The following is a 72089-nucleotide window of genomic DNA, read 5'->3' as shown; positions in this document are numbered from 1 at the left end:
CATTTGCAGTAGAGTCTACATCCCCAATCATATCTCCATTGACCCATGTGATCAAGCAGTTGTTTTTCTTCTGTGTTTCAGCTCCCACAGTTCTTCCTCTGGATGGGGATAGTGTTCCTTCTCATAAAACCCTCAGAATTGTCCTGGATCACTGCATTGTTGCTAGTAGAGAGGATCTAGGCCATCTAGAAGGAACTTTAGGTATCATCCAGTACAATACCCTTCCCCCATACTAGTTCATATTTTGGATGAGGAAACCAGGACCCAAGGAGGTTAAGTGATTTGTCTTGGGTCACAGAAATAGTAAATAGTAGAACTAAAGTCCAGATTCTCTGGTTCTAAAGTGTGCACACTTCCCCCTACCAAGTCCTCATTATTCTGTCAATCACTTGGTCCATCCACTTATTATATACCAGATACAACTGGTCTCATCCATTAAGCAAGTCCCTGGGGTGGGCCTAACATTGTTGAGTTAATAGTGAACATTCCTACCCTGAGCCAAAGAAAGTATTAAGCAAGTTAATGAAATTTATTCATTAAGCCTAGAAGGACCTAACAAAGTAATTGAGTCTGAACTTAGCACTTTAAAGTTGAGATGACTGAGGCCTAGAGTAGAGAAGGTCACATGAATAATAAGTAGTGGGTGGGAGGCAAACCTAGGACTCCTGACTCCAAATCTCATGCTCTTTCTTTGGTCTCCTGTGAAATCAGTTGACTTTCATGAGAAGCTTTAGCAACTCCAATTACAAGAAAAATCACAGTTGAAGTAAATTTCAATTTAATTCAACAAGTATGTAGTGATGTACCAAGTATTCACTGGGCAGCTGGTATCTCAGTGGTTAGAGCGCTGGGCCTGCAGTCAAGATGACTAATTTTCATGAGTTCAAATCTGGCAGCAGGCACTTACTGTGTTACTCTGGGCAAGTCATTTAACTGTGTTTGCCTCAGTTTTCTCCTCTGTAATATGAGCTGGAGAAGGAAATGGGAAACTACTTCAGGAACTTTTCCAAGAGAACTCGAATTGGGATCATGAAGAGTCAGACAAAACTGAAAAAGAAAGATTCATATATGCATACACACATATATGCATACATGGACATATATAAGTATATTCCATATATAGGTATGTTCTATATGCCTTGTCTTGACATTTCCTTTGTGAAATCATTGATCCTCTTTCAAAATGAAGGATGAACAATATTACATAGGTATATATGGAGAGAATCATGGGAAGAGAGATAAGTAGAAAGAGACAAAGAGAAAAGAAGCAAAGGTTGAGAGAGAGAGAGAAAGAGAGAGAGAGGGAGAGATAAAAAGAGAGAAAGAGAGAGAGAAAGAGAAAGAGAGAGAGAAAGAGAGAGAGAAAGAGAGAGAGAGAGAGAGAGAGAGAGAGAGAGAGAGAGAGAGAGAGAGAGAGAGAGAGAGAGAGAGAGAGAGAGAGAGAAATTAATGATCTAGGGACAAAATTCTGAAAAAGGAGACTACTTAAGGAAGGAATTCCTGAGGATCTCAACCATGAAACACACAATGCTCATGCTCTAAACACAGCCAAAAAAAATCAACCATGGGTGCTATAAAATAAATAAACAAACATGTACATGGAGATTTCCAACTGGACTCACAAAATAGTCACACTGCAATCCTAGAAATGGGGACTAATATAGCAGAAAGGAAAACATTGACTCTAGAAACAGCGCCATGTCCCACTGGCTGCAAACCTGCTCTGAGGGTTAAGAGAGTGACAAGAGAGAGAGACTAAAGAAAGTTTTGAAAATCCAGCCAAGTTTCATATGTCTATCCAGCAAGATAACCTTGCTCCAGTTCCCTTTCTCAGGGAGTCAGGAGGTGGAAACTGATTACGGAGACTTTGAAATTAGACCTGAAAGGTAACTTAACATCATACCCGCCAAGCTTCAAACAACTCATGCCGAAAAGGCATTCCAGTTCTGGGAAAAACCCTTGAAGACAATTCAAAAGAAACAGATCCAGGGAGCCTGAGAGGACTGGGAGGCCAGGCTAACAATTGGAGGCAAGCCTGTGAGCCAGCTGAGAAGAACCAGAACAATGCCTGTCCTTGACTTCGAGGGAATCTCTGGTTGCCCTCTCATTATTACGTTGCCCTCCCAGATTCCAGGAGGAAACCAGAGAGCTTAAAGCTATCTCATATGACATGGTCAATGCCATGGAGCAGTGATAAAGACGATGTTTCAGAGGCCTCACAAATGGTGCATTTTGTACCAGACACCAACGGTAGTGAGAGTTAGGAGAAATAGAAATGCTTCCATTGTGGCATCCCTACTGAGATGCTAATTGGTGTGTGTGTTGGTGGGAATGTGGAGGAGAGTCAGACTGATCCCCTATTGAGGCCAGAGGGTTGTTCTAATTAGTTTACCTTAGGGCCTCAGTTTCCTTTTCTATAAAATTTTGACTAGATGAACTCTGAGGTACCATCCAGCTCTTGAGCTATGATCTAATGATGCTATGCCATTTGGCCTTCTTGGGCCTCTGTTTACTCCTCTGTTAATTGTCTGAGATCTCTTCAAGCCCTAGATCTTGGAGCCTACAATCCTAGCAAGTCCTATAAAATGATGAACTTGAGCTAGACTGAGGTCTAGCTGTAAATCCTGTGGGTTTGGATCACACTCTACTGTACATCATTCATAGGACTTTCTCTCTTCTAGGCCTCAGTCTTCTCAACTATAAAATGGTAATTTCAGACTCAATCACTTATTTAGATCATTCTAGGCTTTACGAATAAATTTAATTAGTAAATCCCTGGTGATGCCATTTTCTAACTGTGTGGCCAAATTGCTTGTCCTCTTTCAGCTTTGATATCCTCATCTGTTAAATGGGATGGTTGTGTTAGATGACTTCTGAGGCTATTTCCTGCTCCTGCTCTCTGATCTTACCATGATAGGCTCCAGGTTGGACCAGACCCAATGCTTCATGGTATCCCTGGGCCCTATCCTCTCTCCTACTGCCTCCTGTGTTCCTCATCCTTCTCAGTATATTTATGTGTAAGGATTTGTACAGATTCTTTCATTGAGTCTAAAGTTCCTTTCATAAATAACTGCTCATTCCAAGACACTGCTTCCCAAATGATCCCCACTGGCCCTCTCTCATGTCCCACATGCCTTTCCCCTCATCCTTCTCACTTCAGTTCATTATTCTGGATTCTATTATTTTAAGGAGATAAACTGCTTGTTACAAGTTTGATGGATACTTTTCAGGTATGACTCATTCCTGACACATAAAATAGCTACCCTGAATGTTAGGATCTCAAAATCTGCATTTATCCATCATGTCTACACCACAATCAAATTATATCTGTATGCTCTGGGCCTCTAGAAATGTTGGATTTTATGATCATTTGTTATGTCTCAACCTGGAGATTTCCAAAATGCATCCACTTGGGCAATAGAGAGAACACTGGCCCTAGAGTCAAGGAAATATGTTTAGACCTTGCCTGAGATACTTACTGGCTTTGTGATTCTGGGTCAGTCATTTAACCTCCCCTTGCCTCAGTTTCCTCATCTATAAAATGGAGATAATAATGGTAGGGTAGCTTTGAGGATCAAATGAAATAACATGTGAAATACTTTGAAACCTTAAAACATGGTATACGTGCTGGTGATTATTATAGATATTATTAATAGTATATTAATAATAATAATAATAATCAACAGGAGTTGAAGAATGAGAAGAGGGAAGGTGTTCAAAGGCAAGCAGGCAAAATTCAAGAAATTCTACAGGGCTTGAAGGGACACAATAATGTGGATTGAAGAACAGGTACCAAAGGAGACCAACAGGCAGAAACCATGGAACTGGACCTATAAATTTCAGGTTCTGGAGTATTCTTTTCCCTCTACAGTACTACTTTCTCAGGGCCACAGCCCTACATTTTTGACTCCTGGATCCATTATGAACTTGCCTGTGATGCTGGTCAACTCCCTTAATCTATGTGGTCAGGGGTTTCCTTATCTGTAAAATGACGAGGATGAGAGAGTAGATAGCAAAGTTATAGTCTACTCTGCCATGGTTCTTTGGCCCTTATCTCATTTCTCTTACTGTGCCAACCCCAGCAGAAGAATGACACCACAAGAAGATACTACAGCTTAGGATTCTGGGGCTTCAAGCTTCAAGAACCTTAGTGATTAGGTCATCCAACTTCATATGAATGAAAAGAAACAAAGGCCCAGATAGCATTGGCAAGACATGATTCCAATCAAATAATACACATGAGATGAGCATTAAAGATATCTTTTACTAGACCAACTAATTTAACTGAATGATTAAGGGGTTCAAGGGTTCCATCTCCTGTGACCTTGTTTCAGTACAAGACCTCCCCTATATCTGGAAAATATTCCCTCCTCAACTCTGCCTCCCAGAATTCCAAGTCTTCTCCAAGACTCACTTTCTCCATGAAGCTCTTCCTGCCATCTCATGCTCCCATCCCACATTACATTATATCTATTATAAACATATTTCCTAGTTTCTTTATATCAGTTCTCCATATAATGTAGTAGATGCTTTTTTAAATACTTAGAGGATCAATCAATTGTCAGTGGCCAGATGACACAGAGATACAGTATGCCTCCCCCAGGTTATTGGCCAATTCTGTTCTTGGAGTTCTCTTTTTGAGAGTTTAGTTACATCATGATTGTCTCCACCACGGGCAGCTGAGTGACTCAATGGATAACGCGCCAGGCCTGGAGTTAGGAAGACTCATCTTCCTGAGTTCAAATCCAACCTCAGATACTTACTCTGTGACCTTGGATGGATCACTTAATCCTGTTTGCCTCAGTTTCCTCTTCAGGAAAATGAGCTGGAGAAGGAAATGGCCAACCACTCCTGTATTTTTGCCAAGAAAACCCCAAGTGGGGTATGGAGAAAGTCAGATATGACTGAAAAAAAAGACTTCAGGTTTATCTTCTGAAAAATGTGAATAAAGCATCTACTTCCCAGTATTGTTTGTGAAGATAAAATGGGAAAAAAAACAAACACCCCAAAATGATTGATGTCTCCACAGTAACAGCCAGGGTCTTGTTCTATGCTTTCCCCCATGTGGCTTTCATAGGTTTTGGATCTTTTCTCTTCAAGGGCTCCTTGACCTTGGACAAACTTAGCCCAGATGCCAAGAGTGGCCAGGCTCCCAATGCCCTTGTCCAGCTCATCTGGGCTCTTCAAGGCCAAGGGCACCTCGGAAACAGAGTAAACTAAACAGTTCCAGACACTCCCTTTGACAGATTAGGGGGCCTCCAGGACTGATACAGTTCTCAACATCTGGGTGCTGTCACCATCATGACTAAGCCTGGATCTGTAGGTCTTTCACCCAGAGAGGGGGGCTACCAGCTACTGAAAAGAGCCTTCTCATCCAAACTGTTGTACGCTGTATGAGTTGCCCTGCAGAATAACTATGAGAACTGGGCTTGGGTCAGGTCTGGGAGGCTTCAGTGCTTCCAAAGATTTGATTCCACTTGTGCTGGCACTCTCTCCACAGACACAGATAGCATCCCTTCCAATGCTCTAGATGACACGGGCCCGGAAATAAGTCTGGTCACTCTCAACTGGGCTCGTCCTCAGATGACATAAACCAGGTCCATCCCCAGGCCTGATTGGCTACATTGGACAGGCTGGGTGCGCCATTCCCTTCATGTGAGTAGGGCTACCTTCACGCCCCAGGGTGACCTTCTCCAAGTAGAACATCATTAGAGAAGTCTTTGGAAATGTTTGTGCTACGATGAACAATCAATATCTAATTATTCACTTCATATTTTGATAGCTACATCCCAGGATAGATGATCTCCTTTGCAATCATCTGTATTTTATTTTCTGCATGTAAAAACATGATTCTAAAAAGGAGTCCAGAGGTAGAGCCAAGATGGTGGCATAATAGCCCATGGAAATACTTGTTTGGATAGGTAAACATTTGGGATAATAAATAAAAATTAAAAAATAAAAATAAAATAAAATAAAAATAAGCTCATAGGTATCAGCAGACTGATTGTTAAAGGCATTCATGGCACAAAAATAGTGGTCAAGTCTCTGTGATGATAATAAATAGCATTTATATAATGCTGTACATTTTGTAAAACATTTTACATTTTTCTTATCTCCTTTATAACAGCCACAAACTTGGGAGGCACGTTCTATTATTATCTTCATCTTACAGCTGAGCCAACTAGAGCCCACAGAGGGTTTAAAGCACTTGTCCACGGTCATCCAGATAATAAGTGTCTGAGGCAGGATTCAAACTCGGGTCTTCTTGACTCCACATTCAATATACCACCTGACTGCCTTAGACAAAGTCATCCAGGCATTTACATTTACATGCATTTAGTAAACACCTTCTACATGCCAACCACTAAAGATAAAAAACAAAAGCAATGCAAGCAGTCTATGCCTTAAGAAGCTTAAGGAGCTAAGGGACTATAACATATACAGATAGAGACAGAACCATCTTCAGAAAGTAAAGGGTTTTTTTTCTTTTCATTTTTGCTCAAATTTAGTATTTTGGAGAAAAGTAAATTATTTTAAGCTCCTAGAATGTTGGGACTAAAAGAGATCACTGAACTCATATCAGAACCTTAAGGCAGTGAAATGTGAGCTCCTTAGAATAAGGATTGTTCCATTTTTTTCTTTATATCATCAGGGCACTGGCCATTGCCTGGCACAGAGAATGGTCTTAATAACTGTTTGTTGACTGATTAAAAATGAGAGATCTGAATTTTTGTCACAGGATCATAGATCCTGAGGTGGAAGAGAGTTCAGAAGTCCATTTTATGGATGAGGAAACTGAAAGCCAGGGAAGAGATATCATCTGTTCAAGATCACACAAAAAACAATGGACAAATCCTGATCCAGAACTCAGGTCTCCTGGCTGATTCTCCTTTTCATGGCACTATGGCTTTTGTGTGACTTGGCAGAGCTGGGGGGTCACTGCTCATTAAAGAAAATTTGGGAGGCAGCTGAGTGGCTCAGTGGATTGACAGCCAGGTCTAGAAACAGGAGGTCTTGGGTTCAAATTTGACCTCAAACACTTCCCAGCTGTGTGACCCTGGGCAAGTCACTTAACCCTCATTGCCTAGCCTTTAGCACTCTTCTACCTTAGAACCAATATCCAGTATTGATTCTAAATTGGAAAGTGAGGGTTAAAAAAAAAGAAATTCAATATTGGTCTCTGAAACTTCCTAGCTGTGTGACCCTGGGCAAGTCATTTAACCCCCATTGCTAGCCCTTACCACTCTTCTGCCTTAGAATCCAGTATTGATTCTAAGATGGAAGGTAAGGATTTACAAAAAGGAAATTTGATTTCCAGTCATTGACATCCAGCCCCAAGAGCCTGAAGGCAACCATTGAGGTGTCCTACAAATGGCCTTTTTGGTTTGTTGGTTCAAGTTCTCTGAAAGTTTCAGTTCATGTGGTAAAGGACTAATTGTTTCTCCTTATCTGAATCAGATTGACAAAAGAAAACTCAACTCCTTGGTCCAGGGCTAAAGGTTCAAATCCCGGTCTGAAAGCCTGGCAATGACCTGGTGGTGTTCCTGCCAGTTAGAAGGCTGACACTTGCTGCCTCTAAGAAACATTGTTCTTCCTTAGGGAATCGGGGAACAGCTCGACCTTGACCCTGGCTAACCTCACCAGAGTTTTTGCCAGAATTTCCTTTAGACAAAGTCTTTGTCCTGGGCCAGAGGTGCTTGAAACAGGAAATTCTGGGTTAGAGAATCTTAGTTAGGAAGTTTGGCAGATTAAGTTTGTCTTTCACATAAGATTATTGATTTTAAGCTGGAAGGGAACTTAGACATTACTGAATTCAACTCCCTCATTTTACAGATAAAGAAACTGAGGCAGAGAAAGGCTAAGTCATTTAAGAACATAGATTTAGAGACCTTAGAAGCCATGAGGGACAACCCCTTAATTTTCCAGATGAGGAAACTGAGGCATAGAATTGTTTAAGTATCTTTAGTCCTACTGGAAAATCCCAGGAAATTACCCAGGCTCAGAAACTCCATCTGTACTTCTTAGAATTATATCTCCATTGCAAACTGAGGAACATTTGGGGGTTATCTAGGGTTGGACTTGATGTCCAAGTGGGTTAAGGACTTATTCTCCCAGGAATCTAGTTTCCCGCCTAATATCCCTAAAGCCTGATTGCACTTTTGTGGGGAGAGGTCCTTGTTCTATGGAATCAGATTATGTTACAAATGTGTGCCACATTGCCAGGGCTGGAGTTGGAGCCCCTGGGTTTGAATTCTAGGCTACTATTTTCTGGCTGTGCATAACTGATATTGATTTGCTTGAATAATTTGCTTGAATGATAATCAATGACAGGTACCATGATGGATTGAGGAAGACTTGAGTTCAAATCCTACCTCTTACAGGAAGTAGCAAGTCACTTTATTTCTCTACATCTTCATTTTTTTCCATCTATAATATGAGGAAGTTTGAATGGACTCCTAAGGTCCCTTCTTGTCTAAATTTAAGATCATTCCGTGCTCTCTGGGATTTCATTTCTTCATCTCTAAATTGAGGAGACTAAAACCAGTGTTTCATAGGTCACCTCAACCCTGGCTAACTGGCTATTTGCCCTTCTCCACACCAGACACAATCTTCTTAACTGGACTGCAAAGAAAAAAAAATCCTATTCCCAATCCGCAGGGAGTTTTGTGATTTCTGTCCTGGGCTGAGCATCTTAGTGCAAATAGAACCAGATCAGGATACTTAACTGTAGATGAGGACAACTTCACATTCTACATAATATTCCATCCTGGCCATCTGAAATCTGCCTGGCTGATGTTTCATTTCTTCCTTTCCATGTCTTGCTCTCCAACCAATGTTGCCATGCTACGGCAAGGAATGGGAATTAAGTATCCTATGGCTCAATGTCATCCCCAATGCTCTCTTGCTTTGCGACCACACCTCTATATGTGTATCTCTTTCATTAGAATTAAACTTCTTGAGGACAGGAATGATATCATTTATTCATATCCTTAATTCTTCATATAGGGCCTCAAACACAGGAAGTGTTCAATAAATGCTTTTCATTCATTCATTCACTCACTCATTCATTCATTCATTCACTCACTCATTCATTCATTCATTCATTCACTCACTCATTCATTCATTCATTCATTCATTCACTCATTCATGTCCCTTCTAACTCTAAATCTGTGACCAGGTGGATGATACTGAGAGGAAGCACTTTGAAGGAAAAAGCAATTTCCTTTTGCTCTGAATAAGTGGGTTTAGGGATGCAGAGACATCCAAATCTTGACCCCTCTAATTGAATGGTACATCCATATTCGCTCCACCCTGGGTGCCAACACTATCCAAAGAGTCATTAGATAATTGTTCAGCCCTCCTCTTCAATTCAGCTAAATCAATCCCTTGACTCTGGAGGTCTACCAGACCCTGCCAACAAACCAGTAGGGAGGCGTCAATCAGATGTTCAGAAGACAATGTTTCAAGCTCAGCAGCAGGACTTGGAACCATTCTATAGCATGGAAGAAGGAAATATCTTGGCCATCAACATGATCTCATGCAAGCTTCAGGTGTGAACCATCTCTTTGTGGGGGGAGGAGTGAGGGAAACCCCAACAGACTTTAGTTTCCAAGGCTGTCAGTTTATACTAAAATCTCTTATGTGAACAGGCAAAACTGAAAAGGAAAAATGGAAATTGTGAAAAATGCAAAAAGAGAGCATTTATGCAAAAAATGGATTTTGCCAATTTTCTCAATACCAGAGACATATGTCGAGAAGTGTGTTACCTGATGGCGATTAATCACGCCCAGGATTCCATTTCTCCCACCCACAACCAAGTAGCAATCCCAGGTTCATGGTTTCACACCGGCTGTCACACATTAATGACTGATATTCAACATTTGGCCTCATTTCAGAAGAATACAGGAGTCCAGCCACCATGCATGATCTAGCTTGGCTCAGTTCCCAGATCTATCCTACCATGATCCTTTCTTCTACTAAGTAATAAATGGGACCACATGCTTCCTTCTCTTGATCATCTGACTCTTATCTTTCATCAGAAGGCTCAATACAGTGAAGAGTGAGATGGATCTAAGAAATAAGGAGCAACATACACGTTCATTAACTAGATAAATTCATTTGACTTCCTCACTCCTACTATTGGGATACCTTTTTACCTATTGTGCTATCTTGTAGCTGAGAATGCTGCCTTTTCTCTGGTCCTTGTCCTATTAGCATGTTGTGATGAGGCTGAATTTTGGAGGGATTGGGAGGAGGTTCTAGAACTTTGTAGGAAATCCACAATGAGGAAGCTTCCCTTACCAGGGTAGGATTGACTTACTTCCCTTATATTGTTAAATTTTTATTTAATTAAATGATTGAAAATATTTTTCCATGGTTACAAGACTCATTTTCTTTCCCTCCCCTTCCACCACCCCCTTCCTGTATCTGATGCAAAATTCCACTGGGTTTAACATGTGTCATTGATCAAGGCCCATTTCCATATTATTAATATTTGCACTAGAGTGATCTTTTAGAGTCTACTCTAAAATTACTTATATTAAACTCCCTAATATTTATATTTATTCTGTCTATCAAAAAGAATTTCTTAAGAAGATATCATACTCTAAACACTGTGATAAGTGCTGAATATCCCAGGAAAGACAATAAGAAAAAAAAACAATCTTCCTTTCAAGGAATTAATTGTCTAACAGGGATGGGGGTGGGTGGAATGGGAATGAAATTCTTTGCAAATCATAGTCTTAGGAAGTTGTTTGATTGTAAGTTCCCTGAAGGCAGGGACTGTCTTTTGCTGCTTTTTGAATCCCCAGTACTTAGGACAGTGCCTACAACTTAGTAGGCATTTGATAAATATTTATCAGTTATTCCAAGATTACATGACTTGCCTAAGGTCATATAGCCAGTATGAGTTGGAGGCCAAATCTGAATCTGAGTTTTGCTGACTCCAAGGCCATCTCCCTATCCGCTATATCATTGATACTGCTCAAGGATTCGAGTAGTCTGAAGAATAAAGCAACCATCCATTTGCTCAGTGGGACTTTAGCTAAGGTTTGTTCAGAAGGAATTAAGTAGAAATAGGCCTGGGGATGAAGCAAAGGAATTTGAGAGTACATGCTGTGGCGGATCGAATCCTAGATGTGAAGTGGAGGAAGCCCTGGAGCCAGACCTTTAATAGCTATATGACCTTAGTCAAGTGAATTAACCTCTCTGAACCTCAGGAAAATTGGAATTTGATGATTTCTAAGGTCCAGCTCAAAATATATGATCTAATATACTATGAATTCCTTTTTGATGACTGGTTTCCACAGAGAATTGACCAAATAATGATCTGCCATTGTGCGGATGCCTGATAATACTGAGCCCTGTATTATTGAAGACTGCCCCAACACAAGACAAAGAGAGAAGGAAACGGAGGCAGTTATTGTTTGATTAGTCAGCCACAAAGCTACATTTGTTCTCAACTTACCCACAAAGGATGACAATTATTGACAAGCAGGGAGAAAAATGAAATCATTGTATTGAGTGGATGTAAAGGGAAGGCTACTGAGCTCAACCAGGAAACGCCTGACATTTCAGCCACCAAAATAGGCTTTTTCATAGATCTGTTCTTCCTCAGACTCTGGAGGCTTTACCAGACCCTGCCAAGAATGAGTCAGAAGGTGTCAGTCAGAATGTTTTAAGACGGTTGCGTTCAACTCGGCAATAGTGCTGGGCACTGTATTCTAGTCCCAGTGGGATGGCAAAGCCACCTGGGTCGTTAACATGAGGTCATTAGCACCTTCCATTAGCTGGTCTTCTGGGAGCAAAAGTTGACATTTTGGACCAAAAAATCCCCAACAAAACAGCCCCAGTACATGACTCCAGAAGTCCATTGCTCTTGGGCAGGGGTGATGTTGGAACATAAAGGCCCCCTTCATAGTTCGGTCTTTCCTTTCCCTCCTCCACACAGCCACACTGGAGAGGATCAACACAACCTCAGGCTGAAGTCTTGGACAGGAAATCTTCTGGGGCTAACAACAGTTTCTCTTTCTAATGTCACCAACAATCTCTTAAATTGCCAAATCTCATTGTCTTTTCTCAGTCATCCCCCTTGATCTAGCTGCTGCGTTTGGCACTGTTGGTCACCCTCTCCTCCTGGACATTCTCTCCTCTCTGGGCTTTTGTGATGTTATTTTCATCTGGTTCCTCTTCTCTGACTTCAGTCTCCTTACTGCTTATTATCCTTATGATACCACCTTGAGTGAAGCCAAAGACACCCGTAGGTCCTCCTCCCTTCTCCCTTGGCATTCTCAGAAAACTCCTTGATTCCCATGAATTTAATGATCATCTCTATGTATGCAGATCACACCTAGATCTACACATCCAGCCTGGTTTTCCCAAGCTCCAGTCATGCAACACCAATTGCTGATTGGACATTTTAAGCGGGGTGTGCTAGAGATTCTTAAAATCAACATGTCTAAAACTGAACTCGTCATTTTTTCTCCCTTGCCTTCTGTCAAAGGCATCACCATCCTTCCCGTTTCTCTGGTTCATAATCTTGGCATTATTTGGGACTCCTTTCCATACCACATAGCCAATCAGATGTCAAATCTTGCAACGGTCTTTCTAAGCTTTCCTACCTTCACAGCATTTCTCCCAGCTGAACTTTCCTCTCACTTCACCTTCGTTCGGAGCCTCATCACCTGCCATTGAAATGATTGGGAAAGGCTCTTCAGTTTTTTCCTTGCCTCAAGTGTCTTCCCATTCAAGTCCTTCCTACCTACAGTTGCCAAGACAACTTTGCTTAAGCACAGTTCTTACTATGTGACTCCCCCAATCAAGAAACTAATAAATTAATGAATAAGGCAGCTCCAGCTCCCTATTGCCTTTAGGATGAAACGCGAACTCCTTCAGTTAGTTCTCAAAGCTTTAGACAATCTGACCTCAATTTACCTTTTAAGCCTTGTTGAACATCATACCCCTGCCTGTTCTGTCATCCAGCCAAACTGGTCTTCTCTTTGGTCCTTCATTCCTGATCTCAATTTACCTTTTTAGCCTTGTTGAACATCATACCCCTGCCTGTTCTGTCATCCAGCCAAACTGGTCTTCTCTTTGGTCCTTCATTCCTGATCTCAATTTACCTTTTTAGCCTTATTGAACATCATATCCCTGCCTGTTCTGTCATCCAGCCAAACTGGTCTTCTCTTTGGTCCTTCATCTCTCACCTTTGTCTTTGCACCCTTTGCACTGACCATCTCCTATGCCTACCATGCATTGCCCTCTTGCCTCCATGGCATGGAGACCCTCTCTTCTTTGAAAAGGCAATTAAAACACCATCTTCTGCCCCAAGCCTCTCTTGCCCAGCTCTCCCTGATGGTTGGAGCCCTTCCTCCCAAGCTATCTCAGATTTCTCTCCTTTGTATGCATTTGATTTCACCTACTTTATAACTATGTTATGTACTTTTCTAGATGTATTTGTGGTCTCCTTCATTGTCACGTAGACTCCTTGCAAATAGAGATCGCTTCAGTCTTTATCACTGAATGACTCACACCTGACATATTGTCTAGCACACAGTAGGTGCCTTATAAGCACAGGATTGACTCATGGTACTAGGGAGTACCAGTCTGGAATCCTAGACCTGAAATCTCCAGAAGCCCTGGATTCCCTACATTTCTCCAGTGATCTTTGGGGGTCTGGAGGTAGTAATGATCCACTATAAGGCATCTAAGAGCACAGTGGGTAGAGCATTGGAGCCAGGAAAGCCTCTATTTAAATCTGGCCTCAGACACTTACTAGCTATGTGACCTTAAGAAAGTCACTCACCCCTATTTGTCTTAGTTTCTTCATCTGTAAAATGGGGATAATAATAGTACATAGTTCCCAGTGTTGTCATGAGCATCAAATAAGAGAATAACTATAAAAGACTTAGAACACTGTCTGGCACATAGTAAACACCATATAAATATTAGATATTCACTATTATTATTTTTCTTCCTGTTTTCTAGTGTATTAGGGCTGCCCCTACCCCTGATTTGTGGAGTAGGATATTTTGTATTATAGACTGTCTTTATTTTGTTCTGCAATTAAAGTATCATTAACTATTTATTATTTTTTATTATTATCAACATTTCTTAGACTCTGGAAGACATGCCTTGGGGGAGGGATGAGCCCTTTACATTTCTGTAAATACATTTCCCATCTGGAAAAGGAGGCAGCGTTCATAACCGACCTGTGGAAAAAAAATTCTCCATGAAGGTTTAATTATTCTCATGGAGGACTGGACCACTGATTTACTGGTAGCATCACCCACTTTCTTTACTGCCACCATTTTTTTCTTGGTATATGGGATGTTGAAATACCCCGAGGTGAACTGACCCAGCGTAGGATGTAAACCCTCTAACCGGTGCTTAGCAGACATTCAATAAATGTTTGTTTATTGATTGAAGATACACAATTTACAAGATAAACTGAGATAAATTCTCGAAATTCAATTCCATAAACATTTATCTAGTTTCAACTACATAGAAGATGCAATATTGTCAGAGAAGTTAGATGGAAGGCAATGGGATATTACTGTGCTGTAAGAACTGATGACTACGTGAAGAATTCTCAAGACCTTGAATATACAGAGGAATGCAAAACAGATGAACTGAACTGAACCAGGAACACAATATGCACAGTGACTATGATGACATAAATGGTGAGAACAGAATTTATTTTTCTTTTAAATGCTTCATGATTATAAAGACAAAGCTTTGTCCCAGAGGAGTAAAATGAGAATTCTTCTCCCTGTTTTGTTTGCAGAGGTGGGGGACCATGGGTGTGGAACACTGTATATATGATCAGCTCTGCTGTTTAGTTTTGCTGAACAACTTCCTTTTTCCTTTCATTGTTTTCTTTTTTTTATACTTTGTTATAAGGGATGGCTCGTCAGATGGGAGAAAGGGCTGGGATATAATGGGAAATAAGGGGGATTGAGAAAACTCAAAAATAAGTATTAATATTAAAAAATTAAATATGCCTATTCTTCACCTATCTTGCATTTAATGCCCTGGTATTTTAAATAATTTATTCTGCCAGTCAACAAGCACTTATTAAGCATCCACTGCATTCCATGCACTGTGCTAAAGGCTGAATATTCCAGAAAAGACACACACACACACACACACACACACACATATAAAGAGAGGGAGAGAGCAAGAGAGAGAATGAAAGAAGGAGAATGAAAGAGAATGGAGAAAAAGAAAGAGAAAGTGAGATAATGAGAGAGAATGAGAGAAAGAGAGTGAGAAAGAATGGAGAGAGAGAGGGAGAGAGAGAATGAAAGATAAGAAGATAATGAGAGTGCGAATGGAGAGAAAGAGAAAGAGTGAGAGAAAGAGAGTGAGAGAGAGAATGAAAGAGAATGAGAGAGAATGGTGAAAAAGAAAGAGGAAAAAGTGAGAGAGAGAGACAGAGAGAGAGAGAGAGAGAAACAGAGAGAGAGAGAGGGAGAGAGGGAGAGAGAGAATGAAAGATAAGAAGATAATGAGAGTGAGAATGGAGAGAAAGAGAAAGAGTGAGAGAAAGAGAGTGAGAGAGAGAATGAAAGAGAATGAGAGAGAATGGTGAAAAAGAAAGAGGAAAAAGTGAGAGAGAGAGAGAGAGAGAGAGAGAGAGAGAGAGAGAGAGAGAGAGATTTCAAAGGAGCCCATCATCTACTGGGCATGGGCATGGGGTGGCGGGGATAACATGCAAACAACTGTGTAAAAACAAGGTCTCTCTCTCCCCCCACACACACTTGTGTGAGTGTGGATCTTGTGGGTGTGTATATGATGAGTATGTGTGGTATTTATGTACATCATATAAATCTATATACATATAAATGATAAATTAGAGAAAATATCTAAGGAAAGACACTAAAATTGAAGTTGACTAGAAAAGGTATCTTGTGGGATGTAAGATTTTAGGTGATCCTTGAACTGAAGGATGTCAGAAAAGCTGGGAGGCAGAAATGAGAAGGAAGAGCATCCCAGGCATAGGAAAACGAATGGAGTCAGGAGAGGGAGAAATGTGTCCAGACAACAGTAAAAAGGCCAGTGTCATTGGGGAATGGGGGGGTTGTGTGAGGTATTAAAAAACCAAAACAAAACAGAGGTTTCATATTTGATCCTGGAAGCAATAGGGAGCTACAGGAGTTGATTGAATGAGGGTGGTAACATGGTTCAATTTATGTTTCAGGAAGATCAGTCTGATAACTGGGTGGAGGAGGTTTAAACCCTGAAACTGTAAGCCAAGAATGGATTTCAGGTGCTTCTTTACTTTTCTTGTTCTGTTTCTCTTATGCAAAACTGGAAGACAAATTTAGAAAAAAAGAACACATTATGTTTAGCTTTTGGTTCAAGGACAAGGAGAGTGCAATCTTGAGCTAAAATAAGCAAAACAAATGGATGCTAGAAAAGCTTAAACTGTTGTCTTTTGCAGAGTTAGGACATGTATTAAGAAAACACCATAGATGAAGAACTGTGGTCCACGGCGCCACTGGAGCACAGCTGGACGGAGCACCAGAGACGACCTCGATGTTATCAGTGAGTGTTGGTTGGTTCCAAGTAGACAGCAAAAAGCACAGGGAATGAAACGTCCCAGGAAGAGAGACATAAGTAAAAGCAGGCAGGCAGATAAGACGAGAGCAAAGGAAAATTGGGCAGACTAGCTCACTAATGAGTTGGCCTAATCAAAAGCAAGGGAGTGACATCTCCACTAGTCTCCAAATTGCATAAACACTTTCCCCCCACGACTGAAGGATCCATGAATTAATTGCAAAACCCACTAGCCTCAGCCTGCTCGGTCATCAATAATGAGGCTGTCTTCTTTAAGATGCTTAGCAGGACACAGCAGAAAATAAAATAAGTTCAGAAGGGACCAGAAGCCTGGTTATTGTGCTCCAACCTTGTTCAATCTGATGTGCACTTTTAGTCTGTAATGTATGTATTTTCTTTTTCTATAATAACTTGTTCTTATTTATGATTAAGTTCATAATAAAAAAGAAAATTAAATGAAAACATGGATTAGGAAACGTTATAATCCTTGGACCACAGCTCGAACTGACTTCTTTTTAGTCCAGATTTAGGCTATTTCTCCCACCTTCCATATTCTCCCCAGTCAATAAATGCTTCACTACTTCTAACTCACTTGTTCAGCTGTCAGCTATGTATTGAACATTTGCAACAGGCAGTGTCTTCTGCTAAGTGCTACAGGGGTGAGAAAAAGGTCTATAAAGTGGTCGTACCCACAAGTAGTTTGCAGTTGAGGAGGGGAGGTAGCAGGAGCAAAAGTCACGATAACATAGGCTTATGGATAGAGAATATTGTCAGAGCATAAAAGAGAGCTTAGCCGAGAATCAGCGAGACCTTTGTGGAAAGAGGCGGCGTTGGGAACCCCACCTGGAGTTCAGGGCAAGAAGAAAGTGGTTCAGCTGCAGAGGAACCACTATGGACAAACATGGAGGCAGAAAAACAAAAGGCAAAAGCTGAGACTATATGGGAGAGAGAGAGACAGAGGGAGAGAGACAGAGAGAGAGGGAGAGAGACAGAGACAGAGAGAGACAGAGAGAGAGGGAGAGAGAGAGGGAGAGAGAGACAGAGACAGAGAGGGGGAAAGAAGGAGAGAGAGACAGAGAGAGAGGGAGAGAGAGAGGGAGGGGAGGAGAAAGAGAGGAGAGAGAGAGAGAAAGAGACAGAGAGAGAGAGAGAGAGAGAGAGAGAGAGAGAGAGAGAGAGAGAGAGAGAGAGAGAGAGAGAGAGAGAGAGAGAGAGATGGTAGATACTCCAGTTAAACTTGCAATGAAGAGACAAGTCCATCCCATTTTAGACACTAAGTGAGATAAGTAGTCAGGAACAAGACAGAGTTCTTCAAAATTATGAAGAATTCTGAGGACTTGAAATAGACAGAGTAATGGAAAACAGATGAAATAAACTGAAGCAGGGAAACAATATGACCTCAGTTTCTTTATCTGTAAGATGGGGATGCCAAAGTTTGCAAAATCTATGTCAAAACTATCTCAAAGAATTATAAAACTGTGCATACCCTTTGATCCGGCAAGATCAACACAAGGTGTATATCCCAAACAGATTTTTTTTAAAAGAGAAAAGGACCTACTTGTCCAAAAATACTTATTGTAACTCTTTTTTTTTTGTGGTAACAAAAACTAGAAACTGAGGGAATTGGGGAATAGCTGAACAAGTTCTAGTATAAGATTATGATGGAATACTAGTGTGCTTTAGGAAAAGACAAGTGTGTCAGATATGGGAGGGGGTTGCGGGAAGGGGATGGAAAGAACATGGTTTTTGTAATACTGGAAAAATGTTCTAAATTAATCAATTCAATAAAATCATAAAAAAACCTAACAAACAAAAGAGAAATGACCAGCAGGATTATTTTAGAAAAACCTGGAAAGACTTACATACATTGATGCAAAGTAAAATGAAAAGAACATTGTGCTTAATGACAGTAATATTTTTTGGCAAACAACGGTGAATGATCTAGTTATTCTCACTAACGTGGTGATACAAGACAATCCTGGAGACTCGTAATGTATCCTCTGACAAAGAACTAATCGAGTCGGGATGCAGGCTGAACATATCGTACATATATTATATATAGTATATTCTACTTTCTTCTTTTTATTTAAGAACTCTCTCACAAATGACTAATATGGAAAAATCTTTTATGTGATTGAATGTGGAAAATCTATACCAGATTTCTTACCATCTCAGGGAGAGAGGAAAGTTAGAGGGAGTGAAAGAGGCAGGATAGAAAAGAGGGGAGAGAATTTGGAACTTAACGTTTTTTAAAAAGTGAATGTTAAACATCATTTTTACATGTAATTGGGGAGAAATAAAATATTATTTAAATAGAATGGCTAAAGTTTAAAAAAATAGAAAGATGGCGATGCCAATATTGTATGTACTTTCAGATGAAATCTTGGTTATTAGTTTTACTTGAATGTTATACTTTGTTATGAGACCTTCCACAAAAAGGGAACAACCTATGTTTGAAATGTAAAAACAAAGCACATTAATAAAATCTTTAAAAATCTAACTCAAATTTTTGTTAGGAAAGTTCCTTGTAAACCTTAAAGAACCATATTGTTGTGCAAGATTTTTACTCAAAATCAAGAGAACTTTAACGATTCCTTATTCTGAGATCAGGAAAAGGAGACAGACATGAAAAAGTCATTATATGAGTTAGCAGTATGTCATAGTGGTTACAATTTTAATTTGCAAATTTAATTTGTAGTGAAAAAATCTGATATCCAGATTTAAGAAGATAGTAGTCTCACTCCTGCTGAAGCCATAACTATAGTATCGGGTTTGGTTCTGTTGTCACATTTTAAAAAGAATGTTGATAATGCAGAGATGATTCGGAGAAGAGCAACCAAGGTGGTAATGGGTCTTTAGACCAGGCTTATGAAGATCAGCTGGAGGAAATGGGGATGTCTAGCTTAGAGAAGAGAAGGCTTGGGGGCATGATGATTGTGTTCAAGTATGTGATTGGATATTATATGGAATTGCGATTAGACTTTTAATACTTAACTCCAGAGCAAGGATCAATTGGTAGAAGTTGGAGACACAAATGTAGGAATGACATCATGACAAACTCTCTAATAATCAGAGTTGTCCCAAAAAAGAATGGGGCTGTCTTCAGAGGTCTTCAAAGAGTCTAGACCACCACTTGTTAGGGATATTATAGTGGAAATTGATTACCTTGTAGGTATTCATTAGATTAGATGGCCACTGATGTTACTTTCAACTTCCTCAGTGATTCTGGAAAAGGAGAGCAGTGTAGGTCATTAAATAATCACGGGGGTGGGGGGGTGGGCAGCTGGATGGCTCAGTGGATTGAGAGTCAGGCCTAGAGACGGGAGGTCCTGGGTTCAAATCTGGCCTCAGACATTTCCCAGCTGTATGACCCTGGGCAAGTCACTTGACCCCCATTGCCTAGCTCTGACCACTCTTCTGCCTTGGAGCCAATACTCCAAGACGGAAGGTAAGGGATTTAAAAAAAATAATCACAGGACACATGGCAAGGAATTCTGTTAGACTCGAGCAGGGCAAGTAAGCTACAGCCAGATCATGAAGGATCTTGGATACCAGGTTAAGGTATTTGGACTTTATGAAGGCCCACCAAAGATTTCTTAGCAGGATATTGTAGCATGAGAAGATCTGTGATTTAAGAAGATTTCTCTGGATCTTAGGATCATAGATCTTTAGCTGGAAGGGTCTTCCAAAGCCATTAAGTTCAACCCCCCATTTTATAATTGAATAAACTGAGGTCTAAAGATATTAGGTAATTTGTTCAAATAGTGTTTTAGATAGGATTTGAACTCAGGTTCCTTTGATTCCCAAATCATTTCTCTTTCTACTATTCTTCCTCTTCAAGTGGGGGATTGGTTAAACAGGAAGAAAGAAATCTGAAAACTGGTACATCCATTGGAAGACTACTGTAATAAGCCAAGTAAGAATTAATTTAAAAAAACCCTCAGTATGGATTGATGCCATTGAAATTCAAAAGTAATTTAAAGTATTTAAAGAAGTGACCTCAAGATTATTCCCCAAAGCAGCTCTTTATTTCATGATCTTCAGGACTTTCAAAGGTTTTGTAATGGCTTGGTCCAAGTTTCTATTTCAGCAGAAGCCTAGTAAGAAAAAAAAAAAAAAGAAGCCTAGTAAGGATTAGAGCCTTATCACCATGTAAGTACTGTGGTGCACTACAGAACAGATTGGGGTTAAAAAATGGTTTTAATTTAATTTATTTTATTTTTAAACCCTTGCCTTCTGTCTTAGAATCAGTACTGTGTATTGGTTCTAAGGCAGAAGAGTGGTAAGGGCTAGGCAATGAGGGTTAAGTGACTTGCCCAGGGTCACACAGCTAGGAAGTGTCAGAGGCCAGATTTGAACTCAGGACCTTCTGTCTCTAGGCCTGGCTCTCCATCCATTGAGCTACCTAGGTGCCCCCAAGAACAAGATTTTAAATAAGAGCTTCAGAGAGGCCCAGAGCATGTTGTTCAAGATCACAGACAAACTGTTCACATGGAGAACTGAGATGATAACCATCACCATCACCCCAACCCCCCCCCCCCAAGACTCCAAGCTGAACATCTGCCCTAAGCCAGCTTTCCTTAGGTGAAGACGTGAAAGTTGTCTTGGTGATTTCAGTCTGGTGAAGGGAGCCTTTGGAAGCTTTAAGAACCTTCTATGGAGGGTATGGACATGTCCGTTGGCATCCTACCGAGAGAACTAAAGATACGATATCTGATTGAATCCCAGTAATTGGCACTTCCCCAGAATGTACTGATATATAGAACATTGGATTTGGGACCGGGAAGATCTGGGGTCAAATCTTTCAAACATTAACTATTGGTATAATCATAGACAAATCGCTTAACCTCTAGGGCCAAGGACTTCTTCTAGTTCCAAGTCAATAATCCTATAATCTAAAAGTTGGCAGTGACTGTTGGGAGGAAGGATTGCTGAAGAAGTTCATTACTTTGTGCTCATATTTGGTGCTTTTCATTCCCACATTTCTTCTGGAAACTTCCTGAGTGCTCCAGGTGGTGGTAGAGAACAAGGTAGGATGAAAAGGACATCATTATTGGCTGTCATAGTGAAGAAAACACACCTTCTCCTATGTGGTCCAAGAAGGACAATCCTTGGAAATGACTGTACATTCATATATGGCTATCTCAGTTTTTTAATTGAAAAAAATATTTAATTATTTCATTTAGAATCTTTTTCCATGGTCACATGATTTATGTTCTTCTCCCTCTTCTCCTCTCCCTCACCTTATAGCTGATGAGCAATTCCACTGGGTTTTACTTGTGTGGTTGGTTATCTCAGTTTTTGCTTCATTTGCATCTCTTAATGCACCCCTCCTCAATCCCAAACCCAAGAAGACTTCCCTGAGCTGAATAGGCAGAGGAGAACAATTCATTCCAATAATGGCCATGGAGGTAGCCAGAGCAGGTACTATGGAGTCCTTAGAGCTTGGTTAGACATTGAAGACCGCAAGGTCATATAATGCATCTCAGGCCATCACCTGAGATGTCTTTGCTTTTGTCTTGCCAATGGATTTGGATGATTCTGGAAGAGGGAGTGAGGCTGATGACTTTGGGCAACTCTGCCTCACTTCGATCCAAGTCACACACGAGTTAAGACATCACCCCATGACATCACTGGTTCTCTTTGAAAATGAAGGATGAACAATAGATAGCACGTGCAGTGTTCCATACTCACAGCCCTCCAGCCTTGTAAAACATCGAGGAGAGGTGCTTTCCTATATTTTTTCTTTGGAGTCAAGCTTGGTCATCATAGCTTCAAAACATTCAATTTTATTTTTTATTCTTTCCAAGTACGTTGTGTAAAAATTAAAATTAAATGTCAATAAAAGTAATATTATATTTTAAGGGATTTAGTAAATGATCACTAGAAATAGGGATACAAAGAGGATACAAAATAAAGACCACATGCCCGTGGCTGATTAGCCCATTTTAAAATCCCCATCCTTAGCTTACCACCATCACCATGCTTGCTGTTCTCATGCCAAAGATGACCAAGAGGCCTGCCCACTCGCTAATATTCTCTCTCTACAGGAAATATGTTAGGACAGGAAGTCAGTGGGCTCCCAAGAAATGTAGTTCTTTTTTAGGGCAACAGATTTTAAATTATACAATTGTTATGGCTATTACGTGTATTGTGTTGCTAGTTCTGCTAATCTCCCTTATCATGAGTTCATGTGTTTTCCCATGCTTCTTGGCATTAGATTCATCTTTTCTTAAACACATTAATATTCCATTACATTTGCCAAAACTTGCTTTGCCATTTCCCTGACTGATGAATATGTACTGTTTCCAGTTGTTTTACATATAGCCCAAGGAGATGAGTGATTAAATGAAAAGGCCCAAATCTAGACCAGAATGTAGCAGTACTTTTTAGAGTAGCAAAGGGAAATGTCATTTGTGAATCCTGCCATCCTTATTAGAAAGGGGGAATTTCCAGGGTGCATACATATAGCCTAGTGGCTTGCCTCCCAGGTAACTCCATGTTTGAGACCTTCTCTCCAAAGAAGAGGAATTTCCTGAGCAGAATGGCTCTGGAAGAGAAGAGAATAGTCAAAATGGCCCAGTTCTAGAATTAGCTTCGGGAAAGGACAGAAGCCGGAATTTGATGAGCTAGGGGCATCGATTTGTCCTCTGCTATTAGCGTAAAATATTCAGATGGTTGGGTTGGCTAGGAAGAGAGTGAGGTTCTCTGACTCGAAATCTCAAAATGCATCTCAGTTCTAGGGAGGCACATGATTTCAGGGAAGTAGCACCATGAATTTGATTGGCTCTCTTAGATTAAGGATAGACTCACCAGCAATTGTTGGAGTACTGCCTATAGAGACACCATATTCGGTTCCTTTCTCAGGATAGTCTAAACTATGGAATGGTGTTGAATGTAGAGAATTATAGGACTAGGAAAAAGCCCAGTACGCTGGAGAGAATGAAGAATCACGTTGATCATTTATGGACTACCAATAAGTTATGCATTAATTTTGAAATACCTGTGACCCATACATGAACCTGCGAAAGATTAGGAAGTGTGTAAAAGTTAGAAGAGCTGATATCATTTGGTATATGTTAGAGAATCACAGAATTGGAGGAGGAATCTCAACAGCCATTTAGTTCCCCTAATAACTGAATGGAGTTTCACTATAATCACTGGATCCCAGATGTCATCCTTGGAGAATCCCAAGAAGGAGGGACCCATTGCTTCTTGGGGATGCCCATTCTATTACTTGTACGTCCTTAATGTTAGGGCGTTTGGGGGCTCTTTTTCTTCTGACAGCAACATAAACTTAACTCTCTGTAACTCATGTCTGTCTCACCTGATTCTGCCCTCTAAAGCCAGAACCAGTCAAATCTGTCCTCCTTTTGGGCAGAACCAGCCACATCCACCCAGTGGAGGGAAGTGATGGAGTTCCAGTGCCTTGCTCAGATACAACATCCCAAACAGCTGCTCCAAACCAGACCCCTCAGTGAGGGGAGATGAAATGCCGTCTCTATTGGTCCAAAATCTCCTCCTGGAGATCAAGTGTTTCACTTATAACTAGTTCTGACTGAGGTAGAAGATCAGTAATTTGTTCCTCATACCTATTCCGGAGTCCTGAGCAAAGCCTAGTTTGTATTGGTACATTATCTCTTCTGGTGATGCTTTTAAAAAGGGGCTATTGTGATGGAATCTGGTATTAATCAGTGAGTCTCTGTCTTTGTCACAGTAGAGTGCTAAACCTGGAGTTTGAAAGACCTCAGTTCAAATCCATCTTCAGACAAGTACTTAATAGCTGTGTGACCCTGACCAAGTCACTTCTCCCGTTTGCCTCAGTTTCCTCATTTGGAAAATGAGCTGACAGAAATGGCAAACCACTCCAAAATCTTTGCCAAAAACAAATCTCTAAATGGGGTCACGAAGAGTTGGATGTGACTGAAACAACTGAAGGGCAACAAATAAGACTCTATTCCAGAAGGACTTCAGGAGAATAAGTTTTTCCAAGTAGAACTTTCTAAAGCAGAACTTGGATATGGTGCCATCCTATCTAGTCCTGGAAAAGGGTTAGGCTTGGGTTTGAATCCAGACAGCAGGAGGAATCGCCACTTAAGTGTGATGTGGAGAGAGGACTGTTCAGCTTTATGGCAGTGAAAACCTTCAGCTACTTGTCTCTTGGGCTGCCATTTTTGAGCTGCACCAAGGACTGAATGGCTGCCTGTCAGGGATGTTGTAGAGATGATTTTTCTTCAGTAAAGGGTTAAACTATGTACACTCTGAGGTCTTTGTATGATATATCACAGATTTGGAACTAAAAGGGATCTTAGAAACCATCAGATCCAATTCTCCTCATTTTTGCAAATGAGGAAATCGAGGGAAAAATGACTTAGGCGGGGTCATATGGATCCTCTTTTTCAGAGGCAGGTTTTGAACCCAGGTCTTTCTGATTCTAAGTTGTTGCTTCCCCTCTAACAATTCTAAGGTTCCTCTCAGTGCTGATTATTTGATTGTGCTCCTGCTGCTTGTTAGACTAAGGATGGTAAGTCTAAAGCTGAGAGGGGCCTCAGAGGCAACCCCCTGATTTTACAGATGGGGAAACTGAGAGACAAAGAGATTAGAGAATTTACTCGAGACCACACAGGCAAGGAATTCATTGAACCTGAAAGGGAATTCAGAGCCACGTCCTCTGATCCCTTCCTTTGTCAGGTAACAAAACTCAGTCCCAGAAAGGAAGTGACTTGCCCAGGGTCACAATGGTGGCTCCAACATCCTCTAACCAGAAAGTCAATGCTCTCTCCAAGGTGCTTGTCTTGTTTCTGACTGCTTTAGAGGAGGTGACTGGTTCTGGTCCACAATCCTTGAGTTTGGGTCAAGGCTTGGGCTACAAGGAGGTTATTCTCACTACACCTTCTATCAGAAATTCCCAAGTCCCTTCCATCATGGTGAATTACCACATTGGTGGGTGCCTCTCCTTTTGGATGGGCCAGTTCCCAGTTTCCCACAGAGTAACCCGCCTTTCTCTCGCAGCCCTTCTCTTTCCCAGGATCTGTGCCTTATGGACCGTGAGAGATAAATTCTGAGATGCAAGAATCTGGGTAATTAAGATAGAGACCTGGAGAGAAGAGGTGCATCTTACATTTCAACATTACCTGACAGCCTGGGACACAGTGGGGAGACAGACTGGGCACTGCACCATAGCCTGGAAGGCTAAAGCCAAATCTGTTTTCCTTCCGGTGGGTGGCCACAGCATGGCTGGCTGTAAAATCCCATAATACCCTTTATCTGCCTGGCACTCTCCACATCTCCTAATCATCCAGCCCTGTTAGACTTCTGGGATGGGATGGAGAGAGCCATCTCCAAACCTGAGATTAAAAATGGAAACTATTTTAAAAGGAAAATGAGAGAAAAATGAAATAAAGCCAAAGCTTGTAAATAGCTTTAGAGTTCTACAGCCTTTGAAAGGTATTCATTAAAGTGTTATTTTTATTCTGTTTGATGATTTAAGAAAGTTGTTTTCTCTTTCAAATTTGGAAAATGCTAAAAATGGGAAAAAAAACCACTTTAAGGGTTTGAAATCACAGGATTCACGTTCAAATCCTACCTAGTCTACTTAAAATCCTGGGTGATGTTGGGCCATTCACTTAACGTCTGAAGACTTCAGGGGTGAAATTGAGGGTCTTCCACTTGCTGGCCTCTATGGCCCCTTGATTTCTAAATCTATGGCCTTCTTATTCCACTTTCTAAAGATTCAACATGCTTCCCCAAATAAATAAATGCCTTAAAAACCCCTAAAATACTTTTTATTTTGAAAAATAAAGTTCTTTTTTATTGGGCAGCTAGGTTTCCCAGTGGTTAGAGCACCAGGCCTGGAGTCAGAAAGACTCATTTGAGGAATTTCAAATCTGCCCTCAGACACTCACTAGCTATGGCCCCCTGGGCGAGTCACTTAACCCTATTCATTTCAGTTTCTTCATCTGTAAAAAGAGTTGGAGAAAGAAATGGTGCACAGCTCCAGCACCATCGCCAAGAAAACTCCAAATGGGATCGTGAAGAGTCTGGCATGACAAAAAAAGGATCAAAAATAACAATGACAAATCTTGATGACCCATCCTTCTCCTTCCGGAACATTCCATGGATTCCATTTAGCAAAACTGGAATGGAATTATGAGGAGATGGTGAGAGAAGGAGGGATTTTGACCTCCATAGCATCCCTTATTGGGATACAGATTAACTTTGAGGCAAGACCTACAGGCCACGCAGAGCTGGTAGCCATCATCTACTCTGTTTCCTCCGTTATGAAGTCCTGCCAGCAATAAAATCACTGGTTCCCAATATGGCCTTAATTTATTTTTAGGAAGGGCTGGGAAGTCAAACAGACAATGAAAGAAGAGCATCACCATCTGCCTGACAGCAGGACCATTTTGCATACAATCCCAAGTGCCAGAGAACTGATATGTTGCCATTAACCCTTTGGACTCCTCCTGGGCATCATGCTATAAAGACCCCCCCCCAACAACACTGCACTACTTGGACCACTACTTGATTTCACAATGATTAAGTCAAGATGTCCAACTACATTTGCTTTGGGGGCTTAAATAACCACAACCTGTACTGGCCAGATAGCCCTGATGCAGTATACTGTATAAAGATAGAAAAAAAAGGGGGCGGGAAGCAGAAGTTTTTAGGAGCTTGTTAAACCCAGTTCTAGAGTCAGAAGACCTCAGTTCAAATATGACCTCTCTGGCATTTACAGTGTGACCTTGGATAAATCACTTAAATTGCTCTGCGCCTCAGTTTCTTCATCTGAAAAATGAAGGGGATATAGCAGATGGCCTCTGAGATTCTTTTCAAGCTTTAAATTGCTATTCCTCAAAAATGTACTTCAATTTCTTGATGAATTTTATTCTTTTATGTTTTCAATTGCGAAAGAGAATTAAAACAGAGAGAGAGAGAAATAGACAGATGGAGAAAGAGGAGAGACAGAGAGAGACAGAGAGAGGGGGGAGGGAGGGAGAAAGAGGGAGTGAGGAAGGGAGGAAGGGAGGGAGGGGGAAAGAGAGAGACAGAGAAATAAAGACAGAGACAGAAGGAAGAAGGAGAGAGGGGGGAGAGAAAAGGGGGAGGGAGGAAGGGAGGGAGAGGAAGAGAGACAGAGAGGGAGAGACAGAAAGAGAGACAGGGAGAGAGAGAGGGAGAGAGGGGAGAAAAAGAGAGAGAAAGGAGAGAGGAGAGAGAAAGGGAGAAAGAGGGAGGGGGAAAGAGAGAGAGAGAGAAAGAGAAACAGAGACAGAAGGAGGAAGGAGAGAAAGAGGGAGAGAAAAGGGGGGAGGGAGGAAGGGAGGGAGAGGAAGAGAGACAGACAGATAGGCAGAGACAGGGGAAGGGACAAAAAGAGAGACAGGGAGAGAGAGGGAGAGGGAGAGAGAAAGAGGAGAGGAAGAAAGAGAGAGAAAGGAGAGAGGAGATAGAGAAAGGGAGAAAGAGGGAGGGAGGGAGGGAGGGACAGACATGTGGGAATGAAAGGAGATGGCCCCTGCCAAAGCATATTAATAATTACTCAGTCAGTTATAATCTTGGCGAGCTAGCTGGGGCACCAAGAAGTTTCAAGTGACTTGTCCAGTATCACACAGTCAACAGGCACCAGATGAGAAACTAACCTCAATCTTGTTAACTCTGATTTTCTGATCTTCAGAGGGGCAATTAGGTGGCACATTGGTTCAAGCTTTGGACCTCTAGTCAGAGAACTGAATTCAGATACTTGTTTAGTGACCTTGAGAAAGTCACTTAACCTCTGCCTCATTTTCCTCACCTATAAAATGGGGAAAATAATGGCATTTACCTCTCAAGGGTTATGGAGTTCAAATGAAATAACTTTTGGAAAGTGCTTCACAAATTTTAAAGCACTATATAAATGTTAGTTATCATCATAACCATCACTGACAAATAAGAAAAGCTAGTCTGTGATCTGCTCCTGTTACAAGATGGTAGATACCTGAAGCCATGTGGTGCCTTGGAAAGAGCACTGACTCAGGGGTCCTGGAACTGGGTTCAAATCCTAATCTTCCTTCTGATGCTTGTGTAACCTTGACTAAGCCACCTCCCTAATTCTGTTTTGTCATCTTTAGAATCGGGCATTTGGACTCAATGACTTCTAAAGCCAACTCTGGGTATATCGTAAGTCTTTTCACTTCCTTGAACTTTACTCCCACTTTTTTCACCTGTAAAATGAAGGGGTTAGACCAGATGGACTGTGAGGTCCCTTCTAGAGCCAAAGTTGATGATCCCAAGACACTTAAATTCCATTAGCTTTAGTTTCTCCATCAGAAAAAGAAGTGGATTTGCTGATGACCACTGAGGTTCCTTTCCATTTCGGTCAATGGTACTATGACCAAAGTCACCTGACTTCCTTGGTCTCAGTTTCCCTAATTGATAAGATGAGGAGGTTGAAAGTGATGGCTGAGACTCCTTCCATCTAGATCTAGGATGACTTGACTCCTAGTTCAATGGTCCTTCCTCTCTGCCATGTTTTTTCTCTCATGGTTGCATTACTTGATCGCCAAGCACGCTAGAGTTTACATTGGCAGATGGATGAATTTTGATCCCAAAGGTCCTATTGAAGACCACAGAATGAGTTGCTACCTTTCACTTACAAGGAAAGAACCGTATGTCTACCATTGTGCTGAGCTGTCCCATGGTGGAGAATCATTTCCATCCATCCCGATTCAATTCCATCTACATGTTGTGACTTCGGAAACCTCTGCCAAGTCCAAGTGGACACAGGGTTCCTCCAAAAGACTCCTGCTAATTCTGTTGGTTAAACAGAACAATTCATTTGGGAAATGTTCCATTTGCCAATGTGGTCCCAATTTGGAACTTGAGCGCCCCCTTGTGCTGAAGAGAATTATGGGAAAATCACTAATTGGATTGATCCCCCTCAAGCTAGATTAAGAGAGACACAGAGAGAGGCAAAAGTGTTTTCTGGACTGGACAGACCACAGTGGAAGTACTGGTTTTCCTTCTGGATCCTGGAGTTTAACTGGGGTGTGGACAAATCCCAGAATGATAAGAGGATGATGGAGATACTGAGGCAACCCAAGCCTGTCACTGCAGTCAGAGCACCTGGGTTCAAATTCTCCATCTGCCATAATTTTCAGTTCAAATAAAGGGTTTAGATTGGAATCCTCCTGGGTGACCATTAACAAGTCATGCAAACTCTCTTGACCTCAGTTTCCCTATCTGTAAAATAGAAGGCTCCCTGTAGCTCTAATGATTCTATTTGAGGGATGGCTGAAGGGACGGGGATTTTTTAACAAAAGGACAGACTGAGCAAGGCAGAGAGAGGTGGTGGGGGATGATTTCTGTCTTGCAATATTGTAAGAGGCCCCTTATTAGAAAAAAAGGATCAGACTTGTTCTGGGTAGCCCCAGAGGGCAGAAAGAGGACCAAAGAGGAGGAAGTGACAAGGCGATAGACTTTGGTGCAATGTTCTAATAACTAGGACCTACCAACAATAAAATGGGCTCTCGGATCATTCGAGCAGAGCTGACATGGCCACTGGATGGAGCGTTGCCCAAGACATCAGTACTGCAGAGGTGGCTGGACCAGGGGACATCTGAGGACATCCTTGCATCTCGAGGACTTGACAATTCTCTGGTTTCTGGTGTTCAGTAATTACTACAGCCTTCCTGCCTTTGTCTTTTTGGAAAAAAACACACAGTGCGGTCAGGTCAATTTAGTTTTAATTACCTAATGGTAGCTGAGGACAGCGATAGAGTTTAGGATAGACAGTATTGTTTTTAATCCTTACTTTCTGTCTCAGTGACAATTTCTGAGCCAGATGGGCAAGGGCTAGGCAAATGGGGTTGTGGCTTACCCAGGGTGCCACAGTGAGGAAATGGTCCAGGACAGACTCCAGTCCTGGGTCTCTATCCACCATGCCACTTAGCTGGCCCAGCAATATGATTTGGTAGAAAATATTCTGGGCCAGGAGTCAGAGGAGCTGAGTTTGAATTTTCCCTCTGATGTTTATTGATTACTTGAGTGACCTTGGGAATGTCATCAAACATCCTCCAGCCTCAGTTTCCCCATTGGTAAGATAGGAAGGTTGATTCCATTTTTTTTTAATTTGTGATCAGGTGGACATTCCTAAGAAATGGCTCCTTGTTTTTTGGAAAAATTCACGTTCATCCACATGGGATGGTATATGTGTATGCATGTAGGGAAGGACAACTATCACACTAGACACTAATCTCAAACCCAACAATGACTAGTTTTCACTCCCAAAGGTGAAATTAGTATAGGGGTAGAGACTTATAGGATCATGGTACCCCAGACCTAGAAAGAGCCTCAGAGGCCACTGAATCCAGCATTTTACAGATGGAGAAACTGAGGTCCAGAGGGGTTAGGATTATAGACCTATACTTGGAAGTCACCTTAGAAATCACCTAGTCCATATCTCATTTACAGATAAGGAAAACAGAGCCAGGGAAATAATGCAATTTAAGATCATAGGTAGAAAGGAACCATGGAGCCCCTTCAGGTGAGAAAACTGAGGTCCAGGGAATTAAGATTGGGAGGATTTGAACCCAAATCTTATGTTTCTAGAGCAAGTTTTCTTTCTAGTAAATTACAGGAGGTCAGGAACTGGATATTTTCACCAGAGGCTTTGACCACTGCTACTCACCTATCTGCCTAAATGATGAACTCCTTTGGCATAATCATCTTTCGTTGTTTTTCATAGTTCTTCAGATTCTTATCTCCACTTCCCTCTACAATCTGGTGTCTCAGAAAGCAGAGCGTTTTGTTCATCTTTCTACCCCTTAGTCCAAAAGAAAAAAAATAATAAAAAATAAATAAAAATAAAAAAAACAATAGAAGCTCAAAAGCTTTTGGACTAAATCAATGGGAAACGTCCATTTGGGACATGGACATTTGCAACCCATCTGCAGGGCAATCTGTACCACTTCAGAACTGAGAGGGACCACAGGCATCCTCTGGTCCAGTGGCTTCTATTATGCATAGAGGCAGGGACCAAAAGGATGTCTACTGCGACCTGTGAGAAGGAGAGTTAAGCAAGCCATTTCCCATTTTATTTTCTTCATGAGTTTTTTTTTCTTGTATAAGAGATAGATATCTTCTTTCACAACATGGACATGGAACTAATCATTGCACGAGAGCACATGTACAACCTATAGCCCATTAGCTGCCATCTTGGGAGGGAGGGAGAGAGAATGTGGATAGCAAAATGTAAGAAGACTCATTAAAAATTGGATCAACATGTAATTGGGGAAAAAACACTAAAAATGAAAAGGAAAAGAAAAGTTGATGATTTCATTTCATCAGTATTTGAGAGGCCATAAACTAGAGTAGTTAGAGTATTCGACTGGAATTGGGTGTTTAAATCTTGCCTTTGACACCTAGTAGCTGTGTGACCTTGGGTAAGTCACAATCTCTTTAAGCCTTTGTTTTCCCATCTGTAAAATGAAGAAATTAGACTTGATGACCTCTGAGTTTCCTTTCAAGCTCTGACTCTACGATACTCAAAAACAAAATGGTATTTTGGACTCAAACCATACAAGCTACATCCACAAAGCTGAATATTTTCTGCTGTCTTGATTTTTTTTTGCCCTTTCTAAGGGGATTGTGATAGAATAATTCTTTTTCTGGTGTCCTTGCTTTTCGAAGATCAGACTTGCTGCCTTTTGTTCAGGTCTGGCTAACTGCCAGTCTGTGCCCTATTTTGTACCTTTGTAAGTCATGCCACTGCTCCCTTTGATGACATTCATTAGTGGGGCTTCACATTCTAAATCTTTGAGAGAGATTTGTTTTGGAGAATTTGGTTTAACTCACCAAACACACTGACCATCTATTATGTGTAAGGAAGGCATACTGATTGGAGCTGGGGAAGGATGTAAGGATGAATTAAAATGCTCCCTGCCCTTGAGGAGCTTACTAGATTGCAAGAGAGACTGGAGGGGATGGATAGGTAGCTCAGTGGATTGAGGCCTAGAGATGGGAGGTCCTGGGTTCAAATCTGACCTCAGACACTTCCCAGCTGGGTGACCCTGGGCAAGTCACTTCACCCCCATTGTCTAGTCCTTCCTGCTCTTCTGCCTTGGAGCCAATACACAGTATTGACTCCAAGATAGAAGGTGAAGGTTAAAAACAAAAAGAGAGAGAGCCTGGAAACCAAGATGAATACAATTAAAGTATTTAAAAATAATTATTACATAATACATATGTTAATAACTACTATATATAAATAATATTATGATTAAAGCATAATGATTAATAGCAAATATTTAATAATAATAATGCTAACATTAACATAATATTTTAGGGCTCCTGGGTCTTGCTATCTACCTTGCTGCTGTCCTTCCTATATGTGCTTTCTCGTCCCAGTCAGATAATTTATTCAGAGTCTGCTATGTTCAGGACATTGTACTAAGCAAAGCACTGGAACTCCCTCACTATCAGAGTCTCCTCTTGAGAGCTTTGCGTTTTTAATCAGGGGTTCAGGCTTGGGAGCAACAAAATACAACACATCTGTAGCCTGACAGATTTTCAGATTCTCTCTCTCTCTCTCTCTCTCTCTCTCTCTGTGTGTGTGTGTGTGTGTGTGTATGTGTATGTCTTTCTGTCTCTCACACACTCTCTCTCTATCTTTCTGTCTCTCTTTCTCTCCTCTCAGTCTCTCTCTCTCTCTTTCTCTCTCTCTGTCTGTCTGTCTCTCTTTGTCTCTCTGTCCCTCTCTCTGTCTCCCTCTCCTTTCCTCTCTCTCTCTCTCTCCCTTCCTCCCTCCCTCCCTCTCTCTCTCTCTCTCTCTCTCTCTCTCTCTCTCTCTCTCTCTCTCTCTCTCTCTCTCTGTATATGTGTGTGTCTTTCTGTCTCTCTCACACACTCTCTCTCTGTCTATCTTTCTGTCTCTCTCTCTCTCCTCTCTCAGTCTCTCTCTCTCTTTCTCTCTGTCTGTCTGTCTCTCTTTGTCTCTCTGTCCCTCTCTCTGTCTCCCTCTCCTTCCCCCCCCCCCTCTCTCTCTCTATCTCTCTGTCTCTCCTCTCTCTGTCTCTCTGTCTCTCTCTGTCTCTCTCTCTCTCTGTCTCTCTCTCTGTCTCTCTCTGTCTCTCTGTCTCTCTCTGTCCCTCTCTCTGTCTCTGTCTCTGTCTCTGTCTCTCTCTCCATGTATATGTGTGTGTGTGTGTGTGTGTGTGTGTGTGTGTATACCTCAACAAGAAAAGCTACTCATATTTCTATAAGGGAAGAGGGTTCACTGAATATCCACTCCATCCTGATAGCCCCAAACAAGAATCAAAGGACAGAACTCAGGGAGCTTCTCTGTCCCTCTCTGACCTTGAGAATTGTTTGTGGAGGTTCCTCCCTCCTCTATGTACCAACCCAACAATTCACTAAAGCAGGGAGGTGGAAACTCTCCAGGACATGTTTCCATTTGTTGGATATTGCCTCATATGCCACTTATCGGTTTTTCCAACAGCTTCACTGCAAAAGAAAAAGAAAAAGCTTTCTCTAAGACTGGGAGAGGCTGACCAGAAGTCAAGAATAATAGGGGCACAGGGAGAACACCTTGAGATCTTTCACACTGCCTTCACACACACACACACACACATACACACACACACACACAGAGACATGCACATGCACATGCACCGATCCTCTAATCTAGGGACAAGGCATTTTCTAAAGGGAACATCCACTGAGCAACTATTCTGCAGTGCTAATGAACTTGAAAAATCTATATCGAGGTTCCCAGCCTTGGCAAATCAGGGCTAGCTGGGGGAGAAGTTATGAAATCAGCAAAGTCAGTCTCTAGGGAATCTCATCTGTTGTTGCTTTGGGGGACTCCTCTGAGCCTGTCTCCTTGCCCTGTCCAGTACCTTTCACATAAAAGCTCTTCCACTATCACACCTAGCTCTGACATTGTCCTGCTTCCCATTGAGGTACAAATGAAAAGTCATCCTGATGACACATGTTCAGGGGCAGTCAGGAGGCAGGTTTAGTGGGAAAACCAGGAGCTGGAAGCCAGGCAGTGAGGGTAGACCCACTCTCTTTTTTTCTTAAATTTTACTTTTATTGTCATACAAAACACACTTGCGTATTGGGCATCATCATAAGAGCAAACTCATACATTACCAAAACCTAAATATAAGACCAAAAATCCACTGATGTGAAAGACGACTCCCACAGTTCTTTCTCTGGAGGTGGAGAGCCTTTTTCCTCATAAGTCTTTCAGGATTGTCCCAAGTCAGTGTATGGCTGAGAATAGCCAAGTTTTCTCAGATAGACAATATTGCTGTTACTGTGTACGATGTTCTCCCAGTTCTGCTTATTTCACTCTGCATCAGTTCTGTCAGATCTTTGCAGTTCTTTCTGAAATTATCTTGCTCATCATTTCTTAGAGCACAACAGTATTCCATTAACAACATGTACTACAACGTGTTCAGCCATTCCCCAATTGATGGGCATTCTGTCAGTTTCCAATACATCGTCATTGCAAAAAGAGCAGCTATAAATAGTTTTGTACAAGTAGGTCCTTTCCCCTTTTTTTCATTATCTCTTAGGAATACAGACCCAGTAGCAGTATTACAGGATCAAAAAGTATGCACAGTTTCAAAGTCCTTTGGGTATAGCTCCAAATTTGCCCTCCAGATTGGTTGGATCAGTTCACAACTCCACCAACAATGCATCAGTGTCCCCTCCAACATTTACCACTTTTCTTTATTGCCATATTGGTCAATTTGATATGGGTGAGGTAGTACATTAGTGTTGTTGTAATTTATTTTTATTTTATTATTATTCATCATTATTAATCGATTAATATTATTTATTTAATTAGAGAAATTGCATTTCTCTAATCAAGAGTGATCTAGGACATTTTTTTCCATATGATCATTTATGACTTTGATTTCTTCATCTGAAAATTGCTTATTCATATCCTTTGACCATTTGGCAGACCATTCTTTCCAGGAACTATGAACAAATGAAGGCACAAAGGGGTCGAGGGCCGTGGATGGTATACAGTAGAATAGGCCAATCATTGGGCTGAATATCATGTAGAGAGGAGAGTGAGACCAGAGTATCAGGAAGAGTTTGGGGAAATGGGGGCTTAGAGTTACTAGAGGTCATGGTGAAGACCATGGAAGGAAGGGAGAAGAAAAGATAGGAGGGCAGCTGATTATAATCAGAAAGGGAAATCTGAGATATAATAACCAGTGATGGTTCACTGGTAGAACTGATGTTGAGGTCTAGGTGAGGTTTGACCTAGATGGCCAAAGAGGATGGAAGATGTAGGTCCTTAACATTCAGGAGATTGATGAACCAGAGAGGCTGGGGTGTTGGAGTGGACTTCAATGTGTATATTAAAGACCTCATGCATGAATACTGTAAATCCCTGAGAAAAAAAGGTGAGTCAGAGTCAGATTCAATAAACATTATTAAGCATCAACTATGTGCCAGACACCATGCTAAGGTCTAAGCAAACAAAGGCTTAGTTTTTTTTAAACCCTCACATTCCATATTAGAATCAATAATATGTATTGTTTCTGAGGCAGAAAAGAGGTAAGGGCTAGGGAAGGGGAGTTAAGTGACTTGCCCAGGGTCACACAGGTGGGAAGTGTCTGAGGCCAGATTTGAACCCAGAAACTCCCATCTCCAGGCCTGGGTCTCCATCCACTGAGCCACCCAGCTGCCCCACTCCTCCCTGAATTTTACAGATTAGCAAACTAAGGCTGACAGGCAAAGTGATTTTGTCCAAAGTCCATCTGCAAAACTGTGATTGGAATTCAGGTGCTCTGCTTCTAAATCCTGAGTCCTGCGCACTTTCCCACATCTCTCTGATGGGAGGACAAATAATCCCAATAAAGAGACCCAAAATAAAGTTGCAAAATATTTCACTACTTATCTTACTGCAACAGGAAACAAAATTAATTCTGGGATCATCCCGGTGGCCTCTCCGAATGCTTTCCATCCTTGAAGTGATCTGCTCAGCTTTGTAGCTTTCTCTTTGATTTGATTTTTCCATTTCTCATGAATGCCTGTGCCCCACAGTGCCCCAGGATGCCTGCTGATACTTGCTGATACTTGAAGATTGTAATAAAGTAGTGTCTGACAGGATTAGCCAGCAACTTGCCCGTCAGCTCAATAATGCAATCTCACTTAGGGACAGTCTTTGGAAGGCAATCCATCAGGTGGAGAAAAAGGCGGCTTGCTCTTCAGAGGGAGAATGTGAGATTTTATTAACCCCAAAATGGGCAGGAATGTTTTTTTTCTTTCAGATTTATCTTTGAAAAGTTTTATTATTCGGATTTCTGAGAGCGAGTCTGGGGAAAAACAGGTCGCTCTTCAAGATGAGAGAACCTGTTAGGCAGACAAGTGAGAAGAGCATCACTAAAGCATTGAATTTCATCAAAAACAATGGACAAATATTGCTGACACTCAGCTGTGTAGAGATCATCAGGCTGGTGCTAGGAGAGTTGAAGCATCGCCCCTGCCCTCATGAAACTTATAGACCTCCAGGGGGTGGGAAAGAAACACTGAGGATTATAATGTATGATCATTTATACCTGTGCAGAGTTACAGAGCAAAAAGCTATGTCAAGTCTGGAGGGAGAGTTGTTTCTGGTCACAGGCTGCAAAGAAAACGAACTCAAGGAGTTTGTGTTTGAGTGAGGTTTTAAAGGATAGTGTTATTTCATAAAGAAAATGTGTTGAGGGACAGCTAGGTAGCTCAGGGTATAGTGAATTACTCCTGGGGTTCAAATCTGGCCTCAGACCCTCCCTAGTTGTGTGACCCTGAGCAAGTCATTTAACCTCAGTTGCCTAACCCTTTCCTCTTTTCTGCTTTGGAAGTGATCCTTAATATTGATTTTAAGATAGAAGGTGAGGCATCCAGAGGAAGAACTGTGAGAGTAGAAACACAGTAGAAACACAGAAGAAAAACAACTGCTTGATCACATGAGTTGATGGGGATGTGATTGGGGTTGTAGACTTTAAGTGATCACCCTAGTGCAAATATCAATAATATGCAAATAGAACTTGATCAATGATACATGTAAAAAACCCAGAGGAATTGTGCATTGGCTATAGGGGTGGGAGGAGGAGGGGAGGGGAAAAAACATGAATTGTGTAACCATGGAAAACTATTCTAAATTAATTAAGTAAATAAGCTTTAAAAAATAAGTGGGGAGAAAAAAAAGAAAAAGGGAAGGAAGGAAGGAAGGAAGGAAGGAAGGAAGGAAGGAAGGAAGGAAGGAAGGAAGGAAGGAAGGAAGGAAGGAAGGAAGGAAGGAAGGAAGGAAGGAAGGAAGGGAGGGAGGGAGGAAGGAAGGAAGGAAGGAAGGAAGGAAGGAAGGAAGGAAGGAAGGAAGGAAGGAAGGAGGGAAGGAGGGAAGGAAGGAAGGAAGGAAGGAAGGAGGGAAGGAGGGAAGGAAGGAAGGAAAGAAAAAGGGAAGGTAAGAAAGGATAAAACAAGAGAAGGAGAAAGGGGTAAGGAGAGAGAGAGGGAGGAATGAAGGAAGGAAATATGTTGGATTCATGTGTAGGGGTTGGTAAGTCATTCAATTGTTTTATTTTTTTCAATTAAAAAGCATTGATTCTCTTGTTCTCTCTCTATTTTTTCTCTCTCCTCTGTCCTCTCTTCTCTCTTTCCTTTCTGTTTTCACACTCCTCCCTCTTACCTCCCTCTTCTCTTCCCAACCATCGTTACTGAAGAAATAAAAGAAGAAAGGAAGAAAAAAAATCATTACAAACAATATGCACAGTAGAGCACAATAAACTCCAGTGGTCATGACCCAAAATTGATGACTCATTCTGCACTTTGAATTCAGTAAAGTCCCTGGTTAACAACAGAGGAACAGGGCACATTATTTTTTTTCATCCTAGACATGGACTATGAACCCTAAGAATCAGGGAATCACATGAACATAGAACTGAGGACTAATGGGGGCCTAAGAGATAATCTAACCAAATTCCATTATTTTACAGTCTTCCAATTCAAAATGACTTTTCCAGGATCACTTGGGTCATAAGGAGTCAAAATAAGATTTGAACCTAAATAATAGCTCAGTGGTAGAAAAGGACTTCAGAGGCCCTATTGTCCAATATCTATGTTTTATAGATGAGGAAAATGAGGCTCAGAGAGACTGGGACTTGTAGCAAGGGAGGGGTTACTTGAATCCAGATTCCCCAACTCCAAATATTCCTTCTTCTCCATTGCTACATCATTAGTTTCCTGGAGGCACTGTCCAGGATGACTGGTGCTGTTAACCCAACAAAAATGGCATTAAATGCATCGAACATCATATATAACATTCATTGAACTCATGATGTGGTTTATTCCATTTGTTTGTGGATGGGGTTAGGGAGGAACAGTGAATGATAGGAAATGATAGGAATGATAGGAAATAGCACAATCAGGAGAAAAAGGCAGAAAAAAGATTTTATCCTTTTTCCTTTCCAATAACTTTTTAAAAATAAACCCTGACTTTCCATTTTAGAATCAAGACTCTGTATTGGTTACAAGACAAAAGAGCAATAGGAACCAAACAATGGGGGTGATATTACTTGTCCAGGGTCACCCAGCTAGGATGTATCTGAAGTCAGATTTGTAGCCAGTACATCTCATCTTTAATTCTGGCTCTTAATTCACTGAGTCTCCTAGCTTTCTCCTTTTCCAAGAACACTGAACTGAAGCTTCTGAGAGCATTGAAAATAGACCTAGAATCAGAAAATGGTTAAGAGCAACATACTTGAAAGAAAGTTCTTATTAAACTCAGAATCTGCCTCCCTAGAATATCTTGTCATTGGTCCTGGCTCTACCCTATAGAGTAACACAGAATGAGCTACTTGGGATTCTGGCCTTGGGGCAAGCCATTTAAGTGATACTAAACCTCTCTAATTGCACCACCATCTCCCTCCATCTTCTTTCCCCAAAGGAGAACAAAGGAAGCTGAAAATGCTTGGCTACAATCTAGGTGACTGATAGCAACAGCACATTCCTTCTAGATGTTCCCTAACCATCTCTCTAATTATAGGCTCTAGAGTTTTCCCATGAATTCAAGTCACATTCACTGGCCTCTGGTCTGAAGAGTTTGTGAGATCTGGAGTCAGAAGGGATCCCAGAGGACAGTGAGTTGTTTTGTTCTTTCTGTTCTTCATCCATGGAATTCCATCAGCTGCTTTGAGTCCTCTCCACTGCTTTGAAATGCATTCCTTTTGTCTCAGAACCCTCATTTTCCCTCAAGCCTCAGGTCAAGAGTTTCTTTCTATCTGAGATCTTTTAGAATCTCTCTACTTCTTCATGTATCTCTCCTTTCCTTCTCCCCACTCCTTTTCTCTTCTCTCCTCTCCTCTCCTCTCCTCTCCTCTTCTCTTCTCTTCTCTTCTCTTCTCTTCTCTTCTCTTCTCTTCTCTTCTCTTCTCTTCTCTTCTCTTCTCTTCTCTTCTCTTCTCTTCTCTTCTCTTCTCTTCTCTCCTCTCTCTCTGGCTCTCTGTCTCTGTCTTTGTCTCTCTCTTCAGACACACACACACACACACACACACACACACACACACACACATCCTTATGTTTATGTTGTGTACATTTGTACCAAAGCCGTTATCTCTCCTAGCTATACTGTAAGGTCCTTAGGGGACTTATTTAGTTTCTGAAGTTGTATTCTCAAACAACTCTCTCTGAAATACAATTTATAAAAATGATAATAATAATAACAATAACAAGACTAACAACAAGAAATCTCACTAATATATCAATTAAGCATAACAAACATCATCTCCTTTGATCCTTGCTACACCTCTGGGAGGAAGGTGCTATAATAATGCCTATTTTTCAGATGAGGAAAAGAAGGCTGAAGGAAATTAAGTTACTTGCCTAGGTCAAATAGCTGATAAGTATCTAAAGAAGGCTTCAGCATCTTATCTTTTTTCCCTGGACTCCAACTCCAATACTCCCTCTCTTTTCTTAAACCCTTACCTTCCATCTTAAAATCAGTATAAATACCAGTTCCAAGGCAGAAGAGCAGTAAGGACTAGGCAGTGGAAGTGAAGTGACTTACCCAGGATTAAAAAGCTAGGTTCAAATTTGAACCCAGGACCTCCCATCTCTAGGCTGGCTCTCAATCCACTGGACTACTTAGCTGCCCCCTTCAATACTCCTTCATGATGCCACTTAGCTGCTTCTAACAGTCATCAGTAAAACTCATTCTTCCTGATTTCCAATCCAGTGCTCTAGACACTGCATCTTTGTCTCATAACATTCATCCATGGCCGGGGAAGAGATTTCTTGGTCCCTGGAAATACATATGACCCAATGTGAGCTCATCTCTTAGACTCAGCAAATGATCTAGTACTACCTCCTTTATTGTTCATTCCACTCCTGTGATCAGGTAAAAGCTTAATAAATTATGAGCTGGTGAAGCATCTCAGAGAAGATATTTACTCTTAGAGCCAGGAGCTCTGAGTTTAAATACCATCTCTGCCAGGCTTAGAGATGGGAGGTACTGGGTTCAAATTTGACTTCAGATACTTTCTAGTTGTATGACCCTGGGCAAGTCACTTAATCCCTATTGCCTAACACTTATCATTCTTCTGCCTTGGAACCAATATATTTTTTTAAAACTTTAGGACAGAAGGTAAGGGTCCTAAAAATAAATATGTACATACTATCTCTGTGACAATCATGTTATTTACTTTACCTGTTTAGAGCTATTTCCTCATCTGTAAAATGAGAGGATTGGTCTAGATGTCCTTGAAGTTCCCTTCAGGAGACTCCAACTTTCCATCTGTTATATATTATTGTCATTTGGTCATTATTGATACTTTTCCTTCCCTGTTTATTTTTTCTTCATCAAATTAGTGGGTAAATTGGGCCAAGTGGTATCTACTTCATAGAGAAGTGTGGGGAAGGGAAGAGTAGACAATCATCAAATGATAAAGAAGGGCAAGATTTATGGTGGAGGAGTCAAAGGCAGAGATAATGATGTCAAAGAAAAGAAGAAGAGAAAGAAAAGTTTGAGAAAGCAACATTTGGAGCCAGTTGCTATCCTGCTTCTCTCTGATCCTAGTGCTGGGTTCACAGCTTAAGACAAGTCCTGAGGCAATCAATTCAGGGCTGCAAAGCATCTATTTCACTGAGAATCCATCAGTGTCCCAGGAGAATAAAGATAATTAGCTGCCAATTGGATGTGCCTTCCTCTTCTCTGGGTAATTAGCCATGCAGGAATCTGGCCCTTTCAGAGTCAGCACATTTGCAACCTCCAGATGCCATTATTCCCTCTATTGTAAGGAAACAGTAATGGTAGTCAGCTAGGAAATGTGGCCACCATTTTGGCAATAACTTAGGGAATAAAGTCAAGTGCCAGGTTTGGGGAGATATGGGGAAGGTGGCTCTATTGATGGTGGGACAGACTGGGTAAGGGGAAACAGGCACTGATTTTAGCTAAATTGGGTCTTAAATTGTTTGTCAGTGACATGCTGTGCTAACATTACAGTGCCACCTGTGATTGTACATGTAACTCCCTTTCTGGCAGGGCACTGCCATATGGGAATGCCACTACTGTATACATATGTATGCCACAAGGCTAACCATATAGGAACTCCTTTCTTCTTCAACCAAAATGCTTTCAGCTTGACCTTGATCAAGTGGTGCAGAGCAGGAGTTAATCACAGAGAAAGAGAGACAGACAGACAGACAGACAGAGAAAGAGAGAGAGAAAGAGGATGAGGGAAAGAGAAAAAGGAGGGAGAGAAAGGGATGAGGGAGAAAGAGATGAGGGAGAAAGGGTGAGAGAGAGAGTGTTAGAGACAGAGAGACAGACAGACAGAGAGAGACAGAGACAGAGAGACAGAGAAAGACAGACAGAGAGAGAGAGAGAGAGAGAGAGAGAGAGAGAGAGAGAGAGAGAGAGAGAGAGAGAGAAACAGTTAAACTGGTTAAAATGGTCCAATCATGGTCCACGCTTCAGACCCAGGATTCTGTAGTCAACAGTAGCTCCAAGGGATTATCTGTCGGTTGGATTCATTGTCTTCCCTTAGAAAGGGACCCCCTAGAAGACCTTTAGTCCATTACAGGAAGCCAATACATGAATCTCATCTCTAGCATCTTTGACAGATAAAAAGCTCTGTGTAAAACTTTCTAATTATGGGACATGTATCACCTTCCAAGGGACCCATGGGATCCCAGAAACCTGACTTTGTTTTACTATAGTCTAGAGACGATTTCTTCCTTGTTCAAACTTTTCTCCAGCTTTTCATAAATTGGCAAAAACTGGAAGGTGTTAGAGTTGCTCAATGAATGATTACTGGTGAGTCTATATGATCTAATTGATCACTTTCTGCTCTAAAATTATATGCTCTGGGGTTTATTCACCCAACAAAAGTTAGCACTAGGCATCACCCGCAGCCTAGATATTGTGAAAGAGAACAGCTGAATATATATGGAACCTACCATCAAAGATCTTGCAGGCTAAAAGACTGGTGAGTCTTGGTTTGAGCCTTAGGCAGGGAATGAAGAGATCATAGCTTCAGTCTCAGCTACCACTTCCCTTCAATGTCCTCTTGCAGAATGAGGAATTTGGCTCAACATCCCTTCCAGGCATGATGTCTAGGATGCCAGAATCATCAGAGTTCAGATGCTTGTGGCTTTATTTGTACCATATTGAAAACCATTTAATTAACAAATAACAACTAAGTAGTGATAGTCACCATTTTGTACTAGAGTAGGAGTTGGTAAGACCTGGGTTCAAATCCTGCCTCAGACCCTTACTAGCAGAGTAACTTCAGCCAAAAGATTTACTTTATCTGGTCTCAGTTTCTTTATCTCTAAATTGGGGTTGGGGACATAAATCTTTAACTTATAAAGTCTTTTATAGTTCAAAATCTATGGTCCAATGATAACCACATATGCCTCATAGTAACATATGTCTAATTACTACCTGAATAAATTGCAAATTTAAATTTAACATACCAAATAGAATGTAGCAGATATTTCCAAAGGATAAACAAAAGGGTATAAAAACTAAAATAGGGTAAAAATGATATAATAAATAAAACTAAAGAAGAAAATAATTTAATTTCTTTCTTCTATGGTATGGGGAGTTTATTATAATCAATTTTTTGAATTTTTATTTAGAATATTTTTCCAGGGTTACATGATTCATGATCCCTCCCCCTCACTTTCTCCTCCCCCTTCCCAAAGCTGGAAGTATACATGTAGCATTGTTTAAAGAGTATAATTTTTAAAAATACAAAGTTATTTCATTGAAGAGCCTAATTTTTTAAGGACATAATAAAGGAAAGAAAAGGGTCACCAAAAGAAATCAATGTATTATATGTAAGGTTCCACACCCATGGTTTATTTATTTGTTTTAATTCTCCTAATGAAATGACTTGAGAACTATAAAGGGCACTGAAAAATGGGATCATTTCTATTTTTTCCTCTGATTTCTTTCATTTTTATCCCTCAAAAGGGATATATTTTTCACCCTGTGGCTACAATATTTCCTATACATTTTTCTCCTGCAGAAAGGAGATAAGTTTGAAATTCAGCCATTAGATCTACTCCGATGATTCCTTCAGAGATGGGGTCTCAAAACTGTTGATTTCTTGAGTTTCTTGGTTTCTTGAGAAAGCAAGCAGCAGGGTCACTGCAAAGACTTCTGTGCTTCAGGACTATTTGCTTACAGACTGCAGCAGCTTTTACAAGGCTGATCATTTCACGTTTCTCTACAGCCTTATTCTCCAGAGATCTTAAGGCAACCTGGTCTATTCTCTGAATTTTACACATGGGGAAACTGAGGTCCAAGGAGTAAGACGGGACTTGATCAAGGCCCAAATGAATGGTTGGCTCAAATATTGAAAGTCAAATTATTTTAAAAAAATCATTAGTGTGGGGCAGCCACTCTCTTGTGCCTTTATTGTTTTTTCTCTAGGGTTTAGCATAGTACCAGGCATAAGAGAGGCACCTTAAAAATGCTTCTTGGACTGTTGGAATGGAATGTAGATTAAAGCAGACGATTTCTCACATTCATTTATTTATGGTTTTATTTGGGGAGTTTGGTTTTGTATAGGTCTATTCTTGCAACAATGACCAATATAGAAGCATGTTTCTTGTGATAATTCATGTATAGGGCAAATCCAATTGCTTATTGTCCCCGAGAGGGAAAAGGGAAGGGAGGGAGGGAGAAAGGGAGGCCATTTGGGCCTTATAATTTTGGAAAATGTATGTTGAAAACTTCTATTACATGTAATTGGAAAAAAAATATATTTGAATTTAAAAAGTGCTTCTCTATTGACTGGATGTGCATTCCCCACTACTTCCTGCCCCAGAGAAGAGGCCCTTTCTTCTCCCTCCAATACCTCACCACATCCAACTGCAAACTTCCTTTTAGTGATTCCTAATCGACTTTCAGGCCTGCTTTCCGATTTGGAAAATCCCTAGCCTGACACACGACTTCATGAGCAGCCCCAAGACAGATGCATTCACCTCAGCTTGACATACTCTTTAGATGTCTTCTGCTCCTTGCCAGCATCTGCACCCTTTCATAGGTGTACTTCCTCCTCGGGCCCCTCTCCCTTTCTATATTCCTTTAATAAGTTATCTTTCCTCTAGTGGAATGGAAATCCCTTAAGGTTCAAGACAGTCTTATTTGCTTATATTGGTATCCCTATGTTTAACATACTATGTAGAACAAAGAAAGCACTTATAGGATATCACAAAAGTCTCAGAGACATACTGTAAAGGTCTCGTCTATCTATCTATCTATCTATCTATCTTTTCCTCCCTCTCTTTTTCTCTTTCTTTCTTTCTTTCTTTCTTTCTTTCTTTCTTTCTTTCTTTCTTTATTTCTCTCTTTCTCTTTCTCTCTCTCTCTCTTTCTTTCTTTCTTTCTTTCTTTCTTTCTTTCTTTCTTTCTTTCTTTCTTTCTTTCTTTCTTTCTTTCTTTCTTTCTTTCTTTCTCTTTCTCTCTATCTTTCTCTCTCTTTCTCTCTCTCTTTCTCTCTCTCTCTTTCTCTCTCTCTTTCTTTCTTTCTTTCTTCCTTCCTTCCTTCCTTCCTTCCTTCCTTCCTTCCTTCCTTCCTTCCTTCCTTCCTTCCTTCCTTCCTTCCTTCCTTCCTTTCTTTCTTTCTTTCTTTCTTTCTTGCTTTCTTTCTTTCTTGCTTGCTTTCTTTCTTTCTTTCTTTCTTTCTTTCTTTCTTTCTTTCTTTCTTGCTTTCTTTCTTGCTTTCTTTCTTGCTTTCTTTCTTGCTTGCTTTCTTGCTTCCTTATCTGTTTATCTAGTTATCTTTTCTAAACCTGTGACTACAAAGACTGGATGACATGTTTTCAAGAAATACTAGTTTATTTTCAAGAAAACTCCTACAAAGTACATCATTCTAGAATAGTACTGATCTAGCAATCTCAGAGACTAGGCCAGGGATGGGCCAGTTCTGGCATATCATGCCAAGATGAAAAGGCTTTGAGTATATAAACACAGTGATAGATGGTCTGACTTTCATTTAAAAACCAGCTAAGCTGGGGACAGCTGAGGTGGCTCAATGGATAGAGAGCCAGGCCTGGAGACAGGATATCTTGGGTAAAAGTTTGGCTTCAGACACTTCCTAGCTATATGACCCTGGGTAAATCACTTAATCCCCATTGCCTAGCTCTTACTGCTCTTCTGCTTTGGAACTAATATACAGTGTTGATTCTAAGACAAAAAGTAAGGGTTGTTTTTAAAAAGACAGTTAGGTTAATCTCAAAAAGGCTCATCACAAAGTGCAGGGCACCAAGAATGGCTGAATTATTTGCACAGTCAGTGATGAAACTATCAACTAATGCATGGAAAAGTTACGATCTTCCTCTGGGACATAAATAAACACACAGATGGAATGACATGTTATTATTAGTAGTAAGTGAATGAATGAATAAATAAATAAACATATTTATATGGTGCCTACAGTGTACTATGTAATATGCCTTACATCATTATCTCATTTGGTCCTCATGACAACTCCAGGAAGTAGTCCAGTTATTATCCCCATTTTACAGATGAGAAAATAGAGTCAGAAAAATGAAATGAATAACTTGTCCAGAGTCACATAGATAAAAAGTGTCTGAGGCCAGATTTTAATTCAGGTCTTTCTGACTCCAGGACCAGCACTCTTTCTTCTAAGCCACCTATAGAAGCTTTCTCTGCTGCATCTAACCCTAACCCTGTTCAGTCAGGAGATTTGAAATTCCATTTCTTACCTCTACCATTTTTGTGACTTTGGGTGAGTCACATGAAATCAGGTTCCTCATTTGTCTTTGATTCTTTACTGAGTATTTGATATTGTTGATGAGGTTATTCCATCCACTGGTATAGATGACAAGCCATCCGTGACTTCTTATCCCAGTCATTCTCTATATTCTCTCATTAATATTTTACCAAGGATTTTCCCAATGGGTTAGTGACCTTTTCTGTAAATCTCCTAGCTATCTTTATTTATTCCTCACACATGATACTCTCTCTCCTTTCCTTTACATCAGCCATTTGTCCTCCCTCTTCATCTCTTGCCTCAAAGAATCCTTCTCTTCCTTCTAGACACAATTCAGGAACCACCTGCCACACAAACTCTTTATTGATCCTTCCAATTAATGGCACCTTCCCTTCCTGACTCCCTTGTCATTAACTACCTTGTATTTATTCTGTTTGCATATATTGTCCTCTTAAATTGAATGTAAATTTGAGAGTAGGCACTTTTCTTTTTTTGCATTTGTATCCTCAGGACCAAGGACAGTGCCTACCATATAGTGGGGGCTTAATGAATGCCTTTTTATTGGCTGAATCATAGATACTAATAAAGAACACTCTTACCATTCACCTGTTATTTTTCACTCTTGCCAAATGACCTGCTGTTTTCTTTTCTTTTTTTTTAACCTTTACCTTCCATCTTAGAATCAATACTGTGTATTGGTTCTAAAGCAGAAGAGCATTAAGAGCTAGACAACTGGCATTATGTGATTCACCCTGGGTCATATAGCTAGGAAGTGTCTGAGCTCAAATTTGAACCCAGGACTTCCCATCTCCACCTGAACTTTTTGACAATCTTACACAACTACTACTGGACCACTTCTTATGCCTATATTAGCTTCTGTATACTAAGGAAAATAACCCTTCCCCTGCTCAGGTTGAAGGGTAATTTGAGGATATTATGAGACAAAGCATGTGAAAGTACTTCAGAAACTGCAAAGTCCTTGAGAAATCCAAGGTGATAGAATTACTTTTCCTTTGTTGTCATTTTGAAATAGGCTTATAGTATTGAAGTATCTGAAATGAGCTGAGATGACTGCTTAGCTGAAAATTACAAAAGTGTTTTATCAATTAATTAACAAAGGGAAATGCATTATTCACGATAGCAGATAAATATTTATTTAAGGGAGACTAATGAAACCTTAATCACTTTAGAGTTTTTTGGATTCCCCCCAGTCCAATTCAGTACATGCTTTACAGGCAAACTACATTAAAATGGGATTGTGTGGACAAGATAAAACATAACCCTTCAAATGAAGCACATTTATTCATGCTTAACAGAGCTGTGTGCTTTGAAAGAACTCAGCTATTCAAGTCATGAGTCCTGATCCAAGAAGAATGGACAAGTTGAGGGGATGTGCTTGGAATTAATGTGCTAGAATGAAATCTCCAAATTGGCAGAAAGCAAAATGAAGTTGGCAGACAAATATTTACTAAGGCTATATGAAATGAATCACAGTTTGTGCTTTCAGGGCAACTAACCATTACAAAACCATTAATCCAATTATGTAAAGGGAGGGGGCTATCTCCAGTAGATTGTTTGTTCAATAAATGGGTAGAGGTCCCTTGTTCCTCAATGAGGAATACCCTGGGTTATGATGATGATACAAGGGAAGAAAATCAGGATTACAGAATTGATGGAGCTAGCTGACTGCAGAAGTGTACCCCTTTATATCTGTAAAGCTGATGCCAGTAATGTAGAAGTCTTTACAGCTGATATAATTAACCCTTTAAGGAACAACAACAAAAAAAAGGAGTGGTTAGCACAAGCAAATACAATAAACACTGCATCTGAATATGCATTGAGCACTGCAAACTGTCAATAAGTGATTTGTTGCCTCTGGTTGGCTCTGACTTTCCTCAGCTCTCCAGACACCTTCATCTTCATTCTTATATGCCCCATCTGCCCTCTGATTTTCACTCCTGCTAGCTACAACTTCTATTCTATTGACATGCACTAATTTCTCTGAAATGGGTTTGCTACTGGATGACTTGACACTTGACTTTAATGGATATTCATGGTATATAGACATCCAGGACATAGTATACTCCCTGGAATTTAGTAGGTGCCAAGTTAATGCTTATTGATTGATAGATCTAGGATCAACTTAAATATACCCAGCAAAGGAGACCTTACAGCTGAATAAGGTAGTCCATCCCATTTTTAGAATTTCTTATACAATACCTCCCACTGGCCCTTGTTCTGCCCCTGGAGTTATATAGAAGTGAATGCAATAGTGGTGAAGTTGTATCCAGAAATGACTGATATAAAAACTAAAAAAAAAAAAAAGAGGACGGGAGGGAAAAGAGGAGAGAGGGGTGAGGAAATGATTCCTCTATATACCGTCTCCTACACCATTCTTTGCATGACATAGTTCTAGATTCTTCACAATTTTGGTCAACGTTTCTCTTAAAAGGTAGTATTTGATACATCCAAGGAGGTTAAAGATTATTTTTAAGGGTATGATTTATACCAAAATATTCAGTTTTCAGTTTTCTTGGTAGCAAAGAATGTAAAATAAAGCAGATGCTCATCAAATGGGAAATGGCTTAAATATTGTTATATAAAAAGGTACTTCTATTTTCTGTGCTGTAAGAAACATAACAAGATATGTATGAACTTACATAAAGTGAAGCAAGAACAATCAGGAAATAGAAAGAAGGACAAAACAGAGATGGATATTTTGTGACTGTAATGAACAAGCATAATAGAAGAGATGAAAAAATATACTTCCCTTCTTTCATTGAAAAAGGGAGTCTATGGGTATAGAATGATACATAACTTCTCTCTAATGGCTATTTTATTGGTTTGTCTATTTATATTCCATCGAATGGAGAGCTGAGTGGATAGAATGCCAGACCTAGAGTCAGGAAGACTCATCTTCCTGAGTTCAAATCTGGCCTCAGATACTTTATTTGCTATGTCACTCTGCGTGAATCACTTCACCCTTTTTGCCTCAGTTTCCTCATCTGTAAAATGGACTCAATAAGGAAATAGCAAACCACTACACTATCTTTGCCACAAAAACCCAAATGGGGTCACAAAGAGTCAGCTATGATTCAAATCACTATACAGTAACAACACAATTCCATAGAAAGGAGACCTTGCAATAGTGGTGAAGTTATATTCAGAAATGACTGATATAAAAACTAAAAAAGTCATCAATACAGAGGAAGGGAGGGAGAAGAGGTAGAAGGGGTGAGGGAATAAGAGGAGAATGAAGAAGGAAGGAAGGAAGGAAGGAAGGAAGGAAGGAAGGAAGGAAGGAAGGAAGGAAGGAAGGAAGGAAGGAAGGAAGGAAGGAAGGAAGGAAGGAAGGAAGGAAGGAAGGAAGGAAGGAAGGAAGGAAAGAAGGAAGGAAGGAAGGAAGGAAGAAATGAAGGAAGGAAGGAAGGAAGGAAGGAAGGAAGGAAGGAAGGAAGGAAGGAAGGAAGAAAGGAAGGAAGGAAAGAAGGAAGGAAGGAAGGAAGGAAGGAAAGAAGGAAGGAAAGAAGGAAGGAAAGAAGGAAGGAAGGAACGAAGGAAGGAACGAAGGAAGGAACGAAGGAAGGAACGAAGGAGGAACCAAGATAGGGAATAAGAGACAGAAGGGAAGGAAAGATAGAGGAAGGAAAAAGGAAGGAAGGGAGGAAAGGGAAAGAAGGAAGAGAAAGAGAAGTAAAATGGAAAGAAGGGAAAAGATAGAGGGAAGAAGTGTCAGTGGGGAAGAAAAGATACAGAGAGGGAAGGATAGGAAAGATAAAGAGAAGGAGAAAAGGAAGGGAAAGAAGGGAAGGGAGGAAGGAAAAGAAAGGGAAAATAAAGGAAATGAAAAAAAAATCTAGTGGCCAGAAGGAAACTCCAGCTGTGGTCTGAGAAGCAGTCCAGAAAATGGCATTTGGGATGTAGCACTTCCCCTTCCCCCATCCACAATACTCAAGGCTGGAGATTCAGCAGGAAGCAAGCACCTTCATCTCTATGAAATATTTCTCGATATCTCATTTCCATACACTTTTCATTCTCAGTCCCTCTGCTGGGAGTGCCGAGCTGCTTAAGAAGCAATCCGAGGATGACTTAATGTGCCTAATCTGTTTTCCTTCCTGGGGGAATGTGGACGGCATTTCTTCTTGTGGATTTCTCACAAAGAAAAGGTACAACTTCACAGGTGCTGAGTTAGTTAGCACTTAGTGTCCAAATTCCTAATGTCCTTTTCCTCAAAGAGAATGGCCCCCTTCTGGAACTGGGTTCTATTTAAATGACCTTTCACTATTCCTATGGAGCAGGTCCTCCACAGGCACCTAGTCATTAAATAATCACAGAGCCTCTCACAGTCATGCCATAAGATGAGCAGAAATCTAAGGCAAAGAATGTGGTCCAGTGGAAAAATCTCTGAACTCTGAGGGCTCAACATGGAATCACCATCTCTGAGTAAGAATCATAGTTTTGTAATTCTTTTCAACAGTGACCTTGGAAGAGCCTCTTAATATCACTGGACCTCAGTTTCCCCTATCTGTAAAATAAGAGAGATGAGAGCAAAGGACCATGCTGGCTCTACATTGATGATCCTATTTTTTGCCAGGATTACTGGGCTTTTATTGTCTCTGTATTTAATTTGATTTTACACACCCTTATGAAGTATCCACTGTGGCATAGTGGAGAAAAACTTTGTTTCATGCCAATCTGAAATCCAATCCTACCTATGATATATTCTCTGTTAGGTTGAGGGAGCAGCATAATAAATAGAATGCCAGGTCCAGAGTCAGGAAGACGTGGCCTCAGACACTTACTAGCTATGTGACTCTGGGCAAATCACTTTCCTCTTTTTGCCTCACTTTCCTCATCTGTAAAATGAGCTGAAGAAGGAAATGGCAAACAACTCCAGTATCTTTGCCAAGTACCACCCCCATGAGGTCTAAAGAGTTGTACACAACTGAAATGATTTAACAACAAAAACAGACCATCCATCCTAAAACTACATTGCAGAATAATTGTCAGTCAACATTGATAGGAGTCCTCTACACTGATGAAATCAAAAGTTCAGAGGTCCCATACCCAAGAATGCTTTTTCACTCATTCATTCAATCATTTATTCACCAATTTATTTCACTCATTATTTCACATAATAAATTTCACACTTATTATTCACCATTTATTTCACTCATTCATTTCGCCATTCATTCATTCATGTAGCTATTTACTTCTGTTTTCAAGGATCTTACAAAATAAAGGGAGAAAGGATATGCACCCACAAATATATACATAAATATCCCTATGTGTATGTGCAAGTCAAGTATCAGAGGGGCAGCTAGGTGGATCAGTGGATAAAGAGTCAGGACTGGTGATGGGAGGTCCTGGGTTCAAATATGATCTGAGTCACTACTCAGGTATATGACCCTGAATAAGTCACATAACTCCCATTGCTTAGCCCCTACTGCTTTTCTGCCTTAGAACTAATACATAGGTGTGTGTATGATTGATTCCAAGATGTAACATAAGGGTTTAAAAAATAAAAACAAATACTAGGCACCTATTTTGTGCCAGGAACTGTACTAGCTATTAGAGATAGAAAGAAAGTAAAAAAACAAAGTCCCTCTTCTCATGGAACTCACAGTCTAATGGAGGAGACAACATAAGAATGATTGTGTACAAATAAGATACAAATATGGGGTCGACTGGAGAATAAGTAGAGGGGAGCCACTAGCATTAAGGAGGATCAGGAAAACTTTTCATAGAAGAAGGGATTTTTACTGAAACTTGAAGGAAGCCAGGAAGTAGACATGAAGAGGAGCACACAGCAGCCAATATTTATTGGGGAATTAGAAGTAAAAATGCCCAGAGTCTGGAGATAGAGTGGCTTAGGTAGGAAGCAGCAATGAGGACAGCATCCCTGGATCTCAGAGTCCTGGAGCAGTGGGGGAAGAGCTAGAAGTAAAATAAAAGAAGTTGGAAATGTGGGAGGGGTCAGGTTGTGAAGGACTTTGAATTACAGAGAGGGATTTATATGTGATTCTGGAGGTCACAGGAAGGTACTGGAGTTGATTGAATAGGAAGGAATCATGGTCAGATCTATACTTTAGGAAGATTAATTTGACAGCCGGGTGGAGGATAGACTGGAGTATGGAGACACTTGAGGCAGGCAGATGCATCTATGGCAATAATAGAAATGTGAAATGATGAGGACCTGGGTCAGGGTGGTGTCAATGATAGAGGAGAGAAAGAGACTTATTCAAGAAACATTATGGAGGAAAAATCAACAGGATTTAGCAATTGATTGAATTTGAGGACAGTAAGAGGATGGAGAGTCGAGAGTCGAGCATGTTGCTCTGCTTGGAAACCTAGGTTACTGGAAGGATGGTGATGCCCTTCCCAGTAACAGGGAGGTTCAGAAAGAAGGGAAGAGAATTTGGAGGGAAAAATAATGAATAAGTGTAAAGGAAAGAGTGGGTGTTTTGGTGAAAGAGAAGGAAAAATCATTGATGACTCCAAGGCACAAATCTAGGAGATTTGCAGAATGGTGGTCCTCAATAAGTATTTATCTAGCATTTTTATGTACTAAGCTATTGCTGTTCTTTGACTTGTCCTACTTTTCTGTAGGGGACTAATGACACTGAAGGGTGATGTCTTGATTTGTGCATGAACTGGATCTAAGTGAGGCAGACATGCACAAAGTCATCAGTTTCATTCTCTTCCAGTGGCAAAACAGAAGTCAAGTTGATTGGCAATGGTCTGGGATGCAATGGATAATCTCAGTGTCTTTGATGCCTGACCAAGCTCTAAGCATCCACAGTGTCTGTTCCTGCTGCTTTCATGACGATTAGAACAAATTGTTCTCCTTGCCCAATCTGCTGAAGAAATTGTTCTCCTTGCCCAATCTGCTGAAGAAAGTCTTCACGTGTTTGAGACAGATGCTTCCCTATGTCACTGATAGGTTTGAAGTCTGTCAGTTACCCAATCTCTATCCGGTTTTTCTCATCTGCTGGATGGTTCATGGGATATGGCTGCTGAGCATGCTACAGCTTTGTGGAGCCACAGACAAGAGTTGAGTAAAAGATGGACACCCAAGGTAGATGACCAGCCCTATCAGAACATCCATTTGTCCCATGTACTAGGCAAAGGGGATAGAAATATTCTGAAACAATCCTTTATCATAAAGTGGTTACATTTTAACCAGGGAGAGAAAATGATAAATTTAGGTCTGTATAGACTAAATCTAGACATAACAGTTACAAAGTACTTAAATACAAGGGGATTTGAGAGGGAAGCACTAACCTCTGATGGGATCAAAAAAGGCTTGCTGTAGATAGTGATATTTGGGACTGCCTTGAAGAGAGTGCTTCTGTGAGGCAGAAATGAGGAGACAGTGCATTCCAGGCAGGAGGAATGGCCAGTGCAAAAGAAAGGAGAGGAGAAATAGATCATCAAGTGTGAGGTAAAGAGAGTCCAGTTTGACTCAATTGGTCTGTCATGAACAGAAATATTGAGATTGAGGGAGGAGGAGCAAGTTGGGCATGGAAAATGATGAGTATTTGGATATGCTGACATTGAAGTGCTAATGAGATACATGATAAGAAAAAGAGGCATCTGGGAAAACAAATAAAGGTCTGAGAAGAGGAAACAGAGAGATTTTTGGTCACTGAAATGAAGGCAGTGACAGAAGCTCTAGGAGTACATGAAACTACTAATGGAGAGTCAAGACAAAAGGGAAGGAGGCAGAGCATAGAGCAGTAGTAAGGAAAGGAGGATGAGGAACCAGAAAGAGGAAAACTATCAAAGTTCAGCATTTCAGAGGCTAATTGGATTCTCTAAAGGATGGATGGAGTAGCAAAGAGAATTGGCTTTCTCACAAACAAGGATGATTTTGTTTGGGGGAATCTCTTGGAAAATGAATTACCCTATATTTGAATTCAAGATACAGAAGCAGGGAAAGGAACCCAGCTTGATGTATCATATACTTTGGCAGACCTAGTTTTGAAGAGAAAGAGCCAAAAGGATGCCAGGATCATTAATTTTTTAAGTTGACCCAATATGGATGGGAATTTCTTAAGAATGAAATACTGATGTCGTGAACAAAATTATTTCTAATTTGGAAAGAGGGGACATATTAAATAAGGAAGCACAGAAAAGTTATCAGTGAACATAGCTGAAGTAAAAACATGACCAGAAGAAGGAGAATTGTAAATCTTTAAGACTAAAGTGAAAGAACAGGTACCAATTTGCCCTGCTATAGAGAATTTCTTGCCAGAAGGAATAAAGTGAGCTTGGTAATAAATATAAAGAAAAACCAAAAAAATCTTAAAATCTATGTTGAAGGCAAAAGGAAGATCAAAAGTTGGATAGGCTCTCTGGTCAGTAGATAATTATAATGTCCAAAAAAGGTAGAACTTCTCCATTTTAACTTAGTGTTTTCTGTCCCCGCCAGAAGGAATCATCTTTGATCTGCAAAAGAATGGAAGAAAATTGCCAATAGTTAATAAAGACTGAAAGCAATGAAGAGATGCCAGGAGAGTATCTAGACACAATCAATTCAAGTCACTAGATGTGGACCAACTCCATCCCAGAATAATGATAGAATCAGATTGTGATGGTTGAGTTGTTCCTAAGGATCTGTGAAAAATTCAATAGAAAGAGAGTAGGGTCTGTAACGTATAGGTTGATGAACCTGAGATTCATTCTTGATGAAGTTCTAGAAGGCATTAAAAGAATAAATTTTGAGCATTCAGAAAGGAAATGATTCTTCAGAAAGAGCCCTGCTTCACTGCCAACAAAGCATAGCGCACAGATCTCATTTCCTTTTTCAATGGAGTTCACACATTTAGATTTCAGTAAAGCCTGTTACAATCCTTCATTCTATCCTGGTGAATAATCTGGGGAAATGTGGGATAGTATAGTTAAGTGGGTTCAAAACTAGTTGAATGCTGACCCAAGGAATGCTCATTAAGACTAGTTAACTTGGACAGGTCTCTAATGAAGTGCCCCAGGATTCTGTGCAAGGTCAGTACTAATATTTATCACTCTTATTAATAATTACTTGGCTAGAAATCAAATTTACACATGGCATAGAACCTATAGCAATAACTATAATTATCATTTTTAAATACAAGACAAAGCAATGAGTACATATGAAACACTTGGGGAACAAATACAGGGGGAAATGTCTTGACCTTGAAGGAGCTTAAACTCCAGATACAACAGGGAGCTGAAAAGAGGGTGGGGGATACATCAAAAGGTGCACTGTGTTGAAGTCCATTAAAATTGGAAGCAATGATGGGAGGGGAACAAAGTATGGCTGGCCCTGGTCTTTTCAGAACAAAAGTAGGGATAGCTCAGGGGAAGGGAATGGAGAAGAAACAAAAGACTTTGACTAGACATAGCAACTCAATCCAAGTATTTGGGAGCCTTTTTTTGCAGACAAAGAATTATATTTGTCTTACTGAGCTTCAGAGGACAGAACTAGGACCAATAAGTAAAAACCATATGCAGACAGATTTTGAAGACATCAGGAAACATTTCCCAATGACCAGCAATAACTAAAATGAGCATAAATGTTGTCAAAGTACATAGAGACTCATTACTTGAGGTTTTCCTATTCAAACTGAATAATAACTACTTGGAGATGTTGTAAAGGGGAATCTCATATGGTGTTTGAGTCATTCATGACTCAGACCTCAGTTTCCTCATCTGTAAAATGAAGGGGTTGAACATGATGGCATTAGAAGTCCCTTCCAGTCCTTAATCTGTATTCCCATGCTTTTAAGCCCTATAATCCACTTCTGAGACTTTGTCTCTTTTTATGACACCAGCATCCTCCTAGTCGCCCAGGCTTTACAATCTCATAGACATCTTTGACTTTTTCCCCTTCCTCCCCCCAGACACAATCAGTTCCATCACTTCTTCATTTCTGACATTTCTCCAGTGTGTCACCAGTTTTTCATTCTCATTGCCAACATCTCATCAATCAAAGTTGAATTGCCCATCATATCCTACATGGATTGCTACAACAGCCTCCTAACTCATCCTCAGTCCATCCTGCACACCACTGTCAGATGAATATTTATAAAGCGTCGCTCAGCTCATGCAGGTACTATATAAAACCTTCCACAGTTTTCCATATCCCACAGAAGAGGAGGGAAAGCCCACATTTCCTTGGGAAGTATGCTGTAGTGGATAGAGATCTGACCTTAGAAGTAGGAAGACATGAGTTCAAGTCTCATCTTTGATACAGTTTGGCTGTGTGACTACAGGTGTGTTAGTTCACCCCCTTAGTGCTCTGGGCAAGTCTTGAAGATAATAAGGTGCATGATTGAAAGGTATTTTCTCATACCGATGCAAAGGTCTAGTCCCTATCCCCATGCCTATTTCTTAGGAGTTTTGGTTTCCAACTCCTTCTGCAACCTGGGCACTGTCCTTTCCTAATCGTATTTCATATGGTTCTCCTCTAGGTTCATTAGGTTCAGGATGAGCAGAACATCCAGAGCTTTTTCGATTCTATACCTTTGTTTATAGGAACTATGGCTGGATTGCCTTTCCTCCTTGCATCATTCAAGAATCAACTCAAATGTCACCTTTTCAAGACAGCCTTTCTTGATTCTTCTAGTTGAAAATATTTCCCCTTCCTATATGTGCTTTTGTCTTCTCTCCCATTAGAATATAGCTTGAGAATAGAAATTGTTTCATTTTTTCTGTTTGCATTTCCAGTACCAAGGATAAATGTTTGTTGATGAACTAATTTTCCTACTTGGGTGTGTGTTATATTCCTCCAGAACTTCTTTTTCAGGTTCCTTGAGTGCTGGCTGGGGTTATTTTGGTTTTCCTTCCTATCTCTGGCTCTTGGCACTGTGCTCTGCTCATTAAATAATATTAAATTAATTAAAATAATTAAATAAATGTTTGGTGGATCTGTAATCCTATTTATGAGAAGCCCTCTCCAAATGTATTGGGACCCATCCATCCTATCAGGCAACAGCGAGGTTGCTTAATGGTTAGAGCCCTGGACTTGGAGTTGGGAAGAGCTGAGTCCAAATTCGGACTCAGATATTTATTATGTGTGACCCTAGACAAGTCACTTAATCTCTGGTTACCTAAATGGGGATTACAATAGCACCATATCACAGAGTTTTGTGAGAATCAAGTGAGATACCATTTGTAAACTCTTAGCACAGGGCTTGGCACATAGTAGCTGCTTAATCAATGTGCTTCCTAACCCTGTGTGGCTCTTATCCATGTCCTTTCATAAGCTGGCCACAGTGGGTCTATTAAATATGCTAGAGGTCTTCTTTATCTTCCCCTGGAACACTCAGGCTATCCACTTTTCATCTCTTTTCCTTGGCACATGACTAGTACATCCTTTGCATCTCCAAGATGGCGCCCATTTCCCCTGCTTTTCTTAAGACTTCCACAACTCTTCAGAGTTGGTTATATGTTGCAACTTATTCCAACATATCCCATCTACCATGCACCACTCCATTGCTTTCTACATTATAGGCATTTTCACTTCAGAAGTTGTTGTGCTCCATATCTCCCAGCTGCTTTTAAACATTGGTATACTATGGAAACCATGAATATTATTGTCGTTGCTATTCTATTGTTTCAGGCATGTCTGACTCTGTGGGACCCCATTTGGCATTTTCTTGGCAGAGATACTGGAGTGGTTTGCCATTTCCTTCTCCAGCTCATTCTATAGATAAGGAAACCAAGGCAAACAGGGTGAAATGACTTGCCTAGGGTCACATAGCAAGCAAGTGTCTAAGGATAGTTTTGAACTCAGGAAGAGGAATCTTCCTTACTCTAAGCCCATGCACTACCTAGCTAGCTGCTCTACAACCAGGAATAGAAATGACAACAACCTCAACTGATAGCAGTATCAGCAAGGAAAAGAGCTAAAAACTGAAATTTGTTTTTTTGCATCATCTGGCTGAGTTTGGTTCTCTCCCCTTGTCCTTGCCCTGAATGCGCTTGATGATGAAGAAATAGGGGGTGCCTAACACTGTCCACTCTTACCCAAAGCCACAGGGCAATGCTGAGGCTGGGGGACACTTGATATGAATCATCTGATTTGGGGGAAAGTTATTCAGGTAGTGCTTCTTCGATAAACAAACGGCAAAGCTGCCAAAGCTCAGGCCGGATTTATGGCCCGAGAATTCATCTTGCAAGCCTGCATATTGAGGTAACACAGTAGATTTTCTGTCTACCATAAATATGCCTTTTTTCTACAGCTACAAAATAATGCCTGTCTCTTTTGACTGTTTAAAAGTGAAATGATTCCACTCGGTGGGGAAAACTCCATCCTCACGTCTGCCAGGAGCTCCAGAATCAGCATGAGCAAAGGAACGATGGGTAGGTGTGTCAAGTGGATTCCCATCATGAGTCCTGGACCAGTAGCCAGCCTCAGGATTCCTTTTAGAACCCAGAACTGGGGTAGATTAGCAGAAAGCGGGCTGGAGCCTCTTCGACTAGACTCACTGTGTGACCCTTTATCTCTCTGGCCCTCCAGTAATTTGTAGGAATTGTAGGATTGGACTCGATTCCTAATGGCCTACTCAATATAATATTCTAGAGCCTAATAAGAGTTCTACCTGGTATCATTTGATATTACAGAATTCAGCTGGGAACCATTGTGAATCCGGAAGAAGACGTACACAAATAGGGAAGATTTGGCAGGGTGGAGGAGAGTTTCCAACTGAGGCATAAGGGATGGCATTAAGGGGCCTGAAATTAGGAACTAGGTTGTTCAGTGATTTTTCAGTTGTGTCCAACTCTTCTTGACCCTAATTGGGGTTTTCTTGGCAAAAAATCCCAGAGTGCTTTGCCATTTCCTTCCCCAGCTCATTTTATGGATGAGGAAAGTGAGGCAAACAGAGTTAAGTGGCTTGCCATCATCATCTGGCATGGAAGTGTCTGAGACTGGATTTGAATTCAGATCTTCCTGACCCTAGATCCAGTGCTTTATCAACTGTATTACCTAGCTGCCCTGAAATTAGAAAGGCTTGTGCTCAACTCCTATCTTAAATGCTGTTTAAGACATCTGTGTGGCCTTCAACAAGTCCCTTGATCCCTTTCAGTCTCAGTTTCCTTACTTGTAAAATGAGGCTAACTCTATAGCACCTACCACACAGGATAGCTGTGAGTTCTAAATGAAATAATATATGTAAAATGCTTTACAGACTTAAAGTGCTATATAAAGATCAGCTATTATTATCATTATTACTATTCATAGTATTAAACTCTGTAATAAAACAGAGATCCTCCAACCTTAGAATTTATCATTGCTAATAGAGAATCACAGTCATAGCATGAGAGATTTAGAGGTATGTCAGAGATGAATTAATTCAATCCCCTTATTCAGTAAGGATGGAGCATGAGGCTCAAAAGTTAAGTGACTTGACCACGTGTCAACTGATGGGCATTAAAGATGGGATTTGAGCCCTGACTTCAAATTTGACCCTTGAAGATCATCTTGCTCAGTCCCATTTTACAGATGAAGAGACAAAGACCCAGAGGGGGCTTATGACTTATCAAACCTCACACAACTCAAGTCCTCCACTTTGCAGAAACCACACACTACCCTCATTTTATGATGGATAAGAGATTTCTGTTTGTGCAGTGTGATCTGTGAATCTTCTTGGCTTCATTATAATGTGCTAATCTTTCCTGGAAATAAGTTAAGTTGATTGTGATTTTCAGTCCTTCTTACCCATTAATAACATGAACTAATCAACCAATAGATCTATTTTAAAATACAGCTTTCCCCCATTCCTAATTAGACATGTGTAAATTAATTTGCAATAGTCTATTAGTCAGACACCTACTGAGTTGGCAAGTTTGCAACTGGGAAATAATATGCATGCATCTTTAAACAGCCACAAGTACCCAACTCTGTTAGATGCAAAGACTTTTAAAAAATCAAGTGCATATCATTATACAGTTTTAAGAGGGAGATAAACATTTGACTCTTTCCATAGGTTAGAAGCTGAAGGAATATTTAAAGGGCCACCATTCAAAAGATCTGGCATTTATATCACTCACATGGTTATGTCACGTTTCCCCAATAAGACTATAATGTCCCAGAGAGCAGTGGCCATTCCCTAACTTTTTATCTCCCATAAATCAAAGGCTGAGAGAGACAGAGATAGAGAGAAAAAGAGAGGCAGAGATAGCTCATTTATTTATTGAGCAGCAAGAATGAGGCTTAACAAATAAGATTGACTCTTCCCTTGGAGGGATTACATTCAAATGCAGGTGACAGCTAAGTGTCAGAATGACTTAGAATAAGAAATATTCCTCTTCATGAGTTCAAATGTGGCCTCAAATACTTACTGTGTGTGATCGTGGGCAAGACACTTAACCTTGTTTGTCTCAGTTCCCTCATCTGTAAAATGGGCTAGAGAACTGTTAAATTTATTTGTGATTAGACTCTGAATATGTAATAGGTGGTCCCCAGGGATTTACATTTCTAAATCCCAAATGAATAACTGAAGTAAAATGAATTTATCATAGTTTATTTACAATAGAGGGAAGATATTAAGGGATGAGAGAGAGAGAGAGAAAATTCTGGCTCCTTCTCAGCCAGTTAGAAATTTCTAAGCCCCAGCCAGGGGAAGAGAGTCTCAAGATGATGGGCCTTTCCTGGAGGCTTCACACCTCCAGAAAGGTGGGGTTACTAAGTCAGTCCTCCACTCATCAATGATGAGCATCTAAATGGAAAGAAGTCTGGGTGTCTGTCTTCCAGATGAAGGATCAGCTCCTCAAGTGTATATCTCAAGTCTCTCCTCCGAGTCAGAAAGCTCTTCTGAATCTAAGCTCAAGAGGCTGATCCTTCATCCAACTTGAAACTTGAATCGAATATATTCTCTTCTGGCCTTTTGTCCTCTTTTTAAAGAATCTTTTTTCTCTTGTGTCACCTCCCCTAAATTTCACATCTACCAATCACAGCAGATGCTTTCCTCCAGGACTGCCCACTCTTTAGTTCTAACCTTCTTTGGTTAGATTATATCTTTTGGGGTTACTTAACACCATTTTTGGTAAGTTCACCTTTTGTAGTTACTTAACACCTTTTTGTGGTTAAAATGGGTAGATGTACTTAAAATACTGAGTTATCACCTTTTGTAGATTAAAATCTAAAAATAGATTGTGGATTACAATTCTAGTTTCACTATAAAGGAAGAGCTAAGTACCTTCATTGTTACAATCAGGAGATTATAATTTTATCTTTACAATGAAGGAATAGCTAAATATCTTCATTGTTACAATCAGGAGATAGCTAAATCCAATCTTCACAGAAGGAAATGGCAAACCACTCCAGTGTCTATGCGAATATGACCCCAAATGGAGTCACAATGAGTCAGATACCACTGAAACAACTGAACTACAAAATCAAATGGAGGAAGACCCATGTAAAGAAAGTCTGGGCAGGGCATGATAGGAGAGGAGAGGTAATGGAATTTTGTTGTTAGATCTGGGTACACAACAAGTACTTAATAAATGTTTACTGGAGTGAATGAACTCAAGTGTACCTCTGATTGCCTCTATCTGGTTTCCTAGGCAGAGAAAATGGTCAGATTATTCTACAGATGTAGAATTGGAACTTTAGAGTCCATGTAGCTGTGAATTATTTAGCTCTCATCCATCAGCTCCAAGCTATGTTATTTACAGTCCAGCCATCATCCCCAAAGGAATCTTGGACTCTGTCTCAGCAACCACCTAGATCTGATCAGTGATGACTTTTTTTGCCTTTTGTTCTTTGGAACCATGCATGCTCCAAATCATGCTGTCTCGGTGGTTACCTCAAGCCTACCTTCCAGTTCCTTACTATGTGTTGTCTTCCTCCATTAGAATGTAAGCTCCTTGAGGGCAAGGGTTCTCTTGCTTTCTTGTTCCTTTATCTCTAGCATTCAGCAAAGTTGCCTGTCAAATAAATCCTTAATAAGTATTTTGTCTATCTATCTAGTACAAATTCTGAATTTTACATAAAGGAAGCTGAGGCCAGTGAGGTGAAGTAACTTGCTTAAGGTCACACAGGTGGTGATAGAATTTAACTCAGTTCCTGTGGCTTCAAATCCAGACCTCTTTTGCCTTGTTCCACATTGGTCATGTTTGTTTTATTTGTCAAAATGTCCAATTTATAAAACATGGAGTACTGATGGACAATATATATAGAGAAAGGAATATCTGGAGTAGTCAAAGAAGAGCCTTTTCTAGTAAAAATAAGACTTCAGTGTAAGAGAATAGGAGGGAATAAGAGATTACGCTGCTAAATGTCAAAAATAGGCTGCTATATATCTGATGAGCTTTGATTATCATATTCAACACTAGTGAGAAAAAAGTACTCCACTCTTCCCCAAATATTTTATGGCTTCAGTGGGTCACAGTGGGAAGTATGCTGAATTTTGAAATCAAATCTGGACTTCATCTCTTCTTTAACTTGTGTGACTTTGGCCAAGTCATTCTACTTCTCTGGGTCTTAGTTTCCTCATCTGTAAAATAAAGTGGTTGCACTAGATGGCTTCTAAGGTCTCTTCCAGATACATATCTGTGATCCTTAATGGTAGTAACAAGGAGAGCATCAGAACCATTCCAACCAGCAAAGAACTACCTGGAAGAAATCACTAGGAGAACCTAAATTGACCAACTTGTAATAATACAAAGGCCAAAGAAAAAAAGACCTTAGTGGAATGGGAAAATGATGAATTGAGAGTTGGAAGATGTAGGTTCAAGGCCCAATTTTGCCATTAAATATTTTTATGGGCAATGGCTATATGGGACCTATGAGGTCATCGGAACTGAGCTCTCCTCTCTCTTTCAAGTCAAGTCAGCATCTTCTTGACAAATAGTAGTCTTAGAGAGCTGTCTAGAAAATTAAAAGGTGAAATTTCTTGCCCAGACCAACTTACATGATCAATAGAGACAGAATTTGAACCCTCTTCGGGTTACAAGGCCAACTCTCTATCCACTCTATCATATAGGAGGGTGGATGGAAAAGAGAAGAAAAGGGGGTAGAGGAGGAAGAAGAGAAGAAAACAGGAAAAGAAAGGATGGACACATTGGGAAATATAGGAGATATAAAAACAAATAATGACTTGCAGTTAGGAGGATCTGGGTTCAAAGCTAGTCTCAGATGCTTCCTAGCTGTATGATTCTGAGCAAGTCACTTGATCCCAATTGCTTAGCCATTGCTTTGACACTCTTCTGCCTTAGAATTCATACTAAGACAGAAGGTAAGTTTAAAAAAATGAGAACAACAAAGTAAATATTGAATTTGTAGTAGCACTTTTTTAGTAGCAAAGAACTAGAAATAATAGAGATACCCATTGAGTGGGGGAATGGCTAAACCAACAATAAGGGCACATAAAAATAGAGGGTCTTACTCCTATAAGAAATGATAAAGAGAATAATGGAAGCAATGCCTGAATTGATGCAGAATGAAGAAAGCAGAATCAGGAAATAATGGACATAATGAATGCAACAAGATAATCTGAAAGTACAAATAGATGAGTAAAAGCCCACAAAAACCAGAAGTAGAAGAATTTGAAATTATAATGACTAAGCTTGTTCCTGAAGATGAGATGAAAAAATACACTTTTTCCCTTCCTTAAACTAAAATGTAACTATGGCACTCAATTATTCTATAGTCAGAATTTGTTAATGTGTTGATTAGTTTTGTTCAATTCTATTTTTTTCCATCTTTATTACAAGGTGAGGCTATTTAACTAGGGAATATTTAGAAAGTGATGCAATAACAAAATTTAACATTGTTTTGAAAAAAAGAAAAAATGCTGAGTTTAAGCTTAGAAAAGGCCAATAACTTGGTCTAGTTGAGTGTGGAGGGACCAGGGAATAAGACTCACTCAAAGAGTAATGATGAGAATGAAAGGAAATGATTTTCCTCTTTTAGAAAATGACATGAAACTAGAAACTTTGATTACCAAAAAGTAGGAGCTTCAGAAGCTTTTCTAATCTTGGTGGCCTCAGCTTTCCTTATTTATAAAGTGGAAGTTGGACTATATGAAGTCTTAAGTCCTTATTTCAGGTCTGAAAATATGAAAAATAGAAGCCAAATGATTGAAAAATACAAATGCAAACTCTGCAAACTCCCTTTTCAATTTTTATTTTCCATTATCAACTTGTCAAGGAAAAAAATATTTCAAACCAGGTAAGCATGTTCTCCCCTGTGTCTCTCCTTTGCAAATGAAATCCATTTTTAAGTCAGTGGACAGTCTAAGTTTATGTTTATGGGAGTTAATGTACCTGGTAGCCAAAAGAATAAAGCCTGTTTTATTTTATCTCAAAGTATCAAAGACACCAATTTTCCTGAGCTCTATCCTGGATCATTTTGTCTGTATATGAGAGCAATGCACACATTTTTCTCAGTTTTTCTACTTGTCATTTGCTATTTTAATCTGTATTCATAAAGGTGGTTTTAGGTAAAAAAAAAATCTAAGAAAGATAGTAGGGAAAAGACAAGAGAAGGAGCTATTGTCTACCTCTTGCTCCCTTTTTGACCCCCCCCTTCCTTAGCACAGTGTCAGGCACATAGTAGGTACTTAATAAATATTGACTTTGATTATGGATCTCTTACTTCCTTCTTTGAAGTCTCTATTTCTTTTCCTTTATAATTAGGGAGCAAAAGTCTCTAAGATCCTTTCCAGCCCTGACATTCATGAATCTATGGGTCCATGATGCCTAAAGACAATATCTAAACATGTCAATCAAATGTATTAGTTCCATCCAATAATCATCACTCAAAAATTGTTGCTGGACAAAGTCATTGGGACATCATACATTCAGCTTTAAGATTAAGGCAGATTTTTTTCCTAAGATATTACATGTTTTCCCAGCTGTGTGACCCTGGGCAAGTCACTTGACCCCCATTGCCTAGCCCTTACCACTCTTCTGCGTTGGAGCCAATACACAGTATTGACTCCAAGATGGAAGGTAAGGGTTTTAAAAAAAAAAGATATTACATGTTTTAAGGAAAGTCAGAAGTAATATGGACATAATATCTGAATTTTTGAAGGCTCTATGTTTATTCCATTACTAGGGAATTGTGTGGCAAAATTTCAGAGAAACACTTTTCTCACCCACATAATTGAGTCTTTTGACTTCCCGGGTAGTGGTTGTCAAGGGGGATGTTGTTTCATTTGCAATCAATTAAAAAACTTTCATGAAAGATTCCTGTTCACCAAGAATGACAACCTCAATTATAATCTGGAGTCATATTTTTGAACCCAGTTTGCAACAGGTGAAACTTGATGAAAACAAGAAGCTAAAACTAGCTCTAGGATTAGGGAATCTAGAAGGAGGAAAGGAAAATATATTTTTTCTCCTGTTTCTTACCATCCTCCAGAGAACTAAAGCTTTCTTTGTAATTCATATAACTCGACATCACAAAATAAATATCTACAAACCAAAGAAAGTAGAGGTTTCTGGTATTTAAAAAATGTGATTTTTATAAAACATAATAATTTTTTAAAGTATCCCTCGTGGTATCCTGTTGTGAGATGACATTGCCTAGCTTAGTGAGATTCCTTACACTTTCCTCTCCAAACTCCAGTGCCACATGATTCCAAATATGGACTCTAGACAAAGTAATTCTAGTAAGTTAGAATAATAGGATTGGCTACCTTCATGGCCTCATTTAGCCTCTTTAGGACTCAGGTTTGCTCATCTAGAAAATAAGGCTATTAGAAGGTGTCAGTGTTCCCTGAACTCTAACGATATGATTCTATGATCCCTGAAATCAAGTTGTCTTCTTAGCACAAGGTTTGCCCAATGACCAAATGAGGAAGTTGGACCAGATGGCCTTCAAGGTTCCATCCTGTTCTAGAGCTATGATCCTAATATTCAAAATAATTAAAAAAGGTCGAGGGAACCTAGGTCTATAGCTAGAAGGTACCTTGGATTACCTTCCAGTAGTCTACCCTGAGCACATGAAGACTTTCCTCAATGTATTGGGCAGATGAGAACAATTTATTCTAATGGGCATGAAGGCAGCAGAAGCAGGCACTGTGAAGTGCTTAGAGTTTGATCAGAAATCAAAGATGTCAAGGTCATCTGCTGCATTCTGGCCCATCACCAGTCATCTCAACTTTTGTCTTGACATTGAGTTTTGATGGTTCTAGACGAGAGACTGAGGCTGATGGCTTTGTGCAATCCTGCCTCACTTAAATCCAATTCATGTTCAAGTCAAGATATCCATGGTACCACCCCATGATGCTACTGGTCCCCTTCAAAAATGAAAGACAGGCAACAATAACAACCTTGGAGCATCTTCCAGTTGAATGGTCCCACCTAGTTTTATAGGTAAGGAAAATGCAGCCTAGGAAGTGAAGAGGCTAGGACAAGGTTAACATGATTTTAACTAATGTCTTTTTGTTTTTTTATACTCTTTATTTCTAAATAAATGTCCTTCTATCTCCTATCCAGAGAGCTGTCCCTTATAACAAAGTATAAAGAGGAAAAAGAAAAATATGATTCAGTAAAATTAACCAATATATTGACTGAGTCTGTCAGTATGTGTCAAGTTCCATGCCCATAGTCCCTCCCACCATCAGTACAAAAAAGGGAGAAAAATGCATTTTGTCAGCTCTTCCTCAAGACAATGATAATCAGGGTCAGGCTTTGAATGTAGGTCCTCTGACTCTAGAGTCAATTCCCCTCCCCTAGATCACACTACACTTCATTATTAGTATTGATATTAATTATCCTACTTATCAGCATATATTTTAATAATTTGGGGTCTTAATATCAATAATTCTTTTCATGCTCTTTCATTTATGGCTGGTTATCTAGCTTTGGGGAGTTATAGACATGCTTTAAAGGAGATGACCTTCTCTCTCTGCTTCTGAAATAATCTCCTCTCTCCTTGACTAATCTTCCTAAAGCCCCATTTTAGTCATTTCACTCTGGCTAACGAAATCCTTAATGACTCCCAAATGGCTCAGGATAAAGTCCAAACTCCTTATTCTGGTCCTGAACATTCATGGAAGATGTCTGATCACCAAGAAGGAAGCAATCGCTTATACTTCTTAGTTGTACTTGGGGGCACTTTTTGCAGTGGTTGAGAATTTATAATGATAATAGTGTCCATTGACCATCTATACTCACATTTTTCAATGTATCTCTTCTCCAGGCAAAAAGGACCATTCACCATTCCCTAAACATTTGTCATGACCTCCAGGCTTTAGCTCCTTTGTTTTTGTTAGTGGAAATACTATCCCTTCAACCCCTAATTGTCATGTTCTAAAATCTTACTAGTCCTCTAAGGCTGAGTTCAAATGTTGACCCCTCTTATAAAACCTAGCCTTGAACCCTTATTCCCACTCCAAACTCTTCTCCTTGGTCTATACTTATTTTATTTTACTCATTGCATATTGCCTTATATTATAGTAGTCATAGGATCACAGCTTAAGATCATTTAATAGGAAGGGACATTAGAGATTGCTAAGTCTGACCCCCTTGTTTTTCAGATGAGAAAACTGAAACAGAAAAGTTAAATGACTTGCCTAGAGTCACATAGCTAGTAAGTGTCTAAAGTAAGATTTGAATGCAGTCTTACGAATTCCAAGTCCAGTGCTTTAAACACTCCATCAAGACCTATGTTAGTCTTCTCTTTTCTAGGAAATTATGAACTCCCTGACATCAGGGTTGGCATTTTATACCTATTGTATGCCTCCATAATGTCTAGCATAGGTCTTTCCCCAAAGTAAATAAACACTGAACAGTTGAGGGATTGGAGACATTAGAGTGTAGTGGATGGGAACTCATAGAGACCTGGGTTCAAGTTCCATCTCTAATATAAACTGGCTTGATGACCCTGAGCAAGTCACCTGATCTCTCATTTCTCCAGGCAACTACTATGGACTGTAGAGAAGATGATAACCTACATTGGGAGAGAGTTTTCCCACTAGGAGAGAGAGCTTGTTACCAAAGATATCAGAAGCCTGAAACAAAAGAAAGAATGAAACAATGAATTCTATAGAGTCTGAATTGCCTCCTAGAGAGCAGGAGGATGAGACACACTACAAATACCATTCAGCTTCTAGTTGAGAAATAGATTGATTTTCAAAAAACTTAATTGTTTTATATTTGGAGTTTTTTAAGGCACAGATGCTCCTCATCTCTTCTCAGAAGAGAGGAAAAACTCGTGCTAAAAGATATAAGCATTAAACCATTCCACCACTGTCTTGTACAGCATATCACTGCGACCTGTTTTCTCTAGTCAAAGAAGATTCTGCCTGTTAGATTATCTACTTGGCTATTTCCCAGGCTCTGCTGACAGATGTCCCTATAAAAAGAAAAATAATAAACACACTTGCTTATTATTATAGAAGAAATGTAGTGAGACCTCAGTCTGTGAAATTGAATTAATCTCTTACAAATCAACCCAGCAGAGGTAGAAAAGAAGAGAAAACAGGTCCTTGGGCTATTCTCCAGAGACGGTATGTCTGACATTCGCAGTTATTCCCAAAACACTATTGGAAGACATTCAATCACCCCCTGCTGTATTCCTCCTCCCCATCTCTAGTCATAAAGAGACTCATCAGGGGGTCTAAAAACTCACTCAGCAACTCCACGACTGGATGCTTCCCATCCCATTCCATCATTTACCTCTCACCTCTGAGAACCCAGCTCTATCAGCTAACACTCCCTTTTTGGTGACATAAAGGGGGAGCTCAGATGTTAAAGAAACCCAGGTTTTCTTTCCTACGGATAAATCTGGGGGTTAAAGAAAATGAACAATAGGAAACCATTGTCCGCTAGCCCTCCATTTAGTGAAAAATGTCCACAGATCTTACATTAAAATTGTCATTTTATTTATAAAGGGAAGGGATAAATATAAGCATCCCAGTTAAGGTAAGTGATGTGGGTCTGTGATGGCCAAAAGAGCTGACAAAGGATTGAAGAAATCAGTGAAATCATGGAATATTCTGCTGAAGGAGAGAAAAATTCAAAATGCCCAAAGAAACCAAAAAATACAAAGTTGTTGCGGGGGAAGGGGCATATATATACATATATATGTGCATAAACACATATATTTACATATATACATAAACACATAAATGTATATATGTGTGTCTGTGTGTGCATATATAATACATGTATATATATATATATATATATATATATATATATATATATATATATACACATTTATCTCTGTTCTATAGGCTAAACATATAGAAAATTTCCCCCCATATGTGATCCAAAAATCTTAGGACATTTTAAACTATTAAAGTCTGAAACTGCACTAAGCCTTTTGGGACACCATAGATAGTACAGGTATGTATATATTTATAATGAGGCTTCTTTTGATAGAGGACTTCTTAACCTAAGGTCCATAAACTTTTATTTTTTAAATTATTTTATTTATTCCATTAAATAGTTCCCAATTACATGGGGAAAATTACAATTATTTTTTTTTTAATTTTGGAATTCTGAGAAGACAGAATCAAGATGGGAGCTTAGAGAAAGCAAAAGTTCAGACTTCTGAAAACCCTTCCTCACCAAATCAAAAACACAATGCTACAAGGGTACTGAAAACTAAATCTAACAACAGGATAGAGCTAGGGAATCCTCCTGCTGGACTCAACTTGGAAGGTAGCCCCCCACCAAAAGCCTGAAATCTAGAACAGGAGAGTTTAAGGGGAAGGAAAAGGAAAGGTCCCAAGACTCCTCCCCCACCTACAGTGCTAAGGCATCCATCAGTGGCTAGAATTTTTGGGCAGGCAAGGGCTCTAGTCCTGAGGGACTACCTTACTGGCACAGCTGTGCCAGGCTCAGAGCATTTAAAAAAGGTGGTGCAGAGGCAGCTGGAGGAGAAACACAGAGAAGGCAGCCTAGGAGAAACCAAGACACACCATCTTGCCTCCCCCTTCATGAGGTTGTAGCCTCAGGGAAAAGCCAGCTATGCAGATCAACTCCTCCCTGGATCAATCTCATTGATAGGACAGATAAGAAGGCTTCAGAGGGAACAGAAGGTCAAGCTCCAACACCACTCCTCCACAGACTAATCTGAAAGCCTTGCTGACTAAGCTCCTAGGGCAAAAACTGAGCAAACTACAAGCAACAACCTTGATAACAGGGTGAGAAGCCCAACTCCTTTTCAGATTCTGCTGTCATCTGGAGAAGATCTGACTAGCCTGTTCAATCAGCAGAACAGAGAAGAAGCCCCTTCAGGACAGAACAGCCCAAACCCACAGAACCAGCATATGAAAGGAGCAAGACTACATGCAATTACAGGGGGAAAAGAAGGGGAAAATAAAAGTAAACAACAGAAAAAGAAAAAAAAGAAATTACAATCAACAGTTTCTATCTAGATAATGAATATAGAGCAAAAGGAACAGAAGAGGATCAAGGAATACCAAGATAAAACACAGAAACTCCAGCAAATTGAACACAGGCTTTGGAAGAACTCAAAACACAATTCAAAAAACAATTATGAGAGGCTGAAGATAACTATGTAAAGAACTCAAAAGGCAAAATAAGTCATCTGAAAACAGAAAACAGTGTCTTGAAAGCCAAAATTAACCAGTTTGAAAATGAGGCAAAGGAGATGAAACATCAGAAAGAGAAAAATGACCAAAAAATGAGGGATGAAATTCAGTCTTTAAAAACTAGAATCCAACAACTAGAAGCAAATGACTTCACAAGGCAGCAGGACACTATAAAACAAAATCAAAAGAATGAAAAAAATTGAGGAAAATGAGGAATACCTTATTCACAAAATGGAAGATCTAGAAAATAGGTCAAGGAGAAACAACTTAAGAATCATTGGACTACTGGAAGATCATGACAAAATAAAAAGCCTGGACATCATTCTACAGGAAATTATCCAAGGAAACTGCTCTGAAATTCTAAAGCAAGAGGGAAAAGTGGAGATTGAAAGAATCCACAGATAACCCTCAATTGACAACACCCAGGAATATTATAGGCAAATTCAAGAAATAACAGACCAAGGAAAAAATATTATAAGCTGCTAAGAAGTCATTCAGATACCGTGGAACCACAGTTAGGATGACACAGGATCTGGCTGCATCTACACTGAAGGATCAAAAGGCATGGAATATGATATTCTGGAAAGCAAGAGAACTGGGTCTACAACCAAGAATCAACTACCCAGCAAAACTGACTACATTATTACAGGGGAAAGTATGGCTATTTAAAAAATAAAAGACTTCCAAGCAGTCATAAAGAAAAAAAACTGGACTTGAAGAGAAAATTTGAGGTCCAAACACAGAAGTCAAGAGAATCACCACAAGTTAATTAAGAAAGGGGGGAAACACTTTTTAA

General features: G+C 40.1%; 1 long non-coding RNA gene across 1 annotated transcript; it reads right to left on the bottom strand.

Moving 5' to 3' along the window:
* Window positions 1–20571: 20571 nt before the first annotated feature.
* LOC103100072 (uncharacterized) lies at window positions 20572–43102 on the bottom strand. Its single transcript, XR_008915958.1, has 4 exons — window positions 43000–43102; window positions 31229–31363; window positions 30051–30240; window positions 20572–20657 (listed from the first exon to the last, which is right to left on the bottom strand). It is a non-coding gene; the product is annotated as an uncharacterized LOC103100072 (long non-coding RNA).
* Window positions 43103–72089: the final 28987 nt, after the last annotated feature.

Source organism: Monodelphis domestica, chromosome 2, assembly GCF_027887165.1.
Source record: "Monodelphis domestica isolate mMonDom1 chromosome 2, mMonDom1.pri, whole genome shotgun sequence".
In the NCBI taxonomy this organism is placed as follows: Eukaryota; Metazoa; Chordata; class Mammalia; order Didelphimorphia; family Didelphidae; genus Monodelphis; species Monodelphis domestica.
Note: the sequence above shows the minus strand (reverse complement) of the source record. Positions and strands in the feature narration are given on the sequence as shown.